Source organism: Panthera leo, chromosome D4, assembly GCF_018350215.1.
Source record: "Panthera leo isolate Ple1 chromosome D4, P.leo_Ple1_pat1.1, whole genome shotgun sequence".
In the NCBI taxonomy this organism is placed as follows: Eukaryota; Metazoa; Chordata; class Mammalia; order Carnivora; family Felidae; genus Panthera; species Panthera leo.
In genome coordinates, this window is record NC_056691.1 from 90,438,840 (window position 1) to 90,505,936 (window position 67,097).

Genomic DNA, 67,097 nt, shown 5'->3' on the forward strand with positions numbered 1-67,097 from the left:
GGGCAGGCTGTGTCCACTGTGCTCAGGGAAGCCTCTGGAGCGGGAAGGGACGCTCAGGGGTCAAGCTGGGCGTCCCCTGCCCCCAACCCAGCATGTACCTCTTACTATTAGTCTGCATGTCCACAGCGTGAGCTGCTCAGAGGCAGGTAGGGACTCTGAGATCCTCTCTGGACGCATTCAGCCCCTGTACCTCTTACCCTGAGCAGGGGCTGTGTTGGGCCCGGGGGCCGGAGTCAAAGGTCCTGTGAGGTCCCAGCCCTCCAGGGCCACTCCGCCCCTCGTCTCAAAGCAAAGTGGTCTCTTCACTCAGGTTCCCTGGTGCCCGTTCAGGACAAGGATGCCTCCCGGTAAGAAAGAGGAGAACCGGCGGGGCTCACCCAGCCCGGGGGCCCTGGCAGACAAGCCGGCACTGGGCCTGTGGGCCACAGCCCTCTCCTGCCCCCACCGGCACCGTCTGCCCTCTGTCCGCTGACCCCCACCTCTCAGGAGACAAATCCAGCCCGAGGACCGCCTCGGGGCCGGCCTGGGAAGAGCTGGGTGGAAGGACAGGTGAGGGGAGACACAAGGGGTGTTCTCGACTCCCAAATCTGACGACCGAAGTCTGGGAGGCGAGAGGAAGATGGGAGGAAATGCAGGCTGTGCATTTGCACGTCTTCCTAGTAGGAGAGGTGGGTGGGTGACGCAGGGACTCGGGCAGAGACCTGACGCCTTCAAGGGAGCCGGGAGGAGGGTCCGAGAGAACCAGAGCAAACCCACAAAAGCACAGGGGCGGCGGGAGGTGCCGGAGACATATGTGTGTGGGTCCTCCAGGGCCCCCACCCTTCGCTCTGTGTGTGTGTGTGTGTGTGTGTGTGTGTGTGTGTGCTGTGGTTAAAAACCTTTGTGAATATGGCTTACGTGTCTTCTTAAGGTGAGGAGGGCCATGGGGACGGCACTCCCCCTTGCTGGCTGTGGGTGAGAGGGACTCTTTTTACCACCTTATCTTTAATCCATTGTTATTTCAATATCAAACGAGAAAAAGTCTATTTCAAAAAACCACAAACTACAAAAATGAATCTGTCCCATCTTAGAAAGTCGGTGCAGACCCAAAGGTATCTCTTGCGAGATTCCACTTGAAGGAAATCTCCAGAGTAGGTAACGGAACACAGAAAGAAAGCAGACTGGGGGTTCCCAGGGGCTGGCGGGGGGACGAATGGGGAGTGAGGGCTCCGGGTACACAGTGACCCTTGGGGACCGAGATATTCTGCAACAAGATTCTGTGGCGTGGTTCACAGCGTTGTGAGCGTACCCAGTGCTCAGGAATCGCACAACATAAAATATATAAAAAATTTTATTGAAGATTAATATAGATTATAACTAATGAATAAATAAAATAACAGCTAAAAGTAGAAGAGAAAAAGGATAAGGGAGAAGAGGAAGAGACATTTTGGTGGGGATCGGGGTCAGGGATTGGAGAATAAATTTGAAATAAAGTATCATAAACAAAAAATAAAAGAAAATAAAGAAAGCACCCTGTATAGGTCTTCAATCCCTTGATTTTTGGCCGACATCCATGTGGGAGCAAGGGCAGTGGCAGGGGCGGGGAGAAGGGCGATGGCAGGAACAGTGTTGGGAGCAGAAGCAGCAACAGTGGAACCAGCAGAAGCAGGACCCAGCTGACTCTGCTCAGGTGCCCGCTGTCCCCGCACAGGTCCCAGGTCACCTGCTGGCTCTCCGGCCCCTGCAGGAGTCGCCCCAGACTCCACCCCTGCCTGCAGAGACCCCGAGGACCCGGATGCCCTTGGGTCGGGCTCTGGAGCCCACCCGGCTTTTGCTCCTGCCCCGGACTCTTGAGAAGGAAACAGAGTGATGGTTGCAGCGGCTCCAAGGCCTCAGGGTGAGAGGAGGGAAGGTCCCCCCCCCACCCAGCGCCGGCCTCTCCAGGGGCCTTTGCAGACACACAACTCAACCCAGAGCCTCCCCGAAAAGCCGCGGCCAGGAACCCACACCAGGACCTCTGCCCCCCTGCAGTCTGCAGCCAGGGCTCTCAGTCTCTGCTCCTGGCCCCACACCAGCCCCCGGGGGCTCCTCCCTGGGTGGCCCAGCACTTCCCGGGCCCGAGCATCCCATCCCCCACCCCCAGCCTTCTCACCCTCGGGCTCTGACTCCGGGGACTCCAAGTACTGGTCCCAGGACCAGTGAACGAGGACCTTACAGCAGAGCCGGGGCGCTGAAGGAGGCCTTCCTAGGCCAACTCCAGGCCCTGCTTCCCAAAACCTCCGTGCGGCCACTCTCTCCCTGGGTCCAGGGTGGCCCTCCTGGGCGACGGGGCACATGCACAACTCTGTAGGGCGGGTGAATCGGGATTCCGCCAATCGTTTCCCGATTTCATCGGTTGATTTCTATAAAGACAGTGACCCACGGACGGCCCGGAGACATCACAGCCCCGCCTGGCCAACTCAGTGTCCTTCTGCCCTCTCTCCCCGCTGCTCCCAGATCGGACACAGACCTGAGTGTGCACAGCCCTGCGCCTGGGACACAGTGACATCCACCAGCAGGGCTCTGGATGAACCTTGGGGACAAGAGGGCCACCCCAGCACACCATGTCCCTGCCGTCCAGCCTTGACCGGGGTGTGAGCCTGATCCGCCCACCATGCATCTGACCCCTTCATCAGCCTGCACCTGCTCAGGTGGGCCCTCCACACACGACCCCTCCTTCCACGCGCACACACACACACACACACACACACACAAACGGGAGGGGACCTAGGGCCCCACAAGTCAGATCAGAGCGGTATCGGGCTGGACCGGCTGTCTCTGGGTCTCCTGAGTTACCTTTGGGTCCCTGCGAGCTAGAGACCTGAGGCGTCTAGTGCACGACCTGACCTACTGTCCATGGTCGGGAAACGTCGCGGCCGCGGGCTCCCCTGAGCCGGTGGCCAAGGGACACGGGCACACAACAAGAGAACAAGTTCGTCAGGCATAGGTGTCCCAACGAATGAGCCCAGTCGGGCGCTGTCTCCAGAACGTGGGTGCCTGGTGACCCGGGCTCTGAGTTCAATCAGGCTCTGTTACCAGGGAGGTGAGGTCACTTCCTGGGGTCCCCTTACCCGGCTTCCTGCTCCCACAAGAGCCCCTCCCAGGCTGCAAAGGGCTCCCCTCCACCCCATGCCCTGTCCGTACAGTGATACCAACACAGCCCAGACACGTCCCCTCTTCTGTAAACTGGGCTGAGTAGACAGTGTCCCAAGGGTCCCACAGGCTCATAGATGAGTCTGTGTCTTGGTATCTTCATCCCTGGCCCTCTGTTCTCCCCTCCTGGGAAAACGCTTCCTACTCCCTCAGGGTCCTTCTGAGCGGAGGGCAGCATGGGGGCTTGGAGGACCGAGGACCTGGGTTTGCAGCACGTGGCCAAGCAGCGGACCCTGGTGTGTGGACCAAGGTCATGACCCTCCTTGTTGGAGCCTCGGTTCCTCATTAGGAAGTGGTTCCCCAGGCAGTGCCCTGGCTGGGCCGAGGAGGCCTCGTGAGGGAGCTGAGCACCGGGCTTGAGGAAGGACTCGGGCCACAATGGAGGCTTCTGAGGGTTGTCACCCGGACCCTGGAGCCCACAGGTCCTGGTCTTGCGAGACACACAGAGACAGACAGAGTCCGAGGCAGAGACAGAGAATGGACCCAGGAGAGAGGAAACCAGAAATTCCATGCATCGGCCCAGAAATGACACCCAGTCATCATATTCTAGCCCTAAGAACCCGGTCACACGGGCCGTCTACCCGGGAGGGGAGGGGGTGACAGAGGCACGTGGGACCAGGAACCGGGAAGGCGGGGAGCCACAGTGGGAACCGCCCAGCACGTAGGCCCAGACCAGGCGCTGGGACCAGAGCCCAAATGCAATGGGGCCCCTGGCGTGCGTGTCCGGTGGGTCCAGGGTCTGAACGAGTTCACCTCCACCTTCCCCCGGGCCCGGGACCCAGGCAGGAGGGGTGGCTGTGCCTGGACCCGGAGAGGACCCAGGCCCGCGTGAGTGTGTTCCGTGCCAGGCCCACCCCTTCCTCATCCTTCCACGGCCACGTGTGCCCACGAGCCTCATGGGATAGCAGGCACGGGACGTGTCTACAGGTGTCTCCCTGATGGCGCCCCTACAAGTAGATGCCACAAGGACCCCACTGTGCAGACGGGGAGACCGGGGGGCCCTAGGAGGCACGGGGTCTGTGCAGGGCCCCAGCACTGGTCAGGAGGAAATCCCAGGTCTCAACCCAGCTCTGTGGCCCCAAAGCCGTGGCACCGGCCGCTCCAGGCCTCACGGGGACGTGTCTGGGCTGTGTTGGTGTCACTGTAGGGACAGGGCATGGGGTGGAGGGGAGCCCTTTGCAGCCTGGGAGGGGCTCCTGTAGGAGCAGGAAGCCGGGTAAGGGGGCCCCAGGAAGTGACCTCACCTCCCTGGTAACAGAGCCCAACAGAACTCGGAACCCGGGTCACCAGGCACCCACGTTCTGGAGACAGCGCCCGACTGGGCTCATTCGTTGGGACACCTTCGCCTGACGAACATGTTCTCCTGTTGTGTGCCCGTGTCCCGTGGCTGCCGGCTCAGGGGAGCCCGCGGCCGCGACGCTTCCCGACCCTGGAGTCAGTGGGTCAGGTCTTGCACAGGACGCCTCAGGTCTCTATCTCGCAGGGACCCAAAGGTAACACAGGAGACCCAGAGACATCCAGTCCAGCCCGACACCACTCTGATATGACCTGTGTGGCCCGAAGCCCCCCCGTGTGTGTGTGTGTGTGTGTGTGTGTGTGTGTGTGTCTGTGTGTAAGGAGGGGTCGTGTGTGGAAGGCCCACCTGAGCAGGGGCAGACTGATGAAGGGGTCAGATGCCTGGTGGGCGGGTCAGGCTCACATCCCCGTCAAGGCTGGATGGGAGGGACAGGGTCTGCTGGGGTGGTCCTCTTGTCTTCGAGGTTCATCACAAGCCCTGCAGGTGGATGTCACTGTGTCCCAGGCGCAGGTCTGTGCACACTGAGGTCTGTGTCCGATCTGGGAGCAGCGGGGAGAGAGGGCGGAAGGACACTGAGGATGGCCGGGCGGGGCTGTGATGTCTCCGGGCCGTCCGCGGTCACTGTCTTTACAGAAATCAACCGATGAAATCGGGAAACGATTGGCGGAATCCCGATTCACCCGCCCTACAGAGTTGTGCATGTGCCCCGTCGCCCAGGAGGGCCACCCTGGACCCAGGGAGAGAGTGGCCGCACGGAGGTCTCTGGAAGCAGGGCCTAGAGTTGGCCTGGGAAGGCCTCCTTCACCGCCCTGGCCCCTCCACAGGGTCCTGGTTCACCGGTCCTGGGATCAGGACCCGGAGCCCCCGGAGCCAGAGCCCGAGGGTGAGAAGGCTGGGGTGGGAGATGTGTGTTCACGGGGTCCGGGCGGTGCTGGGCCACCCAGGGAGGAGCCCCCGGGGGCTCGTGTGGGGCCAGGAGCAGAGACTGAGAGCCCTGGACTGTGGCCTGCAGGGGGGCAGAGGTTCTGGTGTGGGTTCCTGGCCGCGGCTTCTCGGGGAGGCTCTGGGGTGAGTTGTGTGTCTGCAAAGGCCCCTGGAGAGGCCGGCGCTGGGTGGGGGGGGACCTTCCCTCCTCTCACCCTGAGGCCTTGGAGCCGCTGCAACCATCACTCTGTTTCCTTCTCAAGAGTCCGGGGCAGGAGCAGAAGCCGGTGTGGCTCCAGAGCCCGGCCCAACGGCATCGGGGTCCTCGGCGTCTCTGCAGGCAGGGGTGGAGTCTGGGTCGACTCCTGCAGGGGCCGGAGAGCCAGCAGGTGCCCTGGGACCTGTGCTGGGACAGCGGGCACCTGAACAGAGTCAGCTGGGTCCTGCTTCTGCTCCCGACACCGTTCCTGCCACCGCCCTTGCTCCCGCATGGATGCCGGCCACAAATCAAGGGCCCGAAGGCCTACAAAGGGTGTTTATTGTATTTCTAATTCTTGCTCCAATCCCAGTCTCCGCCCCCCCACCAGAATGACTCTTCCTCTTCTCCCTTATCCTTTCTCTCCTCTACTTTTCAGGTGGTACTTTATTTGTTCGTGGTTTGTTTAAAATCCACATTAATCTTCAATAAAAATTTTATTTGTTTTACGTTGTGCAATTCCTGAGCGCTGGGCATGCTCACGATTCTGTGAACCACGCCACAGAATATTGTTGCAGAATAATTCGGTCCCCAAAGGTCATCGTGTACCCGGAAACCTCATTCCCCATTCGTGCCCCCGCCAGCCCCTGGGAACCCCCAGTCTGCTTTCTCTCCGTGTTCCGTTACCTACTCTGGAGGCTTCCTTCAAGTGGAATCTCGCCAGAGATACTTTGGGTCTGCACCGACTTTTCATATGGGACAGATTCATTTTCGTACTTTGTGGTCGTTTGAAATAGACTTTTTCTCCTTTGACCTTGAAATCACAATGGATTAAAGATTAGGTGGGTTAAAAGAGGCCCCTTCGGTGACAATGGGCACAGTCTCAGGGTGGAGACCCCTGTCTGTGCCGTGACACCACAGCCTGACACGAGACAGGACACGGCTAGTCCTCCCGTGGCCCAGACAGAAACCGGGAGATGCGGAAGGCTGGACGGTCACACCACAGTGGGGAGAGCATCCCTCACGACCCAGGGCCAGAAAGGTTCACAGGCCTCTGGGCCAAATAATGCGCCAAAGCCAGTGCGTTCCCCGGGATGGAGGCCAGACCCGTCCCAGTCCAAGGGGAGGCGACCCCCATGGGAGCAGGCGTCAGAGATGCGGGGCGTCCCGGGGAGGGACTCGGGCAAGTGAGACCCGAGGGAGGCAGCGCTGGTGGCCTTCAGACGGGCAGGTTTCTGGTCTGGGGACCGGCAGCCTAGGTGTCCACGTGAGGAAGCAGAGGCCCCAGCCGATTCCCAGTGAGAAGTCCTTGTCCTGCAGGGGACCGGCTGGCCCAATACTGGGAGAGTCCCCAGAGCCCGGAGTCGACCCTTCCCCAGCCCCATGTGGGGCCCCAGGCAGGTTGGTCAGCTCTGCTCCCCTGAGATCAGTGAGGGGGGGCCTTCGGCGGGTGGTGAGATCCCCCAGGAGGAGGGACCCTGAGCCCCAGGACGCCAAGATGCAGGCCTGTGCGTAGGACAATCCAAAGTCAAGGAGATGGGCTTCCTGACCCAGCTCGTCTTACTTGTGACCCAGGCTGTGCTATTAGCCTCGGTGTCCCCATCTGTGACATGTGGACGTAACGGGCCTTCTAGATGGGTGGGCACATTCCCTGAGACATGAGGTGGAATCGTGGCCTGGTGCCTGGAGGACATAAAGGGCCACCTGGAAGGCTGTCCCAGAGTCCCCCAGGGCACTGGATTCCGGAAGCCCCTCCTTGGCCCCTGCCCGCTGTCCCCCTTCTGGGAACACTCAGCGTTGTTTGCGGAGGAGGTGGAGACGATCCAGGAGGTCAACAGGTCCCACGTGGAGGCAGGTCAGCGCTGGAGGGACAGAAGGACGTGTCCCGTGCCCCCTTCCAGGGCCCGAGTTGTGACGCCCTCTGACGGGACCTCTGACCTGACCTGGTGTGGACCCCACTTCTATGGTCTCCCTCCCTCCCTCCTTCCCTTCCTCCTTCCCTAATTCAGCCGGGGATCTCAGGTGCCTGCCATGTGCCGAGCACTGTGACCTCATCAACGAACACGACCCTACGGGATCCCCCACGTGGCATCTTCCTTTGCAGGGTCTGAATCTTCCTGCACTGTGTCCCCTCTGGCGAGTCTGCGAGGGAGGCCGCTGCACATGTGCCTGCAAGGAAGCACGAGTCCAGAAGGTCCAGACCACCTGCCCCAGGTCCCAGCCTGTGGAGCCTGAACGGCAAGGCGGCCCCAACCCCCACAGTGGATGAGGGAGGCTGGACCTTCGTCCCTCCCAGCCTTCTCCAAAGTGCAAGGCCTTCTCTCCAGCCCAGGGTGAGCCTGCTGGGCACACAGGCCCCTCCGAACGTGCCCTCGTTCACATGTGGGTCTGGGCCCCTTGCCCCACCCTCAGCTCCTCTGCCGGATGCAGGGGCAGCCCTCTCCTCTCCCTGGGTCTGCTCCTGGGGTCCCGGCCTGCTGGTCTCAGAAGAGCTTGCCGATTTGGTCCCCATGACCAGCTGATCCCAGGGACAGGATGGGGGCTGTGGGTCGAGGCCTGGACTTAGCGAGTGCGGGACGATGGGATTTGGTGAAAGAATGACCTGCAGGTTCAGCTGGACTCCCGTAGACTGAGCAACCAGACTGCATACCCACTGGTCCCCCCTGAGCGCACAGGACAACAAGGAACAGAGGAGCAGGGACCCGGAGGGACAGGCTTGGCCCAGTGCTCACCTGCCCTTACGGTTTTAAACCTCACCTATATGGGGGCGGGTGTATGCTGTCCCCATGGTACCTAAGGCAGAAGCCCTGTGTGGCAAACACAGGACAGAGCTGCTCAGGGTGACACCGGGATGAGGTGTGGACTCCCCGAACGTCCACGGCCCCCTAGAGGCCCGACCCCCAATCCCAGAAGCACAGCTTGACGAGCCCATGAGGAACCCATCGCTTCTTTTTATAGCAGGAAACACCGAGGTTTTGTCCAAGGTCACCCAGAACGTCGAGGGCAGGGCCCGTGGCAGGTGGCCTGAGACCTGGCATCTGTCCACAGAGACACGTCTCCTGTTGTCGCCCAGTCCCGGTACCGAGGCCCCGCGGGGCCTGACACGGATGTCTGGGTCTACCTTGAGCTTTCCAGAGCCGTCTGCTGGGCTCCCGGGAAAACGCTGGCCCTTGCTCCAGACAGAAGGTTCTGCCCTCCGGTAACAAATGGGAGGTGCATGCACTCACTGGGCTAGAGGCCCTGCCTCCACCTGCCCTTGGAGATGAAGGTCTGGGGAGCCCTGTCTTCCTGCTCCTTCCCGGGTGCTAACACATGCTCGACCACGTAGCCCCTCCTTCCTGGGAGACATTCCCGGGCCTCCTCCGGGATCTCAGGCGGAGGTCACAGCCAGGGATCAAGCGGGAGGATCTGGGTGGTAGGGAGGTCGAGGACGGAGTTTGGAGGCCAGGGCTCCCGGTCCAGCTTGGCCGCTAACCAGAAAAGGATCCCTAGCCATTCCCCTGGGGGTGCCGCCCCATCCCCTTGGTGACGTCAACCCCTCTCCTGGAGTTACCAGTGGGGAGACCGACCACCAGGAAGTTCTTCCTCATCTGCCCGGAAGAGTCGAGACCGAGTTCACGGACAAATCGAGGGGCTTGTTTCCCTACACACCCATGGGACAGATGGGAAATCTAAGGAGAGGCCAAGGGAACGGAGGCTTGCTTATCCGGGGTGGCTCGGGCATAGCCCCTCCCCCGCGGGCCTCACTTGGCTTGGTCCTAAGCTGCTGGACGAGCCCGCTGATCCCAGCGAGACCACGTGGCTGTCACCAGAATTCCTCAGTGAACCCCTCCCTGCTCCAGTCAGCCCCATGCGAGCAGGAACTAGGTTGGCTCATTGCTCTAAGTCCAAGTCCCCAGAACCTTCCCTCAACGTAGTGGACGTTTACCTTTCTCGAATAAGCAGATGAATTGATATGCGTAAGGTGCTGTCATTGACAGAAACCGCTTCTGTCCTTGTTCCTTTGTGGATGCGTCCCTGCCTGCCCTCAGCACCCTGTCTGCTCCCCGCTGTGTGCCCGAACCTGGATCCCAAAAGCAAGCCCCGGACCCCACCCAGGAGGTGGTATGGCCTCTCACCCACAGCCAGCAAGGGGAGCGCTGTCCCCATGGCCCTCCTCACCCTAAGAAGACACGTAAGCCATATTCACCAAGGTTTTTAACTATCGTGCACACTCACACACACACACACACACACACACACACACACACACACATAGAGCGAAGGGTGGGGGCCCTGGAGGACCCGCACACGTATGTCTCCGGCACCTCCCGCCGCCCCTGTGCTTTAGTGGGTTTGCTCTGGTTCTCTCGGACCCTCCTCCCGGCTCCCTTGAAGGCGTCAGGTCTCTGCCCGAGTCCCTGCGTCACCCACCCACCTCTCCTATTAGGAAGGCGTGCAAATGCACAGCCTGCATTTCCTCCCATCTTCCTCTCACCTCCCAGACTTAGGTCGTCAGATTTGGGAGTCGAGAACACCCCTTGTGTCTTCCCTCACCTGTCCTTCCACCCAGCTCTTCCCAGGCCAACCCCGAGGCAGTCTTCGGGCTGGATTCGTCTCCTGGGAGGTGGGGGTCAACGGACAGAGGGCAGACGGTGCCGGTGGGGGCAGGAGAGGGCCGTGGCCCACAGGCCCAGTGCCGGCTTGTCTGCCAGGGCCCCCGGGCTGGTTTGCCCCCGCCGGTTCTCCTCTTTCTTACCGGGAGGCATCCTTGTCCTGAACGGGCACCAGGGAACCTGAGTGAAGAGACCACTTTGCTTTGAGACGAGGGGCAGAGTGGCAAGGGCTGCAGAGGACGTTGGCCTTGGATGGGGAAAGCGAGGCCGGCCACGCACTGCTGTCCCGTTCAGGTCCCTCTGGCACCTGGGTGCACCTGCAGCCGGAGGGGCTGGTTCCCGGCAGGCTTGCCACATCCCCCTGGAGCCCCCGGTCCCTCCTCTCTGCCTGAGGACTCTCTCCCAGACATGGGAGCCCATCACATCTGAACTGGGGACCTGTGCTTCCTCACCGTGTCACCTGGGCGGCCGGTCCCCAGACCAGAAACCTGCCCGTCTGAAGAGACCACCAATGCCTCCCTCGGGTCTCACTTGCCCGAGTCCCTCCCCGGGACGCCCCGCATCTCTGACGCCTGCTCCCGTGGGGGCCGCCTCCCTTGGACTGGGATGGGTCTGGTCTCCATCCCAGGGAAAGCACTGGCTTTGGTGCAAAATTTGGCCCAGAGGCCTGTGAACCTTTCTGGCCCTGGGTCGTGAGGGATGCTCTCCCCTCTGTGGTGTGACCGTCCAGCCTTCTGCATCTCCCAGTTTGTGATTGGGCCACGGGAGGACCAGCCCTGTCCTGGCTGGCGTCAGACTGTGGCGTCACAGCACGCACAGGGGTCTCTATCTCTGACACGTGCCCTCTTTTACTAACACAGCCTCTTGTATCCTCGTGACATCCCGTCCCCTCGCCGGTGGAAGGCCCGTGTGACCGGTTCTGAGGGAGAGAATATAATGATGGGTGTCGCTTCCAAGCTGGTTCATGAAAGCCTGTGGTTTCTCCGGGTTCCTTTTCTCCCGGGTCCGTTCTCTGTCTCTGTGTCAGTGTGTGTGTCTCTGTCTGACGAAGCAAGAGCAGATAATATGAGCTGCCCCAGGAGGCCCAATGCCAAGAACCTGCAGAGGCTCCGGGCTGAGACACAGAAGTCCTGAGACCCCCCAGTCCCGGCCGAATCCTGCCAAGAGCACGTGCCCGGTCGCGGTCTTGGAGGCGGACCCTGCCCCAGTCGAGCCTCAGCTGAGGCTGCAGCCCTGGCCTCCTGGGTGACCGTGGGGCTGAGGCTCCCAGCCGAGCCGAGCCGGGAGACTGGTACAGAAAGTGTGAGGTGGTCCAAGTAAGGTGAATGTGTCCCCCAGCATAGACAACAGCCCATCCTCCAGGCTGGGGCCCGGGCCCGCCCTCCTCCCTCCCGAGCTCGCTCCGGCCACACTGGCTCCTCCTCAGCTCCTCTCCAGACAAACCCTCTGTGCAGCTTTGCTCGTCCCCGCAGCACACTGCTTGCAGACGTGTGTGGGACTGGCTCCTCTTGTAATTCTGGGTCCCAGCATCAGGGCCACCCTGGAAGCCTGTGAGACCCGCCCCTACCAAGGGGCCCCTGGCCGCCCTCCCTCACCCTGCTTCATTTCCCGACAGTGTTGGTCTTTCCTTTCACACGGATTTGCTCTTGTGCTTTGACCCACCTCCCCCTCTGGGCTGTGAGCTCCTGGAGGGCTGGGACCTCGCGGGACCATTGACTCCGGCCCCCGGGCCCAACACAGCCCCTGCTCAGGGTGAGAGGCACAGGGGCTGAATGCGTCCAGAGAGGATCTCAGAGTCCCTACCTGCCTCTGAGCAGCTCACGCTGTGGACATGCAGACTAATAGTAAGAGGTACATGTTGGGTTGGGGGCAGGGGACGCCCAGCTTGACCCCTGAGGGTCCCTTCCGGGCTCCCGAGGCTTCAGTGAGCGCAGTGGACACAGCCTGCCCCCTGGTGGTCAGCACCGGCATGACAGCCCCAGGCAGGGAAACCAGAAAACAAAACACACACCTTTGTTTGGGTGTAGTCAAGGCAGCAGCCCTCCCTGGCCCTAGGGGGGCACAGGGGCAGGACCTGCGGGCTCCAGGGGTGATGTGAGGACTTCAGGAGCCTCCCTTGTCCCCCGTTCCACCTCTCCCGTCCCGGTGCCCCGTTCACTCCAAAGGCTTCCTCACCCCAGCCAGGGCACTGCCTCTGGAAGCCCTTCCTAATGAGGCCCCGGGGCTCCGACAAGGAGGGTCTTGACCTCGGTCCCCACACCAGGGTCCGCTGCTTGGCCACGTGCTGCAAACCCAGGTCCTTGGTCCTCCAAGCCCTCAGGCTGCCCTCTGCTCAGAAGGACCTTGAGGGAGGAGAAAGCATTTTCCCAGGACCAGGAGCATCTTGGGGCAGGGGTGGAGGTCCAGGGCCAGCAGACAAGCCTGTGGGACGCTTGGGACACCACGTGTATGCAGCCCAATTTACAAAGGAGTAAGCTGAGGCCTGTCCCGTAGCCCCCTCCCAGTAGGGGGGTGTCTCCTTCTAGCTCTAGGCTGGTGGTGGACACAGGACCCCAGACCCCGTCTTCTCCGGGTGCCCCGGGGAAGTGCCCAGCCCAGGCAGCCCCCTGGGTACCCTGGAGACCCGGCTGGTCATCAGACTGGCACGTCTCCCCACCCCACGTATGAGCCCTGGTCATGCTGCCAGCCCACTGGGCGCCCCTGCCCCGTGGCAGAGCTGCCTCCAGTCCCCTTCTTCTTGCCCCGGTGTCACCTCCCCACTCCAGGGTGTACTCCCCTTGAGCCGCTGCCGGGTGGTCAGTGTGAGTGTGTGTGCGCGTGTGTGTGTGTCTGTGTGTGTGTGTGCTTGCCTGTACGGTCTGGGGACATCCAGATATAACAGCCCCACCTCGTATGGGGTTGATAGGGATCCGATGGGATCTCAGGGGTCTCATTCCCAGGGCGAACCCCAGGGGAGGGCTGAGTTTGGTTTAGGACGGCGACCCCCACTGCTTGGACTCTGCCCACCTCACGTATCCTGGGCCGGTCCCTGGCCTCACTCTCCCACCTGGCCCTGAGGTTGGGTGTGGAGTGACGTCAGCGTGGACAGGGCCCAGGCTCTCCTCCTGGGTGGATGGAGAGGAGATGTGCCAGGCACACAGGCCTCCCTAGCAAAGGGCAGCTGGGTCTCGTGTCCTCGGCCTGGCACGGCTGTGTGCCCTCCCCGGGGGGCTCCGTGCCACTGATGCCGTGTGCACCCTGCCTCCAGACCGCTGCCCTGTAACCCCAAATCCTGTGAGCCCTCGGATCAGCCTCACCCCAGCCAGTGGGCTGCAGACTTGAGGGCCGGGTGGGTTGGACACGCGGGTACACGAGTGTCGCCGAATGTCCCTACACCGTCCCAGCTGTCACAGACCCCACGCTCCCCCCCAGGGTCCAGCTGGGTGCACGGCCGGGGCAGGGGGCCTGGAGGAGACGGTGGACACCAAGTACGGGCAAGGAGAGGATCGGCCTGTCACCTCCCGCCTCCCCCTCCTTCCCTCCACCTCCTCCCACGGTCTTCCTGCCAGAACCCGGGACACAAGGGGCAGCCTGTCCCTGGCTGCAGCCCTGGCCGGGTCAGAGGGGTGGGAGGGAGCCCAGGAAGGAGGGGGCGCATCGTGGGGATGTCTGAGTGTTGGGGGTGGTTAGAGTTGCTAGGGACACCCCGGGGTGCTCACTGACTTCACCCCTTCTTATACATGAACTGCGGCCCCGGGATCAAGGGCACTCAGCTCTGAGTGACCAGGGCCAGCCGTGAACGGGAACAAGGGGCTCAGTCTTCACCCTCATGGAGCCCTGCTCTGACCATCACAGGTCTTGTCCTGGGTTGGGGCTCCCCCAGCCAGGTGACCCCCGTGCCTCCTGCTCACCTTCCTGAGATGGGAGTCACGGACCCCATTTTCAACGAAGAAAATGAGGCTCTGACCCCCACCACGTGAGCTTGTGGGTCACAGGGCTGGGACATGGCCCTATTGTGGGTTAGCCCCCCGGACAATCCGACCCAAAGCCTGAGCTCGCACGGGAGCCTGAGGAGGCTCCAACCCTGGAGATGAGGACGTCCTGGGTGGGGGCCATGGGAGGGGCGGTGGCGGCAGGGGCCTCTGAGGGGCCGGGGCTCCGTGGGCTCCCTGGGGGAGGAAGGCCCTAGGGAGGCCGGAGTGGGGTGAGGGCTGCCCACAGGGGAGGGCGTCTGGACCAGCTCACGCAGGGCGCCGGACGTCGGGCCCGGAGTCGGGGGTCACTGCAGGTCGGGGAGGGTGGGGTGCTCTGCCTCTGTGGCCCCCAGCAGCTGACTGTGGGGGAGACGCCGTCCCACCGCTTAGGCTGTGAGCTCGAGGGCGGGGTGGTGTCTGGGCTTCACCATCGTGTGCGGGTGCCTGCACACAGCAGCAGGCAGACACGGGTGCTGACGCGTGCGGGGATGAATGAATGGACACGAGGCTGTGGCTCCCATCTGTCGCTGTAAACAGCGGGGCCTGCGTCCTGCGGCTCGGGGACGGTCCCAGTGAGTCAGCGAGATGTGAAGTGTTAGTCCTCACCCGGCACAGTTTGAGGGCTGAGAATCCAGCAGGGAACGGGACGGGGTGTGTGCGCCTGGGGCTGACCGGAGCGGGTGCCGCTCGAGCCGGGCATAGACGCCAGAAATACGTCGCTCGCGGGTGTTCTCGTCGGCCCTCCCTCTCCGGCTGGGGACGTGGTAGCCGCCGGCCTGCAGCAGAGGGAGTAGCGGGAGGGAGAGGAGTCCACACGGCCCCCAGGCGAGGGGCAGGGGCAAGCACAGAGCTGACGCGGAGGGGCAGGGAGAAGCGCCCGGGCCTGCAGCCTGCCCGTCTGGACACGCGTGGGGGCTAAGCAGGTGACCTCTAGCCGGTCAGTCCCTGGAGCCCCGACACTGGGGCGTCAAAGGGCGATGCCGCGGAAAGCCAAGCACCCTTTTCCCAGTCTGATGCCGACTCAAACGCCCAGGACCCACCTGGGAGCCAGGGGAGGTGGAGGTCAGCGGTGGGATTATGGGGTGTCTCCGGGCCCATCACTGTTCTTTTTCTCATTTCTAACATCCTGTAGGAAATATGCCAGTAACTGGAACAAGGTATCACACACGATGTCTGCATAACACCCTGTTCTAGATTTTCTGAAACGAGATCCTCTACAATGAGGGTCTTGGCAGACGCTGGACCCCGGCCAGCACCCCGGCGGGAGACACCGTGGCTGGCGTGCAGGGTCTGGGGCGGCAGGGCCGCCTGGCGGGGGCGGGGATGTTGGGGGACGCACATCTCCCCCGGAAACCTGCTGTTTCTTGGGTCTCAGCCCTCCCCGCAGTGTCTACATTTTGTATTCCACCTGAAACTGGCCCAACCTTTCGTTCCAGAAGTTCACATGGCCAGTAACAGCCGGGACAGAGGAGTGAGCGCACAGGTGTTTCCTACAGCTGCCCTGAGCCAGTGCCCGCCTTTCCTGGCTTGTTTCCCAACTGTCCCCAAGGGCCTGAGGTGGAACCACATCGCTCACCCAGCCTGGGGGCAGTGTGGGCTCCCAGCAGGGCTGGAGGGTAGCAGGAGGCAGGGGGTGGGGACGACGGAGGCAGGGGGTGGGGACACTGGGGCAGGACTGGGGCCCTCCAACCAGGGCAGGGGAGGAGACGCAGGCCTGGGGCAGGGAAGGGTCGCTCGGGCTCAGGTCGCGGGCCTCTGTCCTCACTTAGCCGAGTCCTGGGACCCAGCCGGGAGGGCGCGCACCCCGCCCCGGAGACTCCGCCCCTCCTTGTCCCGCATGGCGCATGTCCGTGGGGGTGTTGGAAGGGTTCCTCCAGCCGCTGTGGGGCCTCGTCATGCGCACTGGGTGTGCGCAACCTGTTGCAGGGCGACCCGTGCCCGCCCACAGTTTGCAGCCCTTGCTCGGGGCTTAGCCGGTGCCCAGAGTCCACTTAGGAGTTTCCGGTGCTGGGGCAGGTCTGGGTGCCCTTCGACTGCCCAGCTGCCCCGGGGGACCGGGGATCCTTTGCCTGTCCCCGGGCCTTTGTCTTGCACCTTTGTCTTGTCCTTGTTTGTGTATGAAGGGACCGGCTGGAGACCTCCGTCCCTCCATGGAGGATCGGGGACCCCCGTCATCCAGCAGGTGAGAGGGCGCATCCTCGGCACCAAGGGGAGCACCGTCCACCACCACTGCCCTCGACCCCCTCGGGGCGCCTGGGGGCAGGGGCACACCTGAGGTCATTTTTCCTGTAATGACCTGGTAGCAGGTGCCCAGCTGTAGCTAGGGAGGCTGTGTTGGGCCTTTTCTATACACAGAATAACGCAGATGTGCTGGTTTCCGAAGGCTCCTTTAATGCAGCTGATGCTGTCAAGGTTCACCATGAGTGCGGCATGGACCGGGAGTTCAGTCGGTCTCAAGCCTGATCATGTTCTTCAAATCGTTTTTATGGTGTAGATAGGCCGTGTTCTGTATCCACTCAGCAGTCGATGGACATTGGGGGCGTTTCTACCTCTGGGCAACTGTGAGGGGCAATGCTGTCAATGTTCACGGTCAGGCTTTTCACAGGTTTTCATCCCCGGATCATATGGATACTCCGTGTTTACGTTTTGAAACATGGCCAGACTGTCTCCCAAAGGGCTACATCACTTTATATTTCTGCCAGCAAAGGAGGAGGACCCCAACGTCTACGGATCCTTGCCAACACTTCTTAATATCTATCTTTTTAATGACAGCCGTCCTGGTGGATGTGAACTTGTATCTCATGGTGGCTTTGATTGGATTTCCATCCTAAAGAACGATGTGGAACATTGTTGGTCACTTGTTTATCGTTTGTCGAGAAATGTCTCCTCAGCTGCATGTCCCATTTTTTAAAAATTTTTTTTAATGTTTATTTATTATTGAGAGAGACAGAGGCAGAATGTGAGTGGGTTAGGGGCAGAGAGAGAGGGAGACACAGAAGCAGAAGCAGGCTCCAGGCTCTGAGCGGTCAGCACAGAGCCCGACGCGGGGCTCGAACTCACGAGCTGTGAGATCATGACCTGAGCCGAAGTCGGACGCTCAACCGACTGAGCCGCCCAGGCGCCCCTGCATTTCCCATTTTTAAATTGGATGCGTAGCTCCTTCCTGTTGAGTTGTAAGATTTAATATGCATTCCACATGCGAGTCTCTTAGGATATATGTCCTTAGCCGATTCATTGTCCCATTCAGTAGGGTGCCTTCTAGCTTTCGGGATGCTGTCTTTCAGTTCACCTACTTGTAGTGTTTCTTTTTGAGAGAGAGAGAGAAAGACAGAGTGCAGGTGGGGGAGGGGCAGAGAGAGAGGGAGACAGGGAATCCGAAGCAGCTCTGGCTCTGAGCCATCAGCACAGAGCCCGATGCGGGGCTCGAACCCACGAACTGTGAGATCATGAGCTGAGCTGAAGTCGGCCGCTTAACCGACTGGGCCCCCCGGGCGCCCCCGATTTTGTTGAACGGACGCGTGGCATTCAGTCAGTTCCGTATGTACCTCGATGATTGGGTAGCTGTGTGTATGGCCGAGTGATCACGCAGCAGGTCCCGTTAACGTCCATCTGCACACGTAGTTGCACATGTTTTCTTGTCACAGAGACTTTTCAGATTTACCCCTTTGCAGTTTCCACACGTGCAATGCAGTATTAACTACAGTGACCACGCTGCACATCACGTCCCTAGACTTATTTATTTTATCACCGGCAGCTTGTACCTTTCGCCCACCTTCCCCGGTTCGCTCATCCCTTAGCCCCTGCCTCTCGCAACCACCAGTGTGATCGCTCTGTCTGTGAGTTCTTTGAGCTCTGTTTTTAAGATCCCACTTGCAAAGGAGATATGATATTTGGGGAACAGAAGTTCCCTTCTGTTTCTGCTTTGAGCGTTCGTATCACGAAATGGTGTTGGATGCTGTCAAGCGTTTTCTGTACTTAGTGGCGATCGGATGTTACAGCAGCTTGAAAACCACGAAGTCGTGTCGCTTTCCCTCTTCTTCTGTCTTTCTCCCTCACACAAACACACAGAGCTTCTCTGGAAGCTCATCAGGATCCGGATGGGAGTTCTTTGGTCCTGGTTCTCCTCGTTCGGGCCGCTGTGTGCCTGGGGGTGGGCCCCTTCAGATGACACGCCCCACAAGGGACAACTAGAAATCAAAATAGTAACGATAATCTTCCAGGTGGTGGCTGCCTCTGGCATGCGTATGCCATAATTTCCTCTTCTCTGTCCCGACTATAGAGTGAGAATGTTTAGCATCAATGGAGACGACTGTACGGGAAACAGAGCATATCAAGCATGTGTCCTAACGGGTAATGACAAGGAGGCAAAAACCCCTGCTCACCCGAGACGCATGTCAGAGGGAATACAGCATCTTCTGTACTGACTTCCTTTGTGGAAGTCCACGTTCCGAAAAGACCGTTTCTGGCTTGTTTTCTGAGGCCTCGCGTCGGGGGGCCCGTTTTTCTCTTCCGGGAGTCTGGGTGCTGACGGTGTTTCCGGCCGGTCTCGCGAGCGGCAGCTCTGAGCCCACAACGTGGCCTCTTCCAGGTAAGAGGGCTTGGGGGGTCACCTGTGTCCTCAGCCAGGAAAGCATCAGCCACGCACTTCTCGGCATTCCCGGGAGGTGCCCGCAGAGCCCAGTACGCAGCACGAGGCCTGGACCGGGGAGGCACTTTGCACGCTGCGTGGCGCTCGGTCTCTAAGGCCCGCAAGTGACAGAGACTCTTAAAGTGGGAACGGGAAGGCAGTTTAGCGCTGTGGTAGTTGAGGTTCTCCAGGTTAAGCTCCAAAGAAAGAGAGTGAGAAAGTCATCCCCCCTCCTAACGTAGCACAGCTGTCCCACGTACAGTTCAAACCATACACATCCTCTCCCCGAGGAGGATGCTGAGCTCTCAGGGAACGTCCACGCTTGTCTTCGATATCCTGTGACTTACATCCTATGATGTGAAGTGAGCCGTTATTAATGCATCTTATGCGATGTTACACGATAAGATGTTACACGGTAAGAAGGAAGGGAAGAAAAGAAAGGTATTTGATATTCACGCATACGGTCTACAGGTGAGGAAGACGCCCTGGGGTGGATCCTCGGGCTGGGGCTTCTCTGCACGGCGCTGGAACGTGTTCTGGTTTTGCAAAGGCACGTGGGAAGGCGCTCGCGTGGCCAATTTTCGTCCTCTTGCGGCACCGGTGCCGACCACGGTGCCGGCTCGACCCCCGGCTCCAAAGCTCGCACCGCCTTCAGGGCCAGCTCTTTGGTGCCGAATCCGGAGTTAGAGGCGTCTCCGGCACAAGCCCAGCAGCAAATAGAGCGGCAGGTAGGGAGCGCGGGCCGGCTCTCCCACCTGATCCAGTGTCAAGTCCAGAGCTGTGGTTCTAACATCGGCTCACGTGAGAGCCCCGGAACCACGGCCAGCTCCAGCACCGGCTCCAGGACCAGCGGAAGGGCTGGAACCAGCACAGGCACCGGCGGTATCACCGGCTGCAGAGACAGAGGCAGCTCTGTCGTCAACCGACTTGCCAGGTCCGGCACCAGCCAGCTCTGGAGTGTGGGTCGGACCGACGTACATTCCAGACCAACGGACAAGGCAGGAGCGAACTAGACCTGGTCCTCATCGCTCCCGGCAGCACGACTAGAGCTACAGGCATCTCTAGGGCTGGAACCGTCTCCACAGCCAGCGTCAGCACCCGAAGTGGCTTGAGCGCCAGATCCCACCCGAGAGCCAGCTCCGGCACCGGCTCAAGAGCTTGAGAGACCTGCAGAGCCAGCCAGCTCCCGCCGAAGCTCCAGACCCAGAGTCAGTCTGAGCCCCGGCCTCTGCGTCTGAGCCACTGCCACAGCCGGTTCTGTCACCAGCTCAGAACCACAGCCAGAACCGGCTCCAGAGCCCGAGGTCAAGCCACTTCCCAGCTCGAGTCAACTCCAGGTCCGGCACTGATTCAACTGCCGAGATCGAGGCCGCTCCAGCTTTAGCTGCGGTGCCAGGTCCAAGGTCAGGGTCGGTGTTCTCCCACCAGCCAGCCCTGGCTCGATGCCGGCTGTAGCGCTGCCTCCAGAGACGGCGGCCGCTCTCTCGCCAACTGCAGTGTCAGCCCCGGTGGTCGTTCCAGTGCCCACTTGAGAGAGAGAAGCTGCTCGAGCCCCATGTAGAGCTGGTGCCAGGGTGCAAGGAGGAGCCAGCTCTAGCATCGGCTCCAGAACTAGAGTCCGGACTGAGTTCAGGGTCAGAGCCTGCCACAGCAGCAGTTCTCATACCGGGTCCGGAGCAGAAGCCCCCGCAAGTGCCAGCTGCTGCTCCAGCTCCAGAGAGAAAGCTGCCTTGGGCACCAGTGGTAGACGCAGAGCCGATGCCACCTCTGGACAAAGAACCAGCTCCGGCACCGACATCCCAGCCACGTCCCGCTCTGGCACCGGCTCCGTCACCGCCTCCTGTGCCGGAGCCCGTGTCCGCTCCAGCGCCGGCTCTGGTGTCGGCGTCCGCCCGGACGCCGGTTCCGCAGGTGGAGCCAACGCCGGGGCTCCGACCGGCTCCCCCGCCGGTTTCCCCCCCAGCCGGAGGGCCAGATCCAGGACCGGCGATGCAAGCGGGTCCCCGGCACCGGGTCCGGCATCGCAGCCGCGACGAGAGCCAGCTCCGAACCAGAGCAGCTCCAGCACCATGGACAGCTCCCGCAGCGGTTCCGGGATCGGAACCCCCGGGACTCTGGCACCAGCTGCGTCGTCGCTCGCACTGACTGCACGGCCAGCTGCACTTCCGGGGCCAAAGCTGAAGCCGCTTCAGCACCCACTCCGGAGCCAGAGCCAGAGCCAGAGTCTACAGCAGAAGCTCTAGCTTCAGCTCCAGAGCCATATCCGGCTGCAGAAGCAGGTCTGGGTCCTCTCTGGAGGTGCCTGCGGCTCTAGCACCTTCCCTAGAGCTGGAGCCACGTCCAGCACCGCCTCTTGCCCCAGCTGCAGAGATGGGGCCGGCTCCGGCTTCAGCCCTGGGGCCAGTTCTGGGATTAGAGCCCCCGTTCGAGCCAGAGCAGCTCCAGCACCAGCTGTGGAACTACCCACACGAGGGTCCGCGCCTTCCTCAACTGCCACCGTCGTGGGGGCCGGTATGGGGCTGGGGTCAGGACGGTCTTTGCTGGGCCGGCCACCCCAGGTACCCTGGTCACTCCACTCAGAGCTCGCCTGCCCGATCCCTCCTGGAGATCATAGTCCCGGGGCTCTGCACCCCCGTTTTCCCAAGCAAGGATCTCAGTGGCCCAGGAGACCGTGGAGGTTGAAAGCCGAGGCTTGTACCTGACAAATGATATAAAATTTGACCCAGAAAGTCCACTTGACGGCTTGTGTCCTGAAAAAGGAGAGATTTATGCACACAGTTGATCCCTTGAGGAAGCTGGGAGTGAAAACTCACAAACGGCCCATGTTCCAGGGCTGGGGCGCTTTGGAAATTCTGATGTGGGGACACAGGATGCAGAGGAAGAGACTTGAGTGGCCAGCACCCAGCCCCAGGGAAAGCTGGTTCGGGAAGAGCACCTACCTGGCCCCCGCCTCACCCCACACGCTGCACCAGAGTTTCTCCGCCGGTCCTGGGACGAGCCCTGCTGGGGGAGGGTCCGCGCCTGTGGCCGCGGATGGGGGCTGCGCTCTGTTGTCCAAGAGAGGGGTGCCGGTCACACTTCTCGCTGTGGATCGGCTGGGGCCTGTGCTTCCTCACATTGTCACCTGGGCTGCGGGTCCCCAGACCAGAAACCTGCCCATCTGAAGGTGCCCAGCGCTGCGTCCCTTGGGTTTCACTTGCCCGAGTCCCTCCCAGGGACCCTCCGCATCTCTGACGCCTGCTCCCATGGGGGTTGCCTCCCCATGGACTGGGACGGGTCTGGCCTCCATCCCGGGGAACGCACTGGCTTTGGAGCATTATTTGGTGCAGAAGCCTGTGAACCGTTCGGGCCCTGGGTCATGAGGGATGCTCTCCGCTCCGTGATGTGACCGTCCGGCCTTCTGCATCTCCCGGTTTCTGTTTGGGCCATGGGAGGACCAGCCGTGTCCTGTCTCGTGTCAGGCTGTGGTGTCACGGCACAAACAGGGGTCTCCACCCTGAGACTGTGCCCATTGTAACCGAAGGGGCCTCTTTTAACCCACCTAATCTTTAATCCATTGTGATTTCAATATCAAAGGAGAAAAAGTCTATTTCAAACGAACACAAAGTACAAAAATGAATCTGTCTCGTCTGAAAAGTTGGTTCAGACCCAAAGGTATCTCTGGCGAGATTCCACTTGACGGAAACCTCCAGAGTAGGTAACGGAACACCGAGAGAAAACAGACTCGGGTTCCCAGGGGCTGGAAGGGACACGAATGGGGAGTGAGGGCTGCGGGTACACGGTGACCCTTGGGGACCGAGATATTCTGCAGCAAAATTCTGTGGCGTGGTTCACAGCGTCGTGAGCGTACCCCGTGCTCAGGAATTGCACAATATAAAATAAATAAATTTTTATTGAAGATTAATGTGGATTTTAAACAAACCATGAACAAATAAAGTACCACCTAAAATGTAGTGGAGACAAAGGATAAGGGAGAAGAGGAAGAGTCATTCTGGTGGCGGGGTCGGCGACTGGGACTGGAGCAACAATTAGAAATACAATAAACACCCCTCGAAGGCCTTTGGGCCCTTGATTTGTGGCCGGAATCCATACGGGAACAAGGGCGGTGGCAGGAACGGTGTCGGGAGCAGAAGCAGGAACCAGCTGACTCTGTTCAGGTGCCCGCTGTCCCAGCACAGGTTCCAGGTCACCTGCTGGCTCTCCGGCCCCTGCAGGAGTCGCCCCAGACTCCACCCCTGCCTGCAGAGACGCCGAGGACCCGGATGCCCTTGGGTCGGGCTCTGGAGGTGCCCCGGCTTCTGGTCCTGCCCCGGACTCTTGAGAAGGAAACAGAGTGATGGTTGCAGCGGCTCCAAGGCCTCAGGGTGAGAGGAGGGAAGTTCCCCCCGCCCCAACCCAGCGACGGCCTCTCCAAGGGCCTTTGCAGACACACAACTCACCCCAGAGCCTCCCCGAGAAGCCGCGGCCAGGAACCCACACCAGGACATCTGCCCCCGCAGTCCGCAGCCCAGGCTCTCAGTCTCTGCTCCTGGCCCCACACGAGCCCCCGGGGCTCCTCCCTGGGTGGCCCAGCACCGCCCGGACCCCGTGAACACACATCTCCCACCCCAGCCTTCTCACCCTCGGGCTCTGGCTCCGGGGGCTCCGGGTCCTGATCCCAGGACCCGTGAACCAGGACCCTGTGGAGGGGCCGGGGAGGTGAAGGAGGCCTTCCCAGGTCAACTCCAGGCTCTGCCTCCCAAGACCTCCCTGCAGCCACTCTCTCCCTGGGTCCAGGGTGGCCCTCCTGGGCGACGGGGCACACGCACAACTCTGTAGGGCAGGTGTATCGGGATTCGGCCAGACGTTTCCCGATTTCATCAGTTGATTTCTGTAAAGACAGTGACCCGAGGATGGCCCGGAGACATCACAGCCCCGCCCAGTCATCCTTAGTGTCCTTCCACCCTCTCCACCTGTGGCTCCCAGATTGGACACAGACCTGAGTGTGCATAGACCTGCACCTGGGACACAGTGACATCCACCTACAGGGCTCGGGATGAACAACGGGGACAAGAGGGCCACCCCAGCACACCCTGTCCCTCCCAACCAGCCTTGACCGAGTGTGAGCCTGACCCGCCCACCAGGCATCTGACCCCTTCATCAGCCTGCACCTGCTCAGGTGGGCCCTCCACACACGACCCCTCCTTCCACGCGCACACACACACACACACACACACACACACACGGGGGGACATGGGGCCGCACAGGTCAGATCAGAGCGGTGTCGGGGTGGACTGGATGTCTCTGGGTCTCCCTGTGTTACCTTTGGGTCCCTGTGAGCTAGAGACCTGAGGCGTCCTGTGCACGACCTGACCCACTGTCTCCAGGGTCGGGAAGCGTCTCGGCCGCGGGCTCGCCTGAGCCGGCAGGCGCGGAACACGGGCACACAACAGGAGAACATGTTCGTCAGGCGTAGGTGTCCCAACGAATGAGCCCAGTCGGGCGCTGTCTCCAGAACGTGGGTGCCTGGTGAGCCGGGTTCTGAGTTCAATCGGGCTCTGTGACCAGGGAGGTGAGGTCACTTCCTGGGGTCCCCTTACCTGGCTTCCTGCTCCTACAAGAGCCCCTCCCAGGCTGCAAAGGGCTCCCCTCCACCCCATGCCCTGTCCCTACAGTGGCACCAACACAGCCCAGACACGTCCCCGCGAGGCCTGGAGCGGCCGGTGCCACGGCTTTGGGGCCACAGAGCTGGGTTGAGACCTGGGATTTCCTCCTGACCAGTGCTGGGACCCTGCACAGACCCCGTGCCTCCCGGGGCCCCCCGGTCTCCTCGTCTGCACAGTGAGGTCCTTGTGGCATCTACTTGTAGGGGCGCCATCAGGGAGCCACCTGTAGACACGTCTCGTGCCTGCTATCCCAAGAGGCTCGTGGGCACACGTGGCTGTGGAAGGATGAGGAAGGGGTGCGCCTGGCATGGAACACAGGAGAGGGCCGAGTGGAGTCTCCTTGAGGTCATGGCCTCCTGCTCAGCACAGACCCAGGTGTGTGCCGACCCCTAGGGCACCTGGACCCCAGCTTCCGGCCGGGCTCGGGGACGGACACCAGAATGTGTCCCTGTGTCCTGTAGCTCTACACAACTCGCCCTGTCCCTCCCTGTCACCCTTGACCTGGGGTGTGGACATGACCCTCCCATCGGCCTGCTCCTGCTCTGGTGGCTTCCCCCCCACGTCCCATTCTTACAAACACACACGGCCTCACACACACTCACAGACACAGGGAGGCTCGTGCGACTCACCAGTCGGATCAGGGCCGTGTCAGGCTAGACCGGCCAGTCCTGGGCCTCCCGGTGTCACCTTTGCGTCCCTCCGGGCACATGAGCACAGGCTTCGGGGGTGAGACCTGACCCACCATCTGCAAGTGGGGAAAGGCTCTCCCTGTGGGCTTTCCTGAGACCACAGCCTCGAGGTATCAGGACACAGCATGAGAACACGTCGCGCATTCGAAGGTCTCCAACCACGGGAGCTGAGTGGGGTGCTTCTCTAGAATGGGGGTGCCTGTGATACACACGGGGGCATCTTGGGGATCCCCTGGCCATCGGCCTGGCGTGGCTCCCCTCATGGGCATGTTCCTGGAGACAAGGTCCCCGCCCCACACCTCTTGTCTCCCCCGACCCCTGTCACCTCCAGGGTCCACTCATCCTTTGACCCCCACGCGGGTGGTTAGTTACTGGGGGGCGGGGGACCGTGTTTCCATGCAACTGCGTGGACCTGTGCCCACTCGGGGATGCCCAGAGGAAAGGACCCCACACGGGATGGGTTCAGTGGTCCTCCAGGATCTTAGAGGCTCTCATTCCCTCGAAAACCCCCTGGGAAAGTGAAGCCCTGGCCTAGGACCCGAAACCTCCCCCAGCCCCTCTAGGCTCTGCTCACCTGCTGGGTCCCCGGCCAGTGCCTGCCTCTCCTGCCTCAGTTTCCTGACTGTTCCATGAGCGCTTGGAGGAGGGGCTTCACCAGTCCGGCTAGAGTGGCCCCTGGCTCCCACCTTTGGGCAGGATGTGGCGCCGGAGCCTCAGGGGCGGGGAGGCGCTCCCACCAAAGGTCGAGGCAGGTGGAGCCTGGGCAGGTGCACCGGGACCACGGGACTGCGCGCACGGGACCACCTCGCGGCAGGAGCCCACGACACCTGGGGTCGCACGTATCCGATCTCCGACGCCCGCTCAGTGACCCTCATATCCTCTTAGGCCTGGGCCCACGGCCACTCCACCCAGGCAGGGCGGCTGGACGCAGCGGGTATGGAGACACGGGGGCAAGAGGGAAACGAGACACACCCCCACCCTGCTGACCTGGCCCCCACACTCCACTCCACTGTTCATGCGGGCGCGTGGCTGAGCCAGGAGGAGGGGGAGGGGGACACCAGTCTAAGGGGGGAGGTCAGGCCGCCTTTCCCTCCTCCCCATCCCCACCCCCTGCCTTCCCGAGAGCCCCCTCCCCCCACAAGCTCCCCCACTTCGGACACCTTCTCCTCCCTGCTTTCATCCCCCACACACCCAGCGGAGGTGGGAGCCGCCGACCCCATCTGCAAAAAGAGCACCGAGGTCCCAGAAGCTGGCATACAGCTTGTGTGTCACAGGACTCTGACGTGGCCCCGCTGTGGGTGTGAGCCCGGGTCGCTCTGACCCGAAGCCTGGGCTTTGGCAGGACCCCGAGGAGGTGACCTCTGAAGCCAGCCTTAGAGGTGAGGGTGTTCTGGACGGGAGCCATGGAGCGGGGCGGTGGGAGCAGGGGGCTCGAGGGGCAGGGATGGTGGGCTCCCTGGGGGAGGAAAACACTAGGGAGGGGGGAGGGGAACACCCCGGGGAGGGCATCTGGCCCAGTTCACTCGGGGCTCCGGATGTCGGGTAAGGAGTCGGGGGTCACCGCAGCTTGCCAGGCGCAGGGGACGTGACCAGGCAGTGTCGTCAGAGCCACGGCATCCTAGATGTGGAGGGAGCTCGCGGGCTTGGTATTTGCCCCCAGGCAAGCATGGATTCCCAGGCACCGGCCTGGGAGGATGATGTTGCCTCAGTCTCCTCCTCTGTGGAGCAGAGCAGGTCGTCGCCTCCTCCCGGGGCTGGATTCCCCGGCAGGTCCAGAGATGGTCTCCTGTAAGAGGCGTTGTTCAAGTGAGGTCCGTACCCGGAGAGGTCTCAGAGAGGGGACCAAGGGACGTGCCCCCTGCCAGCTCGGCGGATGCTGTCGTCCAAGCTGCTGATCGTCACTTCCAGGCCGGCACCGGCGATGCGGTGTCGCCCGCCGGCTGGGGGGTCAGGGGCAGTGAGGAGCTGTGCTTGCGGACCCTGAGAGACAGAGCTCGTGAGGGCCCAAGGCTGCACCGGGGCGTGTGGCGGCTGAGGCTGAGCTGAAGCCCGATGTTTCTGGGAAGGACCGGGAGGATAGCCCGGGCCCTGGGTTCTCTGGGGGGGCGGGGACCGGGAGGACAGTCCAGGCCCTGAGGTCTCTGGGAAGGACAGGGCTCCAAACTGAGACTCACAAGTTGCCGAAGCAACTTCCTGCCGAGTTTTCAGTGAAACCGCCTCTCAGTGTATATGGTGAATTCGGGGGCTCACACATTCAAGTGCATAGTCACAACCAGTATAACCCGCTGACCCCCTACCATCGCCAGGGAAATAGTCACGGGGAAGAGCTCTCTGGGCTGGGGGAGCGCTCCTCCCATTTCTCCTGGCCTGGGGGGACCCCAGAGAACGTCTCCATTGTTCTCTTTCCCTCCAGGGGAGGAGCTGCCCCGAGCACCCCTGCACCCTGGGTGTCCCCGCCCCCGGGTCCCCACTGCTGAGAAAGAGGCCACAGTGACCTGTGTCAGGAGTCTGGTCGGCCACCGCTCCTGAGGCCATGCCAGGCCCTGGTGGCTGGATGGAAAGGCTGGATGGCTTTGGGGGCGGGGCCTCACCGGCGTCCCCTCTCCCCTTCCCCACTGCGGTCTGCGATCCGGGCCCTGTACGGGTGCTCCATCCGTCACCGGTACCTGCCTTGTTCCTGCCATGGGAGGGATCGCCCTGCATCACCCATTTCGCAGAGCAGGAGAGTGAGGCCCAGAGAAGGGAGGCAGGTGTTTCTGGGCACAGGGCTGGTCAGCAGAGAGCTGGAAAACCACCTCCGGAGCCCCCGCCAGCCCGACAGGGAGCCCCCGAGCCGAGGGCGAGCCTTCCCCTTCTGCCTGGCCACTCATTCTTCCCAGACCTTGACGGTGGCCTGTTCCTTTTGGCCACAGACATTGCTGGCCGAGCAGGAGGGAGTCCAGCTGGTAGGACAGGTGTAGCTACAGGGCACAGGGACACCTGTGAGCTACCAGGAGCCACATTGTGGGCTCTGTCCCCGAGCCTGCCCGGCAGCTGGGGTCCAGGTGCCCTAGGGGTCAGCACACACCTGGGTCTGGGCTGAGCAGGAGGCCATGACCTCAAGGAGCCTCCACTCGGCCCTCTCCTGGCTCCTGCCCGGTCTCACCTGTCCTCCCTGAGGGGCTCCAGGGCCCGGATCCAGGCCCCTGATGGCTGCTCGGGCTCCAGCCGCGAAAGATGTAGAGCCTCTGGAGCCGCGGAGTTCTTGGGGCTGCAGGGAGAGCCGGCCACCGACGGGGCCTCCGCTGGGGAGGATGCGGGCCTTGTGGGATGAAGAAGGGGCCGGGACCCGGTCCCGGGGTCAGGGCTCATGTATACAAAGGGCTGAAATCACTGAGTGCCCGGGGGATGCCCAGTTACAGTAACCCCCTGACACTTGGTCATCCTGGAGGTGGCCCCCGGCCTCCCCGGGCAGCCTGCCACCCTCTGACTCCTCACAGGGCTGCAGCCAGGCACAGGCTGGACCCGTGTCCAACGTCCTGCCAGGAAGACAAGGCGGAAGGAGGAAAGGAGAAGGGCAAGGGCAGACCGACTTCTCCCTGCCCTGAATCGGCCTCCACTGCTGCCTCCAGGAGCCCTGGCCCAGCCATGCCCCAGGGTCCATGCACCTGGACCCTGGGGTGGAGTCTGCGGTCCAGGCCAGCTGGGTGGGATGGGTGTAGTCACTGGCCATCGTGTCCCCAGATGTCCAACCCACCTGGCCTCGCACCCGGAGGCCTGCCTGGCAGGGGCGGGCATGGTTCTGGGGCTGAGGAGAGGTTCGGTTCCCAGAGCAGTTCGCGGAGGTGGGAACATGGGGGACCAGCCAGGTGGGGAGCGGTTGGATTCATGCACATCACCGGACCGTCTGGATCATCTACAGGTGCTGGGTGCAGGTCCCTGGGCACACCTGGCCACCCCACGACCCAGCCGGCCCTGGGGAGGGAGGCCTGTGTACCCGGGGCACCTCCCCTCCACCTACCCCTGGGGCAAGCCTGGGCCATGGCCACACTGATGCACTTCCCCGTCTGACCCCCAGGGACAGAGGGACCCTGAGAAGAGGCAAGGACTGGCCCAGGACAAGACAGGTGTGCAGGGTCCAAGGCGCAGGGCTGGTCTCCAGTCCTAGGCCAGCCTCTACCCCCACATGGGGTTCCCCCTGGGAATGAGAGCCCCTGATGTTCGGGGGTCCCTATCCACCCCGTCCTTGTGAGGCTGTGACCTTTGGGCATCTCCAGAAAGGCGCGTGCACACACACACACACATTCTGACTGTCCAACTGGAGATCAGAGGGGAGTCCACACTGGGAGGGGGTGCGTAATACAGGGGAAAGAAGAGAACGGCTGGAGGCAGTGGGGCCATGGGGCAGGGACATCAGGATTCCTGGCAATAGCCCGGGACCCACAGCATAAGGAGGGACACGTGCAGGCTGAGGTCAGGGGGTCTCCAAGGTGTCCAGGAGGATTGGCAGGAACTAGGGAAGATGGGGTCTGGGGTCCTGTGTGTACCACACTGGGCCCCTGGAGCTAGGAAGTGTGGACGGGGCTACAGCACAGAAGGACTCAGCTTCCTCCTCCTAAACTGGGCTGCGTAGACAGTGTCCCAAGTGTCCCACAGGCTCATAGACGACTCTGTGTCCTGGGATCTTCATCCCTGGCCCTGTGTTCTCCCCTCCTGGGAAAATGCTTCCTACTCCCTCAAGGTCCTTCTGAGCAGAGGGCAGCCTGGGGCTTGGAGGACCGAGGACCTGGGTTTGCAGCACGAGGCCAAGCAGCAGACCCTGGTGTGGGGACTGAGATCAAGACCCTCCTTGTCAGAGCCCCGGGGCCTCATTAGGAAAGGCTTCCAGAGGCAGTGCCTTGGCTGGGGTGAGGAATCCTTAGGAATGAACGGGGCACCGGGACGGGAGAGGTGGAACGGGGGACAAGGGAGGCTTCTGAAGTCCTCACATCGCCCCTGGAGCCCGCAGGTCCTGCTCCTGTGCCCCCCTAGGGCCAGGGAGGGCTGCTGCCTTGACTACACCCAAACAAAGGTGTGTGTTTTGTTTTCTGGTTTCCCTGCCTGGGGCTGTCATGCCGGTGCTGACCACCAGGGGGCAGGCTGTGTCCACTGTGTTCAGGGAAGCCTCTGGAGCAGGAAGGGACGCTCAGGGGTCAAACTGGGCGTCCCCTGCCCCCACCCCAACATGTACCTCTTACTATTAGTCTGCATGTCCACAGCGTTAGCCGCTCAGAGGCAGGTAGGGACTCTGAGATCCTCTCTGGACGCATTCAGCCCCTGTGCCTCTCACCCTGAGCAGGGGCTGTTGGGCCCCGGGGGCCGGAATCAAAGGTCCCGCGAGGTCCCAGCCCTCCAGGAGCTCACAGCCCAGAGGGGGAGGTGGGTCAAAGCACAAGAGCGAATCCGTGTGAAAGGAAAGACCAACACTGTCGGGAAATGAAGCAGGGTGAGGGAGGGCGGCCAGGGGCCCCTGGGTGGGCGGGGGTCTCACAGGCCTCCAGGGTGGCCCTGATGCTGGGACCCAGAAGGACAAGAGGAGCCAGTCCCACACACGTCTGCAAGCAGTGTGCTGCGGGGACGAGCAAAGCTGCAGAGACTTGGAGGCACAGAGGGTTTGTCTGGAGAGGAGCTGAGGAGGAGCCAGTGTGGCCAGAGAGAGCTCGGGAGGGAGGAGGGCGGGCCCGGGCCCCCAGCCTGGAGGATGGACTGTTGTCTGTGCTGGGGGACACATTCACCTTACTTGGACCACCTCACACTTTCTGTACCAGTCTCCCGGCTCAGCTCGGCTGGGAGCCTCAGCCCCACGGTCACCCAGGAGGCCAGGGCTGCAGCCTCAGCTGAGGCTCGACTGGGGCAGGGTCCGCCTCCAAGACCGCGACCGGGCACGTGCTCTTGGCAGGATTCGGCCGGGACTGGGGGGTCTCAGGATTTCTGTGTCTCAGCCCGGAACCTCTGCAGGTTCTTGGCACTGGGCCTCCTGGGGCAGCTCATATTATCTGCTCTTGCTTCGTCAGAGAGAGACACACACACAGCCACACAGACTGACACAGAGACAGAGAATGGACCCGGGAGAAAAGGAACCCGGAGAAACCACAGGCTTTCATGAACCAGCTTGGAAGCGACATCCATCGTTATATTCTCTCCCTCAGAACCGGTCACACGGGCCTTCCACTGGGGAGGGGAGGGTTTGTCACAACGATACAAGAGGCTGTGTTAGTAAAAGAGGACACATGTCAGAGAGAGAGACCCCTGTGCGTGCTGTGACACCACAGGCTGACGCCAGCCAGGACAGGGCTGGTCCTCCCGTGGCCCAATGAGAAACGCGGAGATGCAGAAGGCTGGATGGTCACACAACAGAGGGGAGAACATCCCTCACGACCCAGGGCCAGAAAGGTTCACAGGCCTCTGGGCCAAATAATGCACCAAAGCCAGTGCTTTCCCCGGGATGGAGACCAGACCCGTCCCAGTCCAAGGGAGGCGGCCCCCACGGGAGCAGGCGTCAGAGATGCGGGGCGTCCCGGGGAGGGACTCGGGCAAGTGAGACCCGAGGGAGGCAGCGGTGGTCTCTTCAGACGGGCAGGTTTCTGGTCTGGGGACCGGCCGCCCAGGTGAAAACGTGAGGAAGCAGAGGTCCCCAGAGACAGGTTTGACGGGCTCCCGTATCCGGGAGAGAGTCCTCAGGCAGAGAGGAGGGACCGGGGGCTCCAGGGGGACGCGGCCAGCCTGAGGGGAACCAGCCCCTCTGGCTGCAGGTGCACTCAGGTGGCAGAGGGGACCTGAACGGGACAGCAGTGCGTGGCCGGCCTCGCTTTCCCCATCCAAGGCCAATGTCCTCTGCACCCCTTGCCACTCTGTCCCTCGTGTCAAAGCAAAGTGGTCTCTTCACTCAGGTTCCCTGGTGCCCGTTCAGGACAAGGATGCCTCCCGGTAAGAAAGACGAGAACCTGTGGGGCTCACCCATCCCGGGGACCCTGGCAGACAAGCCGGCACTCGGCCTGTGGACCACGGCCCTCTCCTGCCCCCACCGGCACCGTCTGCCCTCTGTCCGCTGACCCCCACCTCCCAAGAGACGAATCCAGCCCGAGGACAGCCTCGGGGTTGGCCTGGGAAGAGCTGGGTGGAAGGACAGGTGAGGGAAGACACAAGGGGTGTTCTCGACTCCCAAATCTGACGACCCAAGTCTGGGAGGAGAGAGGAAGATGGGAGGAAATGCAGGGTGTGCATTTTCATGTCTTCCTAACAGGAGAGGTGGGTGGGTGACCCAGGGACTCGGGCAGAGACCTGACGCCTTCAAGGGAGCCGGGAGGAGGATCCGAGAGAACCAGAGCAAACCCACAAAAGCACAGGGGCAGCGGGAGGTGCCGGAGACATATGTGTGTGGGTCCTCCAGGGCCCCCACCCTTCGCTCTATGTGTGTGTGTGTGCGTGTGTGTGTGTGTGTGTGTGTGTGTGAGTGTGTACGATGGTTAAAAACCTTGGTGAATATGGCTTACGTGTCTTCTTAGGGTGAGGAGGGCCATGGGGACGGCGCTCCCCCTTGCTGCCTGCGGGTGGAGGCCGTACCACCTCCTGGGTGGGGTCCGGGGCTCGCTTTTGGGATCCAGGTGCGTGCACACAGCGGGGAGCAGACAGGGTGCTGAGGGCAGGCAGGGACGCATCCACACAGGAACAAGGACAGAAGCGGTTTCTGCTCTGGGGGGTGGGGCAGAGGCTCTTAGGTCTTGTGCTTGGATTTGGGGAACTGGGGCTGCCAAGGCACAGCTGTCCCGGTGACGCCCCCTCAGGGCGCCCGAGTCCACCTGCCCCTGGGGGAGCACCTGCGACCCTCCGCTCTGCCTGAGGGCTCTGTCCTGCCCCAGGGGCGCCTCCTCTCCTGCCCGCCGGGGCCAGCCTGCCACCTGGGAGCACAGGTACCCCGAATGCCCTGGGGACAGGGCCGGTCCGGGTAGGACACCGTCTCCCAGCGGACTTGAGCGCCAGGCCGCCACGGTGCTCCCCCTCCTCCTCCGGGCTGCGTGGGTCCAAGTCCTCCTCTGCTCAGGGACCACCCTCTGTCCAGGCTCCACACGCTGGCACTTGGGGCAGGTCGTCTGGACCTTCTGGACTCGTGCTTCCTTGTCGGGATCGTGAGCAGAGGCCTCCCTCCCCGACTCGCCAGAGGGGACACGGCCAGGAACATTCAGACCCTGCAAAGGAAGATGCCACGTGGGGGACCTATCGGGTCGTGCTCACTGAAGAGGTCACGGTGCTCGGCACACGGCAGGGACCTGAGATCGCCGGGTGATTTAGGCAAGGAGGGAGGGAAGGAGGGAGGGAGTGAAACCACAGAAGCGGGGTCCACACCAGGTCAGGTCAGAGGGTGTCACAGCTCGGGCCCTGGAAGGGGGCACGGGACACGTCCTTCTGTCCCTCCAGCGCTGACCTGCCTCCACGTGGGACCTGTTGACCTCCTGGATCGTCTCCACCTCCTCCGCAAACAACGCTGAGTGTTCCCAGAAGGGGGACAGCGAGCAGGGGCCAAGGAGGGGCTTCCGGAATCCAGTGCCCTGGGGGACTCTGGGACAGCCTTCCAGGTGGCCCTTTATGTCCTCCAGGCACCAGGCCACGATTCCACCTCATCTCTCAGGGAATGTGCCCACCCATCTAGAAGGCCCGTTATGTCCCCATGTCACAGATGGGGACACCGAGGCTAATAGCACAGCCTGGGTCACTAGTAAGACGAGCTGGGTCAGGAAGCCCATCTCCTTGACTTTGGATTGTCCTACCCGCGGGCCTGCATCTTGGCATCCTGGGGTTCAGGATCCCTCTTCCTGGGGGACCCCACCACCCGCTGAGGGCTCCCCCTGAACTCAGGGGAGCAGAGCTGACCAACCTGCCTGGGGCCCCACATGGGGCTAGGGAAAGGCCAACCGGGGCTCTGTGGGCTCTCCCAGTACTGGGCTAGCTGGTCCCCTGCAGGACGAGGACTTCTCGCTGGGGATTGCCTGGGGCCTCTGCTTCCTCACATTGTCACCTGGGCTGCCGGTCCCCAGACCAGAAACCTGCCCGTCTGAAGGTGACCACCACTGCCTCCCTCGGGTCTCACTTGCCCGAGTCCCACCCCAGGACGCCCTGCATCTCTGATGCCTGTTCCCATGGGGGTTGCCTCCCGTTGGACTGGGACGGGTCTGGTCTCCATCCCAGGGAACGCACTGGCTTTGGTGCATTGTTTGGTCCAGAGGCCTGTGAACTTTTCTGGCCCTGGGTTGTGAGGGATGCTCTCCCCGCTGCAGTTTGACCGTCTAGCCTTCTGCATCTCCTGGTTTCTGTTTGGGCCACGGGAGGAACAGCCGTGTCCCAGCTGGTGTCAGGCTGTGGTGTCACAGCACAAAAAGGGGTCTCCAAGATTGTCCCCATTTTTACTAAAAGGGACCCAGTTTTACATCTAATCTTTAATCCATAGGGGAATTTCCCTTTCAAATAACAAAAATGTTATTTCATTCAAGACAAGGCACCTGTTGTGAGATTCCACTTATAGGAAGCATCCAGGGTAAGGAATGGAACAGGGAGAGAAAGCAGATTAGGGCTTCCCGGGGGCTGGGTGAGGGGATGAACGGGGAGTGAGGGCTCCGGGTACATGGTGTCCCTTGGGGACTGAGATATTCTGCAACGATATTCTGTGGTGTTTGCACAGTGTTGTGAGTGGACTCAGTGCTCAGGAATTGCACAATTTAAAAGAAGTGATTTTATTTAAAGTCTAAAGTAGAAAACAGCATAAGACAAAAATAGACAAAACAAACACAAAACAGAAACCATAACAGGGGAGAGGAAGGAGTGTTTGGTGGGGCATCGGGCTGAAAATGTGTATCAGGCATTGGCACTGAGGGTAGTTCTACAGCTGGAGCTCCCCTGAGGGCTGCTGGGTGCCCAGCTGGCTCCAGGATCTTGCAGGGGCAGGGACGGAGGGGGGCAGGGGCAAGCTCTCCCTGCAGGGCTGCTGGGTGCCCAGCTGGCTCCAGAATCTTGCAGGGGCAGGGACGGAGGGGGGCAGGGGCAGGCTCTCCTTGCAGGGCTGCTGGGTGCCCAGCTGGCTCCAGGATCTTGCAGGGGCAGGGACGGAGGGGGGCAGGGGTAGGCTCTCCCTGCAGGGCTGCTGGGTGCCCAGCTGGCTCCAGAATCTTGCAGGGGCAGGGACGGAGGGGGGCAGGGGCAGGCTCTCCCTGCAGGGCTGCTGGGTGCCCAGCTGGCTCCAGGATCTTGCAGGGGCAGGGACGGAGGGGGGCAGGGGCAGGCGCTCCCTGCAGGGCTGCTGGGTGCCCAGCTGGCTCCAGGATCTTGCAGGGGCAGGGACGGAGGGGGGCAGGGGCAAGCTCTCCCTGCAGGGCTGCTGGGTGCCCAGCTGGCTCCAGGATCTTGCAGGGGCAGGGACGGAGGGGGGCAGGGGCAGGCGCTCCCTGCAGGGCTGCTGGGTGCCCAGCTGGCTCCAGGATCTTGCAGGGGCAGGGACGGAGGGGGGCAGGGGCAGGCGCTCCCTGCAGGGCTGCTGGGTGCCCAGCTGGCTCCAGGTCTTCTGCAAGATCGAGCGCAGAGGTCGGGTCTACGTTCCCAGCGGGTGGGGCCCTGGCTCGGGTTCTCCTGGAGCCGCAGCAGAAGGCGGGCGCCGCTGGGTGCAGGCGGCTCCTGGTCTGGAGGAGGGACTCCTGCTCTTGATGGAAATGCCGCCGGCTCTGGATGCGGCTTCAGTTCCGTTGCTGCTTCTGCAGCTGAATCTCCATCTTCAGATCGGAGAGGATCCGGGGCCGGAACCGCCGCTCGCTCCGGAGACGACGCAAGAGGAGATCAACATGCCTGCCTTCCAGACAGGCGTTTCCGAAGAAAGGAATATCCTGCTGCCTTTTCCAGAAGCTCTTGCCCAGGAACCCACACCTGGACCTCTTCCGGACCGCGGTCCCCCACTGGGTGCTCAGAGGCCGGTCTTCGCTCCTGGTCCCACACCAGCCTCTGGGGGCTCCTCTCTGCCTGGCCCAGCAGCGCCCGGCCCCACACACTCATATGCGTCCACCGCCAGCCTTCCGGCCCTCAGCTCGGCCTCCGTGGACTCCGGCTCCTCAGGCCGAGTCTGGAGAACGAGGGCTTTGGGGGCAGCCTGGGTGGCATCTGGACAGGACGACTTTCCTGGCCATCTCCAGTCCCTGGATCTGGAAACCCCTCGGTGGCCGCCCTCGTCCTGAGCCCACACTGGCCCACGCTGGTGGTTTCATGCACCTGCCCCTCAGTTGAGAAGAGGGAGTAGGCGTCCCCACTGACCAGCTTTCTGCCGATCTCCTGAGTTTGCTCTGCAAAGACAGCGACCGGCAGCCGGCCCGGACGCATCATAGCCCTGCCCGGCCGTCTTCAACGTTCTGCCTTCACCTCCTGCTGCTTCCAGATGGGACGCAGACCAGTCTGGGGGCTGACAGAAGTCCTCCGAGTACGGGTCCAGCCAGGTGCCCAGAATGGGGGAGATGGCATTGGAGGGAGGGGGGGGGGCAGGCAGCAGAGTCAGCGGCCCGGCCTTTCCTTCCGCACGGCCCCCTGCGGGTCCTCCATCCAGAGGCCAGGCCCACCTGAGCACCCCCCTCACCCCCACTGGCCGTCCAGGCAGGGGCAGGTCCGGTCAGGAGGCGGGGGCCTGGCCGTCCCCACGGGAGGGAGCCCTCCATCGACGGTGTGGGCACCCCTGCCTTCCTCAGGGAGGCCTGCCCCTCCCCTCTGTCTGTCCGGGGGCCTCCTGGCTACGGCGTAAACTCCAGGACGGCGGAGGGCTGCCGTGTCTGCCCTGTCCCTGCCCTGGCCGCACACAGTAGGTGCTGCGTAAGTGTGTGAGGAGGAGGGAACAGGCCCCGTCCTCCCGCCCAGCCTGCGTGGGCTCTCATGGCCCCTCGTCCCCAGCTCCTGCACCCATGGCTGCCGTACTGCCTTCGAGGCGCCTGGGGGTCTCCTCTCCCCACAGACACTATTCTCAGGAACACTATTCTCAGTCCAGGCAGCTGGACTCAGGGGACTGACGTGTGAGGTCGATGGCTGAGCAGGTGGCCCCCACGCCTCCGTGTGGGACCCCGGGTCGGGGCCGGGCAGGAAGGGCTGGGTGGGCTGTGGGGGGGACCCACTCTCTCAGGGGCCAACCTCAGCCCCCGGCCTCTCTTCTGCTCCCCAGGGCCCAGGACCCCAGCCACGGCTGTCTGACTCCTTTCCTCCTGCAGGAGAGGCCCCCACCCCTCGGCCCTCCAGCAGGAATCACAGCTCGTGTGGGAGCCACGGCTCTGCCCGGCGCCCCCGCCCCCGCCCCAGATGTCCCCCACCTTGGAGACGGGGTCCTCCCATCAGCTCCCAAGTCCGCTCACTTTTTCAGTTGGTCCTGGGGTCCGCCGTCCTTGTCAGAATAAGGAAGGATGCATCCGTATCTAGAGGAGGCCGTGAGGGCATCACATCTACCGTACCTGCTATGATGTCTAGGGTTACTGGCTGACTTCTGGACGAGAACGGAAGCCCAGGAGGGTAGAGTCTGGTCTGGGGTATGCGAAACGTCTAGAAGGGGCTCCGTGCCCACTTGTTGAGTGAACGAAGCCCAGCCAGCATCTTACAGACATCCGAGGGGGTTGGGGACCCCTCCCTGGCCACCCCCAGGATGGGTCCCCCGTATGGAATCGAGGGCAAGAACAGCTTCGCCCCAGGCACGGGACACCCAGGCCGGAGGCAGAGAGGAAGCACGGCAGCCCCAGGCAACCCCCTCCACGGGCCGGGCACAGGGTGGGGGACCTGTCCCAACAGTGGGACACGACCCCATGTGGGGTGGTCCTCCTGACACCCAGGGTTCCCACGAGACACCTGAGGCTCAAAAAGGTGCCAGGAGGGGGCGGGGAGCCGCTGTGCTGCGCGGGGGCCGTGCTCACCCTTTCTGAGCGGCAGGTCCCGGGCCTCTTGGGTGGTGGCGTTCCTTTGGGAGGTGCGCAGGGAGACGGGGACATAGGAGAGAGCACTGCCCTGGGTCCCCCAGCTGCCTCAGGGTGTCTGCACTGGCCGTCCACACCCTCTGGGTCTCATCCAGGGGCAGGGCTGGATCATTTTCACAACTGGGCTAGGTTTTGGACAAAGGAGGGACAGTTCAAAATACAGTGTAAAAATAATCCTGTCCACGTCCTGAAGTGGCTTCGCTAATCTTACAAACACGTGAAGGGTGACTCCCACCTGGCCAAGGCTGGGGCTGGACGGTGGGGGTGGGGGTAGGGAGGAGCCCAGACTCCTTGGGTGGGGACTATGGCCCCTCAAGGCGCAAGCCGTGGGCGGGACCATGGGGAGTCACCTGGTTGGCTTCTGGGCAGGTGGCCTTCCGTGGCCGCCTCCGGGACTGGTTGTGGAGCCCCCTCCGTACCCACACTCACCCTGAGCTCCTGGCCCTCACTGGTGGCATGGCACTTACCCTCACCTTGGTCCCAAACACACCCTGAGCCCGGCTCTCCCAGGCCTTTGCTCTGGTCCCCGTGGTCAGCTCCCTCGAGACCCCCGCTGGTCGGGGCATGGCCCCGTGTCAGGTCCGGTGGGCATGTCAGCCACCGCAGCGGCAGGGGGGAAGGGCTGGGGGCGACCCCTCCTCTCCTGACTCAGGAGCCGGTCCCCCAGCTCTCTCGGCCTTGAGTACACTCACTGTCTCCTTTGGCCGCTCCTGGGCTCTCTTGGGGTTCGTCTCCAGGGTGGCAAACGTGGAGGTGCCCTCCTGCCAGGGTCACCTTTATGTCAGTTTAGAAGCGGCCCTCAATCCCCCACCCCTGCTGTCCTAGAAGCCCGAGCCTTTTCTTTGGGTCCTCATTGCCCTGAAGGTGCCCTGATGATTTGGGTCTGCGTGTCCCCTGAGGCATCCACTCAGGAGGGGGCACCCTGCCTGCCCTGTACCCCCCAGCACTCCCAGTACGGGGAGCATTGCGGTGGCCAGTCATAACTCCTGTTACCCCAGGGGGCGCCTGGGTGGCTCAGTTGGTTGAGCGTCCAACTTCGGCTCGGGTCATGATCTCGTGGTTTGTGGGTTCAAGCCCCAGGTCGGCCTCTGTGCTGGCAGCGTGGAACCTGCTTCGGACCCTCTGCCCCCTCTCTCTCTCTCTGCCCCTCCTCTGCTCGCGCTCTCCCCCAAAAATAAACAGTCCAAAAAATCAAAAACAAAAACCAAAACCCAACTCCTGGTAGCCCTGTTGGTCCTCACTGTACAGGTTCCAGGGGACCCTCAGGGGACAGAGGATGGCAGGGCCAGGCAGGCCGTTGGCGCAGTTCCCATGGCACGGCGAGGTGGCGACCAGTGCCCTCCATTCAGCCCCTAAACCCGGGACAGAAAAGGGGCCAATGCCGCCTCCCGTGTCCCTCACGGTCCTGCGCCGACCCAAGCTGCACCCCACCCCCCCGTGGCCTGTTTCTGGAGGCTGGCATGGGCTCTCTGCCACCCGCAGGCCTCACAGGGGCCCCACACAGGCCCCAGGAAGGCCCTGTTCACCGCATAGTTCTATATGGTGCTCACTTTTGAGGGTCTTGTGTCCCCACAGCTGGCCTCTCTGGAGCTCCAAGGGATGGGGGGGGGACCAAGCACTTCTGTCAGAACTCAGTAGGAAGTACTTGCTGGTGAAAGCCCCGGGGGGACCCCTGCACTTACCTTCCCATAAATTGCATTTTCGTACTTCAGGTGGGCAAGTGGGCGCCCCGTTCCCCGCACCTTGTAAATCACGAAGCGTGGAAAACGGAAAACAGCAGGGACCTCCACCACGCACCCCTGCCCCAACCCTGGAAGAGGCCGGATGGACACCGGGCCCCCTCTTCTTGCCCCCGTGTGCTTTTGCGCGACGCGGGCTAGCACAGGCAGGCAGGTGTCCATGCACACGAGAGCGTGTGCGCCACGGGGCGGCCTCACTGACGGGCGGGTCCCCAGGGGCTGAGCCCTCTCCACCCCTCACATCCACGTGAAGCTTGAGAGTACCGTGAGCTCCGTGGAGCCCACGGCGGTCTGACGGACGCCACGCTGGTGAGCAGAGGCACATAAACCGCACCGTGCAACCCACAGGCCCCAAAGCCGCATCCGTCCAAGTGAAAGCTTTATTTCCGTTGGGATCCTGCTGTCTGCTTTGCCCGGCCCGCCCCCTCCCGGATGGGATGCTCTAGGTGGCTGGCCCTGCGGCCTCCGGTTCCAGAACAGCCCCAGAAACCGTGGAGGACGCAGCCCAACCTCGGCACAGTCTGGGAGACGATGAAGGGCGACTCGGTGGGAGGGCCTCCCCGACACACAAGGGACTGAATTTAGGGTGTAAGCGAGGCTTTCCGGACTCCAGGACGAGCGTGTCTTCCGGACTGCTGGCTGCTGGCCCTCTGTGCACCCGCTGGGACCCACGGGTCTCGAGTGGAGCCCCGGGCGGGGCGAGGGGGGGGGGCGGCTGCCAGGAGCCGTTACTAGCAGCAGGGTCAAGAGGTCAAGTCGGGGTCAAGAGCCGCAGGACCCGCTAAGGACTGCGGCCGGGGAAGGCAAGGGGCTCCTGGCTCAGGGACAGGCGTGGCTGCCGCTCTCCTCGGGCAAGGGAGAGGACCTGTCGCCGGGATATGCTCCCAGGGAGGGCGGGTGAGCCGGCCCCCCGCCCCGGGCCCCCGGCCCCTCCTGGCCCTGCAGTCGATACAGGGCCTCCATATGCCTCCGCTTCTGCTTGGCCCGGTTGATGATCGTCTGGAAGAGCCTGCAGAAGAGGTGGACGGACGGGGGAGAGTCGTCGTTGCCGGGGACGGGGTAGGTGATGAGACACGGGTTGCAGTTGGTGTCCACGATGCCCACGGTGGGGATCTGCATCTTGGCTGCGTCTCTCACAGCCACGTGGGGCTCAAAGACGTTGTTGAGCGTGTGCAGGAAGATGATGAGGTCTGGCAGGCGGACCTTGGGTCCCAAGAGGAGCGGGGCGTTGGTCAGCAGGCCGCCCTTGAAGTAGCGGGTGTGGGCGTATTCGCCGCAGTCCCGGGCCGTGGTCTCGATCAGGTGTGAGAACTGCCTGTTGCGGCCCACAAACAAGATGATGCCCTTGCGATAGGCCACGTGGGCCGTGAAATTCAACGCCAGCCGCAGGTGCGCGGCCGTCTGTTCCAGGTCAATGATGTCCTGGTCCAGGCGACTCCCAAAAATGTACGGCTCCATAAACCTGCCGGAGACCCCACAAAGGCAAGGGTGAGCAAAGTCCACGTGGCCAATTGGGCGCCTTCTGGTCTGAACGCCCACCACCCGCCAGGGCCCTCCGTGGAGGACCCTCTGGGGCAACCATCCCCGGGGACGGCGCAGTCTGCAACCCGCAACCACGACGGCAGTGGGGGCCCCTGTCTGGCGAGTGATGGCCGGGAGGCAGTGGGGGTGGGGTGGGGTTCGGGGTGACCAGGACAGGCCTGGGCTACAGCAAGCCTCGGGCAAGTCTCCCCGCACCCACACGCCATCACGTGGGGATGCCACCGGAAGGAACGCCGCACACACATCTGAATGTGTGAATGCACCACCGCTGCCTCCCTCGCCAGCCTCCGCCCTGTGCCCCTGAGCACACAGTCCAGCATGGGGGCCAAAGCGGAGTCTGAGAATCAACCCCTGCTCCTCCCCGGGGCTCAGTGGCCCCGTCTGGAAGAGGACGAAACGCGCCAGTGCAAAAAGGGCCTTGGACTCCAAGGATCCCGAGGCAGGAGGGTCCCCGGGCCCCGCAGGCACCACCACACCGGGCCCCCGTGTCTGTCACCTGTGCCGACAGCCTGCTTTGTGCCCCAGGTGCACCCGGGCATCGAAGAGGCTTCTCACGGAAAACAACTCCTTGACGTTGAAGAAGTCAGAGTGCTTGAGGGGCTCGTTGAGGATCCTGTCGTTGAGATCTGGGGTGGGGAGGAGAGGGTGCTGTGGCTTGCGCCCCCCCTGCTCCCAACCGGAAGGGAGGCAACATGGCCGGAGAGGGGGAGGGCCGGTAATTCCAGCTGACCAAAGTGCCGGAGGCCACAGGGTCCCTTCCAGGAGATTGGGGCTGCAGCCAGGCTCTGACCCTGGCTTTGCTCCTGGGTAACCCTGGTCAAGTCTATACCCAGAAAGGGGAGGGGCCCAGGTCGGTCCTGGGCGTGCCTCCCAGTCACCAGAGGAAGGTCCCGATCAGGCGTCCAGGGAGGGCTCAGCGGTGCAGAGGGCACCTCCCAAGGGGCCAAGCCACATGGGCCACCATTCGCTCTCCCTCCCCCCACCCGGGGAGGACAGTGGCCTTAGCCCCATCCTCAGATGAGAGCGGATGATAGGGCAGGGCAGCGAGGCACGAACTCAGGCCACTGAAAGTGCACGTGCGGGTGCACCCAGCACACGGGGCTGCCGGGGGCAGGAGACGGAGGCAGGCTGCCCCTTCCTTCCCGGGTCCGCACCCCTCCGGGCCTTCACACCTAATGGCAGGGCACTCAGAACTCCTCGTGGCAGACGATTTCAACCCCAAACGGGGGAGGCCAGGCGCGGTCCCCTCAACACCCTAGGCTCGCAGAGGAGCCGACCTTACCGATGCTGCCTTCGGGCTCCCTGACGGCGGGGGTCGCAGCGCTGGCCAGGGTCCTGCCGCTCGGCCGGGCCCGCCCCGGGGTGGCGCTCTGGAGCAGACGCGGCCGCAGCGGCCCGGCGCAGACACCTGGGGAGAGAGCAGGCTGGTGGCGCGCGCGCCCGGCTGCTGTCCCTGCGGGGGCCTGGGTCCCCGCGCGGCGGGCGCTGCGTGACCCGCAGGCCTGGGAGGTGTCGCGCCGCCCCCCGTCCCCACCCCCCGCCCGCACCCCGCGCCCCTGCCCGTGCCCTCCGGCCCGGACCCGTCCCGCCGCGTCCCCGGGGATCCCGCCCGCGCCCTGTGCTCCGCACCCCCCGGAGCCCCCCGCCCGCGCCCCCCGGCCCCCGCGCACGCTCACCCGCGCCTAGCAGGCGGGACAGGGACGCGGCGGGCGCCATGGCGCGGAGGGCGGACGCGGCAGGGACGAGCTCTGGGAGCGGCGCTCCTTCCGCCGCCGCCGCCAGCGCCCCGGCCGCAGCGCCGCCTGCCGGCCCGGAGGTGCCTCTGCGCTCCCCGCCGCTCGGCTCGGGGTCCGGCCGCGCAGGCCAGCGACGCGTGAGCCCCGGGCCCGACTTCGGCCCGCCGCCCGCCCGGGCGCCACGGACACGGGAGGATGGAGCGGCCCGGCGGGGTCGGGGCGAGCGCGGGGTGTAGGGAAGCACGGGGTGTAGGGGAACCGGCCCTGTCCCCCCAGTTCGCCCCCTGCACCCCGCACGAGCCGCCGTCCCCGTGGGGGCCCTCCTCACCTCGGGCCAGTCCAACACAACCCGTCGTCTCCCAGGGGGACTCCCGTAAGATTAGGCGCATCTGGAGTCTGCATTTAGAGGCCGGGTACGGGGCGGAGGGGGCGGGGCCTGACGTCCGGGGCCGGGGACACCCAGGCACGCGGTAAAACGGCGTGTGGAGCTGGAAGCGGGCCTTCTGCGGGTGAAGGCCGAGACCTGGGGTCCCCCGGCCAGTAGGGGAGCGGCTGGGAAGGCCGTGGGCGCGGCGCCTTTAAGGCCCGACCGCCCAGTCAGGTGACCCGGCCGTCGCCTGGCAACGGGAAGCCGCGCGGACGCCCGCGCTCTCCCACCGACGCCGCGGAGGTCAGGCTCATGTCCGAGGCGAACACTCGAGAGTGCGCGGAGGCTGCGGAGCCCCCGGCCCCCGAGGCCCCGGCCCCCGCACCCCCGAAGAGAACCAGCGACTACTACCGCATAGACGGGGATCTGCCGGTCAGGTTCAACAACCCGGAGTGGTTTCGGGGCTACGGGTGAGGACGGAGTCAGGGGCCACCGGGCACGCGCTGGGGCTGGGTGGCGGCTCCGCTCACTAGGCCCGCACACACGAGTCCGCGGCCTGGCCCCGCGCCCAGCTGTTACCACCAAATGGGCGAGAAAGTCCTCCGAAAGCACAAGCGAGGGGCCTGCAGGCAGTGCAGGAGGGGCCGGGGTGGCGGGGATAAGTCCTACCTCTCAGGGCTGGGAGGCGTCGCCACCGGCACGCCTGAGCTGCTCATGGCTAACCCTGGGCCGTTGGTAGACCCCTGCCCTCCCTCACCTAGTCTCCCCTGCCATCCCGTGGACCGGGGGCTGTTATCCTGTCCCAGGACAGACAACTGGGGTGCAGAAAGGTGGTATCTCGCTCAAGCTCTGGAGGCATGAGACAGAGCTGATGTCCGAACCCAGCCACTCAGTTCAACTCAGGGTCAGCATCAGAGACCCTAGGCGTGTTTTCTCTCAGAGACCCCGGAGTGGACGACCCCCAACCCCCCCCCCCCCGCCACCCCAGCGGGGGTGTGGCAGCTGAGCCGCAGCTCCGGCAGGTGCCAAGACCCTGCGAGGGTTGCCTTTAGGGCTTTGGCCTGCCTTGGGGGAGAGTAAGGGCAGAGGTGAGCAGAGGGGGCGGGGAGGGTGAACCTGCGGGCCAAGGGAGCCCACGCTCACGGCTGCATTGCCAGCCTGGGGCGTTCCCGACAGAGCTCCATCAAGCAGATGTTTTAAGGCCGCGGCTTGGGCAGAATTAGAATAAATGCACGGAAAATAGAGTGTGTTTCTCATCTGCCAGGACCAAGGAGCCTGTCTCCGTGTACAGGACCAGTAACCAAGCTTACGGGAGCAGGGCCCCCACTGTGCACGAGATGCCGGTAAGCGGGAAGCACGCGTATGTGGGGGGCGGGGGGCATCTCCAGGAGGAGGCTGCAACCCTGGATTTCTCAAAAGGGCAACACATGGGGGGGGCCGCCCAGAGGGGCCCAAAGTTCCAACATCACAAAGGGGGAGGGGGCACCTCAAATCTTTTTGACACAGGGCCGGGTAGAAATAACTAAGTGAATTTGGCAACGAAGTGTTTTAAAGATGAGAACAGCGCACGTAGAGTGGCCTTAAGACGTCCCCAAAGGCTGGCTCCTCTTACATAGACACCACTCCCCTCCCCCCACCCCCCCCCCACCCCCGGCACCTTCAGGCATTGAGTTTGGAAGCAAATAAGGGATCGGCTGCCTCCTTTTTGTAATAATGCCTGATGTTAATGAACTCGTGACCTTAAGAGGCAGTGCCGGCGAAAAAGCACAGGTTGCAACGGGACAAGGCACATTGGTGGATCTGGGGATCCGTGTACTTTTGGGCACCCCCCCTACCCCCTTTTTGAGGTTGACTCCACAGTCTGGAGGTCTAGAACTGCCTTCTAAAACTCCCCTGAAGTCCCTCCTGGGCCCAGGTGAGGGGTCAGATGCACCAGCGTAAGCATCCCCTGGATACCCAGGACAGTAGGGCCGCCCATTTTGGGGTGACAGTGTGGTTTTTTCCTTCAAAATAGTCATCATTTTAAAAGGTCTGGTTAAATCGCTTATTTACGTGTTTTACATGGGAGATAGAGCTCTTGGGAGATTATGTGTCCAGAAAGTTTCCAGAGGGGCGCCTGGGTGGCTCAGTCGGTGAAGTATTCGACTTTGGCTCAGGTCACGACCTCCCGATTCATGGGTTCGAGCCCCGCGTCGGGCTCTGTGTTGACAGCTGGGAGCCTGGAGCCTGCTTTGGATTCTGTGTCTCCCTCTCTCTCTGCCCCTCCCCTGTTCACGCTCTGTCTCTCTCTCAAAAATAAACATTGGAAAAAAATTGAAAAGAAAAATGATACCGCGAGGAAACTGTCCTCTGCGATACTGGAACGGTATCCCGCTGAAGGCGTACAACACGAAAAGTGAACGCTGATGAACGAACGCTGTGGACTTCAGTGACGTGTGGATGTGTGGACGTCGGCTCAGCTGTCAGAAACGTGGCACAGTGACGCTCAGGGCAGCCGTCTGTGCCCTGGGGGGGGGGGGGGGGGGGGCCGGGCCGTGATGGCTATGTGGGAACTCCGCGCTCCACACTCAATTTCTCTGGAGCCCACAGCCTCTGCCCCGAGAAAAGACAGTCTATTAAAAACATGCACGGAAGCCATTTCTCTTTGTCCCCGCTTCCTGCCAAGGAGACACAACAGCCAGCGATCTTGACAGGAGGCTAGCTAAAGAACAGCTCACCTGTCCAGGGTGAGCCATCTGGCAGAGAGCCCCAGGCCCGGGCGCCCCAGGGTCACCCGATGATGCTGTGCTGTTGGACTGATCCCCACCACCCTAGCGCCTGCACACGGGAGCTCGGGCTTGTCTGGGGGTGGTCCTCACCGCACCCTCACCCCACTAAGGCAGTGCCCCCCCGCACCCCTGCACTGGTGGGGCGTGGGCATCAGAAGCGTGTTACAGCTCTACAGGGGATTCACGTACGCGCTCAGGGCTGAAACCCACGCGTGTCGACTTTGGCTCTTCTCTGCAGAAGAGGAAACTGACATTCAGAGAGGTCCAGATGCGTATCTGGTGGCACGGTTGGTCCGAGCAGAACTGGGGTGGCTTGGGGCCAGCAGTGGCCGTGCTACGCCCAGGTGGCCCGTAAGCGGTCCTTCAGTCCGTGCGTAGCGAGCTATTAGTAAGTGTTCCCAGACGTCACCTATAAATTGGGATGGTCTGGGGGCTCCCGGGTGGCTCAGTCGCTGACGCGTCCGACTCTTGATCTCGGCTCAGGTCGCCATCTCCCGGTTCACAGGACGGAGCCTCGAGTCGGGCTCAGCGCTGAGCCTGCTTGGGATTCTTTCCTACTCCCTCGCCTCCTGAGCGTGTACACTCTGTCTCTCAAAATAAATCAATAAAATTATTAAAAAAAAAAAAAAAAAGTAAACAGGGACGGCCTGGGCCATTCTGCCCACCCTGACGTCGTCGCTGCTTCCTGGGGGCGGAGACGACATTTTCTTACAAATTCTTGCTCTTCTTCCAGAAATGCCCGATGACCGGCTGCACACCCCATTAATTCTTGTGTCCCCTTGCCACTTCCAGAAGGTATTTTACCCAAATTCGGGCAAGTTTTCCAGACAACTTGCGGCCGGTGGGATGTTCCGGAACAATACTTTCAACGTCTGCGTGGAGAAGAGCGTTGTGACGGGTCCCGACAACTACATCACCTCCTACGACCGCTTCAACTTCCACCCCAGCTACAACGTCAACAGGCCCTCCATCTGCGATTGAGAGGTCAGGGGTCCCCTGACACCAGCAGCAATGACCTGACACATTGCCCCCCGTCTCCCGTAATTTGCCCAATCGTGAAGGTGCAGACTTCACTGCTTTCCCTGACAATGTTTGCTCTTTACATTAGGAAAACATGCGGATGGGGCAGTAACGTCCTATGTGCTTGTTTTACTTCTGAGCTGGGAAGGATGTTAGTGGCTTGACTTTCCATTAAAAAAGTCGCAGCATTCTGAATTCTGGACTCACCTGTAATCAGGGAACAGGACCGTGGGCGTCCTGGGACCCAAGTTTTGGCCTGGCACGAGGAAGGCCTGGGTAACCCCCACCCCCCTCCCCTGTCCCCCGTGTCTTTCTCGGCAGCCGTTTCACACTCCAGACAGATCCCGGAGTGGGTTTCCTGTTCTAAAGCGCCTTGGTGGAAATCGGGAGGGTGGGATGCCCTGCCTGGAGGGAGGACGGGGGCCGTGCGGGGAAGAAGGGCAGGAACACAGCCCCCTGTCCCTGACGCATGCTGGCCGGCGTGGAGTCCCCGGGAACATCCTGCGGCCACCGAGAGGGGCAGGGCCGGGAGGCCAGATCAGTGGAACGGGCCTGGCCAGCGCCTCTCGCGGTTGGAGGGGGTGATGTGTCCATGGGACTTGTCCCTTTGTGTTCATTTCCAATGTTCAGTAAAACGTTAAGAAAAAACCCGGCAGGCAGGGAATAACGCATTTTCTGGGTGGGGTAGCAATGACAGTGCGTGCACGTTGATTTCTCTGCAGTCCTCGATCGATTGAGGTACGAGAGCAGGACGTGTTCATCATGGGAAATCCGGAAGGCACTCGCTCTAGACAGAGGCCACGGTTACGTTCCACGGATGCTATCTCCTTTACAAAAATCGTGGCCCCGTCAGAGTGGGAAGGAATGAAACGCCATGACTGGTTATTTCTTCATTCAAACCTTTTGATTATTAATACACAGAAGTAGACATTTTGGCCACAGGCTTAATGTCCCATTTGGAACGGAAATGGTTTCCAGAGAAAGTCGATATTCTTAATAAAAAGATGCGAAGCTGAGCCTGAAGCCAGGGTCTGTGCGTTATCTTTCTGAGCCACAAAACCAGTGGGCTCTCCAGGCATCAGGCCAAAAATTACTTTCCACGACCCTTCACTAAAAAATACCCAAATCCTGGGGACGCTTCTGTGCTGAGCCTCTGTTGAAATAAACACAAGACAAAGAATGCCTTTTTAACCAAGTTTCTAAACTCCCCGAAAAGAATGAACTCCTGCCTCGGCAGCTATGAAAAGCAGGTTGGGGACTCCGGGGAAGGGCAAAGTTAGCTGGCAAGATAGCCGTTTTTCCTCCTGGTCGGAGCTGGTGAGTGCCACGCTCGGAGAGGCCGCCCCTGCGGCCGGCTGGGGGTGCCAGGGGAGCCGACATCGCCAGACCTGGGCATCCTAACAGGTGCTGGGTGCTTTGACGCGTCACGGCCGATAAACTGCTCTGTCAGAGATGCTAGTGAGGTAAAGCTACACTCTACGTGCATTGTAAGCAGAATGAATGTCTGGGAAGATGGAAACCAGAAATAACTTTGATAGAACATATATGCCCGTCTTCCCACGAGAGCGGGAGCGTCTCCAGCTCAGGCTCCCGGCGTCCTCGTCCTGGCGCACCCCCGTCTGCTGGCTTGGGTTCTCGGAGGACCTTGACGTCATCACCTGGGGCGAGTCCCAGGCCTGCCCGACGCGGAGCCCGCCTTGGGTGCGTCTGGGGAGGCGTGGCCGCGGGCAGGGGACCCCGCAGCCCTGGCCCCGACGCTGCACACAAGTCTTACGGGGACTCCGGTGCCTATAAACTTCTCTTTTGGCACGTCTTCCACCAGGAATCTTCATGTGTTGAGGGCAGACGCAGAGCGTTTAGGTGGACGGTCTCACGGAAGGCCGCGGGGACGCGCGGGGGCCGGGTGCCCGAATCACGGGAAGGACCCCGTCCCTCCCTGGCCGCGATCCTGACGTCTCTCAAAGTCCTCACTCTGCGTCAGAACAGTTAGGGAAGAGGCCAGCACGGCATCTCTGTGTTTCCTGACTGTGACGTCAGGAAAGCCTGTCTTGACCCACGAGGAGGCCTGGCCGGGTCGGGCTGTTTCCTTCCACCACGAGACGCGACGCAGAGAACCGGGGCGTCACTAGGCCCCCGCTGCTTGGCTGCCGGGTGGGGTGAAGGGCAGCGGCTTCGCACGCTGAACACGTATTTCCATGCGCATCAGTAACTCTTTGTCTCTCGGTCGCAGTCGGTGAGAACACAGGGTTCCAAACACACAGGAAATGCGTCCACACTGGGCAGAACGTCTGTCCAGGGCACCGAATGGCAGAAACCCAAAGACTCTGCAAATAACAGACTATTTCCCGCTCCGGGTCCGCCTTCCCTGGAGCGAACCCGGTGGTGGCTTGCAGGGTGGATGTTGGGTCCCTTAAACAGGCCCTGAAATTAGTTCGGAGGGCGGTGGGGGCGGGGAGCAAGGGCGCAATACTTTTCATCTTTTTATATGAGCAGAGAAGGCGCTAGAACTTAAACTTAGGGCCCGATTTCCCGAGGCGACTGTGTCTCAGCTCCAGAAACCTGCCGAGAATTCAGATGTTGAGTCATAAAAGGAGGGAGTGAGCCTTGGCTGTAGGAGACCCTCCCTCTCCTGATGGACCTCACGTCTGAACCCCCGGGACCCTCCCTCCCCTCCCTACCTCTCTTCCCACTGTGCCCATTAGGCCTCTCTCCTTCTTTGCATTAAATGAATGAACCTTTGGCCCCAGGCACACAGACCCCTCCTTCCCCCGGAAGCGAGGCTTGATTTGGGAACACACGGTCCCCCTGCCCGCAGAGGTGGGTGCACATTCGGCACCCCGTGCGGCAGCTCCCTGGACACTGCTACTCAGGGCTGTGGCGTCAGGTCCCGCACACTCACCCTACCACGGCCCCCTTCCCAGAGATGGTGCGGGGGGAACCTCTGGCCTGGGCCCCAGCGTGCGCCAGAGTTGACCTAGGGCACGGGGTCCCTGGGAGGGACCAGCCCAAGCAGGCTTGTGCCTGGTGTGTGTCAGAACAAGGCGTGTGTGAACAGCGGTGCCCCACGCAGAATGGGGGTCAGTGTCGCAGAGGCCGCGGGAACCCGGGGGCAGGAAGGAGGCATGCGTGAAGGGTGCCGGGCCTAGAGGAGACAGCAAGCAGCAGGGGCAGGGGGTACTCAGAGCTAAGTGCACAGGAGGGTCCTCTAGTCACCATCCCGTCCCACAAAGGCCACTCTGGGTAAGACGAGCTGCTTAAGCAGATTTACAAGCAGGGCTGGACTCATTTGCATTAAAAAAAAACCCAGTTCCTATATACAAAACAAGCTGATTTTCGTTTCCAAGTGTTAAAAGCACTTCTTCAAAATTAAATGTAAAGCATGGATCACACGAACTGTTTCTCCGGGGGGCACCAAAGCGACTTAAGAGCCGGCCACGGGGCTGGCGGACGGACCCCTGCAGGTGTCGGGCGGGCCGGAGGGCGGGCTGCAGGCTGAGGGCCCACGGGTGCTCCCCGGCCTATGGGTGCAGAAGGGGCCGTCGCTAAACCCCAGGGTGCACAAGCCTGTAGAAAATTCACTTGCACGTCTGAATACTAAACTCAGCTGCAAAGCAAACCTTGTCCAGGTCCATCAGCTGAATGCAACAGTGAGTCGTAAAACTCAGGGCCGCAGACAAAAACGTTTGCCGGACGTTTTGCACGTCAACGTCGTGACCGCTGAGCGTCCACCCCACGCGACAGCAGCCCCTCCTGTCTCCCCGGCAGCCTCTGAGCAGGAGGCACGGAAAGCCACACTCTTCCCCCTCCGCAAGGCCTCCCCCCCACTCGCAACAGCGCAGGCAACGGCCCAGGCCCATCGTGCCTCGGGGAGGCGGGCCCTGGGGAAGCCGCCTGGCGCACCTGCTGAGTGCGTGAGTGTGTGAGTGTGTGTGTGAGTGTGAATGAGTGAGTGTGCGGGCACGCCCTGGCGAGGCCCTGGTCCCTGGAGGGTACTGGGCCTCATCCTGGGCTCTCCAGACGTCTGGGCACCACAACAAGGAAAGCGGCCCCGGTCTCGTGTGTTCCCGAGTGCCGACGGGGAGGAGGGCACGCTCAGGGGACGTCACCTTCCCAGACCGTGACTGACGACGAGGAATAGTGGCTCCCATACGAAAAGGGCTTTATTGGGCTGTTAGAATCACACAGGAATTGAACAGGGCTGGACGTTAAACAACACAGGCTCGGGTGCCAGTCCGTCCGCCCGCTGGCCGTTGTGCTTTGAAATGTTCTCCTGCGGAGGCGGCGACCGCAGCGCTCAGAGGACTCGCCCTGGCCTCGCGGGACCGGCGGCCTTCAGGTCACAAGAGCTGTCCAGTAGCTTCCCGACGGAAGCCTCCAGGGGCACTTCTGGGACGCTCAGGGCGGGCGTCCACCGCTGCCTTCCCAGGCACGGCCAGACCCTTCCAGCGGCCACACTGGCGGTCAGGGTCACCTGAGCCCTGGCTGTGACGGCCAAGCCAAGTGGCCGCTAATCTAAGCCTCGCACACAGACCACAGAAAGCGGCAGTTAGGAATGCCCTACAAAACCAAACAACAGCATTTTCCAAAAATACTTTTTACAGCACTTTAAATAATTTACAAAAAGGCTACAAAAACCCTATTTTCCAGGACACATCTGTTAAATAACACCACCGCTCCCGGCGGGCCTACCCGTCTACGGGGCTGCGCAGGGGGCCTTCCCATTCCGGGCCCAGGCTCGCGAGCAGCGGGCGCACACAGACGCGCTTCCCACAAGGACACAGAGCCAGCACGCGTCCTCAGGGCTGGAGGGCTTTGCCCTTGGCCGCTGGGCCGCCGCCCTCCTCCACGGACGTGTCGCTGAGCTCGCTCGAGTCGCTGCCCACGGCCTCCCGGGCCTCGTCCTCTCCACCGACGGCCCTCCGCCTGTACCTCAGGTCCAAACCGTCGTCCTCAGAGCCCGAGTTCCTCCTGGCGTGCAGGGTGCACGCAGCCTGTGACTTCCGGCTGGGCCAGCGTCCGCCCTCCTTCTTCGTGAGCAGGCGCGAGCCTCCGGACACGGGGCTGTGGCCAGCCGGCGTGTCTCTGAAGGCCGAGAAGGACGGGCCCTGCAGGGGCAGACTCAGGGGCGGGCTAAAGACTCCCGCCTGCTTCCCCCCCCAGGAGACACTCTTCCCGAAGTGGAATAACTGTGTGGACAGCAGTGAGGAGAAGCCTGCGAAGGGTAGGCCTTTCTTGGGGTCCTGGCCCTCCGGCCCCTGGTCTCTCTGGCCCCCGAGGCCCCCTCTCCACACGGCCTCTCTGCCCTCTGGGCTCAGCGCCCACGCGCTCTGCAGCCGACTCTGGTGGGCGAAGTCGGCCCACGGGAGGGCGAGGCCGGTCTGGGGGCCCCCCAGGCCGTCCGCTCCCTGCTTGTGAGTCCGCGGGCTCCGGCCCCGTGTGGTCACAGCAAAGGCCGCACCGGGGCTTTCCGTCCGGACGCCAGCTTCGACGTGAGTGGGCGGCGGGCCAAGAGCTCGCTCTCTGGCACCCCCGGCCCCTCGCGGGCTCTGATCTCTGTGAGTGCAAATGAGTCTCCGACCGGCAGCCGACCCTCTGGCGGACAGGGCCCCGGCCGTGCCGGTGCGCCTGGCCAGGGCCGCAGGGAGGCAGGCCTGCTCTGCCAGGGGGCCGCTCCTCCCGCCTGGAAGGAAGGCCCTCCCCGTGCCCCCAGGGCCACCCCTGCCCCGCTGGCTCTGTGTGCACACACCGGGCTGAAGGGCCAGGGCGGGAGTGGACACCTTCTGGCATGGCAGCTCGGGCCTGGGCATGCTCCGTGTGCCCGGGGCGGCGGGGCCCCCTCCTAGGGCCTCTGAACCGCTCCCGGACTCCTTGGCCTTTTCGGCCAAAAACCTTCTAATCTCCAGCTCGATGCTGTCATCGCTGTCCACAGAGCTGCTGTCATCGGGCGGGGGCCCAGGACTGGGGCTCGCACCTTGAAGTTCACAGGCTTCTGCGTCACCGCAGAACGAGTTCCCTTCGGACGCTTTTCTCCTTGACTGGAGGACCGGGGGCGCGTCCGCGGTCCCCGTGCCGTCTGCCCGCGTTCTCTCCGTTTCCCTGCAGGAGACGCTCAAAGTTGTTTTCACCTGATTCTCTCTGCTGTCTTTTTTGGGTTTGGAGAGGCAACTCTTCAACAGAGGAGGGCTCTTGTCTTTCCAGTCCTTCTGGCAGCCCCCGAGTTTATCCACGCACTGGGTCTCAGTGGTGCTGAACCTGACCTTCCTCTTGCACGCGGCCCTGGGGTCCTTCCACCTCCTCCTGAGCCTGCGCCTGGACCGAAGCAGGTCCTTGATGGCGGTGTCCAGGTCCTCGTCGCTGTCCAGTGAGCTGCTCTTGTCCTCCGAGCTCCCCTTCCCCCGGTGCTCCTCACCGCGGCCGCCTTCCCGTGGCTGGGCCACCCGCTGCCCCTCGCGTCCGGGCCACCGTGCTGCTCGCCCAGCTCCAGTGGCCTGCAGGAGAGGGGCTGGCCCCTGGTCTCGCCCTCCGTCCTGGGGGCCCGGCCGGGCTGCGCGTTCCCGGGGCCGTGGTCTGCGGCCTGGGCCCCCTCCTGCACCATCTCTCTTGTTTTCTTGGGTGTGGACGGCCGCACAGCGTTGCTGCCTCCCCTGCGTTTCCTTCTGCAGCTCAGCGACAGGCCCAGCGTTTTGGAGACAGGGACCCCGGGGCCAGGCGACGGCGGTGGGCTCTGTGTGGACTGTGGGCGGCTCTCCGTGGTGGCCAGCCAACCCCCCGACTGAGCCTTCAGAGCCAGGAACGTCCGGATCTCCTGCTCGATGCTGTCATTGCTGTCCACGGAGCTGCTGTCCCCGTCGGAGCGGGCAGGCAGGGCTAGGGGGTAGGAGAGCGGGCTGGCAGGCGGGGGGCTCTCGCCGCCCCCCACGGGGGCTGGCAGGATCGTTTTGGAAATGTCCAGGATCGCTTCCGCGCACATCAGCTCGGCGGACGTTTCTGCCCCGCACGGCGGCCGTTCGGCAAGCTCATCTTCGGCAGCTCTGGGTTCCCTGGGGGGCCTGGAGGGGGGGTCAGGGGCAGGGCCACCTGGGCGGAGGTCCACGGCCTTCGGGGCCGCCGGCTTCTTCCTGCTTGGTGTTTTCCTGTGGGTTTCGGGCAAGGCACTTTTTGTGGAGTGGCTTGTGCCGCGTGGGGGAGGGTCGGGCCCCCTCCCCTCCGCGAAGGGCGCTCTCTGCGGCGCGTCTCCGCTCGCCTCCTTCCTCTTCTCCAGCTGGTACAGCTGGATGGCCTCCTCGATGCCATCGTCACTGCTGGAGCCGGACGCCTCGGGCACCGGGGCCGTGCTCTTGGGTCGCTTCGCCCTCCTTCCGGGGCCCGCGCTCCTCCTGATGGTACCTTTATTCTGGGCCGCTTCCGCAGGCTCCACAGCCGCCTTAGACCTGAGGCCTCGGGGCCGCGTGCTCACCCTCGACAGCCTGGGGGGTTTCCGGAAGAGAAAATCCCTGCAGGCTTCAGTCACACCCGGTGCATGGTGTGCCCTGACCGCCAGCTCTTTGCTGGACCTAAACGCCGGTCTGGCGGGATTATCGCCGGGGTCTGGTTTTGTGTCCACGGGAACGTCACCTCTTGGGGTCTCGTGTTGTCTCTTCTCGTTCAGAAACTGCTCTATCTCTGCCTGGATGCTCTGCTCGAAGGAGTCATCGCTGCTAACGCTCACCGGGGAGGCGGAGCCCTGGTCCCGGCCGGCTCGCACGCGGCTGCCAGGGGCGCCCCCTGAGCTGGGTGCCAGCTTCGGGGGACACGGGGCCGTCGGGGCGCTACTCCGGGGAACCTCTGGTCTGCACCGCCTCCCCCCGTCCGCGGCCCCGGACGGCTGGGCGGCCCCGCCCTTGGCCTTTAGGTACTCCTGGATGGCTTCTTCGATGTCCCGGTCCACGGAATCGTCGCTGTCCGAATCCAGCACCAGGGGGCCAAAGGCTGCAGCTTCCTCCTCCCTGGAGGGGGCAAAATCGGCAGCAAGCCCACAGGCGGCAAACGCGGGGTTGGCGGCCAGCCTGGCGTCCCGGCCTCTCTCTGCCCTCTGGCTTCTCTGCAGGGCAAGCTCATTGCTCATGCCCAGAGCGGCCTCGTGGCTCTGCAGCGTGCTAATGACCATCTGCACTCGGGCACTCACCGAAGCACTCGCGACGCCCTCGTGCGGCTCTGCGAAGCCCCCGGGAAACCTAAAGCCCCCGGGTGTGCCAAAGGCCTCCCATTTCGACTGGAGAGCAACCACAGGAGGGGCGTTCATGAGAAACATTCTAGCAGGCGGGGAGGGACGTGCGGAAAGGCGACTCTTTATTTTTCTGCCCGTTTCACATCCTGGGAGGAAAGAGGGGGGGTCATCGCAACTCTGTTGGCGCACGCGGCCACGGAGAAACGGCACGCCAGGCTGGAGTCCAGAGAGGCGGCTCAGAATCCGGTGCCGGGTGAGCCGGGGGCGCGGGGGGGAGGTCACTCATGCTTCCTGGGCCTCGGTCCGCGCAGCTGCAGGGGGAGGCGCGGAAGGACCCGCCCCCGAGCCATGGGCACCGGGCTCACACCGAGGCCCCCGCAAGCGTCTCTTCCCCGTCCTGCGTTCCTGCTTCGGCCTTCCGTCTTCTCTGCGCGGGAAGCGAGGTGTTATTTGCCGCAAAAGGCTGCCAACAGGTGCCGACGGGATCAGGTGCGCGTATGCGTCTCCGCAGGTTAAAAAGAATGACTGTGTGAAAGTAAGCTCAGGGTGACTTCGCGGATAGTTTCCTTCTCCATGTGGAAAACAAGCCCCTGAAATAAAAAGTTATGTGCCGTGAGCAATGAAAAAACGAATTCCCCAGACAGTCTTTAAAGAGCCACAGAGCCTACAGCCTTTTTGTTTAAAAACTGCCAGGCGGTCTCATGGGCTGATATCATTCTTTGCTAATCGGCAGAGAAGCCATCCCACACGCTGTCACGCGCCCTTTCTCATCCTGCGTGGTTACTCCGGTTCCCGCATCTCGGACCGAGGGTGGCTGCGTCAGCGGAACCGCTGGGCTGGTCCTGGGAGCGGTTCTGAGGACCTGTTTGCAAAGCACCCTTCCGCTAAAGGTCAGGGACCGCTGCAGAGGGGGATGTGACGGGCACCGTAGAGAGTCGCTTAGAAAATACAAGACACGAGGGGCGCCTGGGTGGCGCAGTCGGTTAAGCGTCCGACTTCAGCCAGGTCACGATCTCGCGGTCCGTGAGTTCGAGCCCCGCGTCAGGCTCTGGGCTGACAGCTCGGAGCCTGGAGCCTCTTTCCTATTCTGTGTCTCCTTCTCTCTCTGCCCCTCCCCCGTTCATGCTCTGTCTCTCTCTGTCCCAAAAATAAAAAAAAAAAAAAAAAAAACGTTGAAAAAAAAAAAAAAAAAAAAGAAAATACAAGACACGTCACCTAACTGGTCATTCCTAACCTGTTTTTCTGATCCCTGATTTCTGACCACCCCCCCCCCCCAATTAGAATGCAAAACATCTGTGATGCAAGACAGCTTTGCAGCATTTACAGCAACAGGGAAACTGAGTTCCACCCCAGGATAGTGCCGGGCACGGCTGTCACCGCCTTTGAACCCCAGTGGACAGACCGGAACCGGCCTGTGTATCTGCTTTGCTTTTAACATGGACCCTTCTCTACCAGGAGCCTCCGTCCCGACGAGCACATCATCTTGTATTTACACACCACAGTCCTTTCCAAGAAAAGCGTGGCCGGCAACCTAGGCACAGACTTGCCCAAACAGGTGCAACTTAACCAGAGGGCACAACAGCTTCAGAAGCAAGCCGTTCACTATCACTGATTCGTGTGTCCCCAAAGTGAAACTATTACGTAAAAGCATTTATTGCAATCACTTGAAATTCTCAAGGCCAGGTTCGGTGGGATAACACAGGAGCCAATGTTTGTAAAGCATTTCAGGGGTTAGGTCTTCCTCCCCTCCCCTCCCCCCTTCCCATTCCTTTACCGACTTTTAAAATAGACTTTTGACTGCCACAGGGTAAAGAAAATCAGAAACGTCTAATTCAGATGCCGAAACTTCAGCTAGTACAGATTTTTTTTTTTTTTTTTTTAGAAAGAGCATTAATTTAAGGGCTTGAAATTGAATTTTGGAAAAACTTAACCCTGAGACCAAAGACAGTTAATCACAGCTAATTCACAACTATCCTGGGCTACAGATCTGGTACCAGAGGAAGTATGTGAAGCTATCTGCCAGTTCTCAGACCCCGGCATCCCACTGCGGCCCCAAATCTCTCACGTAACATCACCCTCCCGGAAGGCTCCCGGGGTCACAGACCGGTGGGGACGACAGGGTGGGGAGAGGGCTCTTTCACTGGCTAGGGGAGTCTGTGCCCACCTTGCAGTGGGGGTTATTCCAGCTGCCTCAGCAAAATGATAGAGATCATGAGATGTTCGCGTCAGCCTCGGGCTCTGAAGAGTCTATATCAAGAATGTTAACTACTTAAGCCGCAATACAATTTTTAAAAGCGGGCGCAGCAACGAACCCAAAGGCACTGGGCTGCAGTGATTTCCATACCACGTAGCATAGCTGGGGGAAGGACAGACACTGGTCTCCCCGTGTTCACCGTGTTCCCGTGGTTGCACGGCTGTAGAGAGCTCAGACTCCCAGTGAGGAGGCTTCTGAACTGTCAAAGCACCTAGTGCGAGAATGAGGTAAAAAACTCACAGGGAATCTCCAGCGACAGCTTGCGTATTTAAAACAATCAACTACATAAGATGAATCATTCGGAAAAACTCCCCAAAACTATACTTGGAGAGAACTGTGAGCCGAAGCTTTGTCAAATAGCCACCCTGTACCCCGAGAGCCCCAAACCAGGCCTGGAGGGTGGCCAGTGGGGCCACCCAGCCCTGCACCCCAAAGCCACGCGGTGCCAAAGCTGGAAGCGCGTTGTGGGGGGGGCACCCGGGCATCTCAGTGTGGATGCCAGACCCCAGGGGGGCGCGGAGGACAGAAGCTGGCTTATCCTCTGAACAGTCTGGCTCCCTGCACCAAATGCCCCCAAGCACATTTCTCGGCTCACCAAAGAGTGGTTCAGCTCCTGTCCTTCCCGCTCAGGTGGCAGCTTCCCCTCGTGGGGGAGGATGGTGAGGGTCAGGGTACCAGGCCCAGAAGGCGGGCCTGGGGGTGGGGGGAGGCAAGTGGGCGTGGGCCTGCCAGGAGAGGAGGGTCCACAGGGTCGCCACGACCTCTTCTCCCGCGAAGCTGCCGGGCCACCGCCTGTGTCCGGGGGCGCAGCGGCCGAGACCCTCCCAGCGGGCCCGGCCCCGGGGCGCTCGGCCAGGGGAGCCCGGGCACCTCCCGCGGGGCGGGGCCGGCCTCCGCCCAGGTCTGCGCCGGGGATGCGCTGGCGGCCCGAGGCCCCGCCGAGGCCCCGCGACCCTCCCGGAAGCCGCGGCCGGGCGCGGGGCGCGGGGCGGGGTCGCCTTTCCGCCCGAGGGCCGGGCCCGCGGCCGTGCTCGGGGCGGGGAGCCCGGCCAGGCCGGAAGCGCCCGCCGCGGGGCCTCACCTGCGCGCACCTGGGCCCGCCCGCCGCGCGCCGCCGGCTCCGAGGGCCGCCGGGCCGCCTCGGGGACGCGCTCCCCGACCCAGGCCGGGCGGCAGCCCGGCGCCCGCCCCCCTCCCCACCCCCCCCAACCCCCCGGCCCGGCCGCGCTCGCCCCGCCCCGGCCTCGCCGCCCCCCGGCCCGCCGCCCGCGCGCGCGCTCGCGCGCGCGCGCGCCCCGGGGAGCGAGGGAGGAGAGGGGAGGGGAGGGGAGGGGAGGGGAGGGAAGGGGAGGGGAGGGGACTGGAGGGCAGGGCGGGGGAGGCGGCGTGCCCGCGCGGGGCCGGGGGGCGGGCGCGCCGGGGGCGGGGCGGGGCGGGGCGGGCGCGGGCGGCGGCAGCGCCCCCTCCCCGGACCTACCGGCGGCCGCGCTCCGGAAGCCGTGCCCGGTGGCTGGGCATCATGGGAATGGCACGGCCGAGTTCCGGGGGAGGCGCGCGGCCCGCCGGACCCCCGCCCGCTAGCGCGCGCCCACCTGCCGGCCGGCTGCGGGGCGCCCCCACACCCACTCCCGCGCCCCCCGCCCGGCGTCCGGCCGCGCCGCCCGCGCCCCGCCCCGCACGCCCGGGCTCGCTCCGGCCCGGGGCGCCCCCCGCGCCGGGGAATTCGGGGTGGCTGACGTGTGACCCCCCCCCCCCCCCCACGCCCGCCCTGCCGGAGGCGGGGCCGGCGCTGGGGGCCGCCCTGTCCCCGGGGTGCCGGCGCGGGGGGCGCGCGCTCCGTAAACGCTGGAAGGTTGGCAGCCGAAGGGGCGGGCCGGAGGCCGGCGCTCGCTGGCTCCTCCGTCCTGACGTCGGTGCCGTGGTGACCGGCTGCAGCGTTGCTAGAAGTTCCTCCACGAGCGTCCATCGTGTCCCTGGCGCCCGGTCCGCGGCGCGGTCCTCGTCGTCTTCCCGCGCGCGACGGTTGAGCCCGACGTCCGGCCGCCCGGCCCCAGGGCCCCCCAGGCTGCCTGCTCCGGGGCCGGCTTCCTCTCCGGGAAAGCTGCCCAGGCCGCCAGCTGCCTGCGCCTTTAGTTTGGGCCGTGGCCTCCTCGCAGTGCGCGCTTACTCCTTCCCCCCAGCTAACAGATCAGGAGCCCCAGGAGGCTGAGGAGAGGCAGATCCCCCTCCCAGGGAGAAGAGGCAGGTAGGAGCCCACCAGGCACGCGTGGCTCAGTCACTCAGGTCTGGGCCCCTGGGAGTGTGGGCCCTGGGCCTGGCCTCCCGGGTTGGGGTTCTGTGGGGTGGGGTGGGGGGCGGAGTGGACACCAGCAGCCCCGTTCCTCCTGCGGGCTCACACACACACACACACACACACACACACACACACACACACGGGGTAAAAGGTGTTCCTGGTGGCCTGTTGCGGGAGGGGAGGGGAGCCAGCCCCAAGAGCCCCACGGTTAAGTCAAGTTCTGTTTCTGCGCTCTGCTCGGGCCATGGGACCTTGTACCCCTGCGGTTTGGGCTGATGTTTGAGTCCTTGCTCAAGGCCATTGGTGTTCCAGGTGCTGCTCAGGTGAGGCCGGGGAGGGGGGGGCGGGTGGAACCCCGGGAAGGGAAGGAAGACACAGTTACCATCTGTGTGCAGGTCCCCCCTGGGGCACTCCTTGCCTCTGGGGTGAACTGGGGATCGTTTTCTGTCTAGTAAGTTCCAGGGGGTTGACAGGACAAAAACCAGAGGCTTTTTCTGACAGGGAAGAAGCAGGGGGGTGGGGCATTTTTAGTCTTTCCAGTCTGGGGAATTCGGGGACCAAGTGTCAAGAAACCCATTAAAACATTGTTTAATGCTTTGGTGAGTTGTTTTAATAAACTTTTTTCTTTTTTTCTTTTTTAATTTTTTTAACGTTTATTCATTTCTGAGAGACAGAGACAGAGAGCGAGCGGGGGAGGGGCAGAGAGAGCGGGAGACACAGAAGCAGAAGCAGGCTCCAGGCTCCGAGCTGTCAGCACAGAGCCCGACGCGGGGCTCGAACTCACGAACCGTGAGATCATGACCTGAGCCGAAGTCGGACGCTTACCCGACTGAGCCACCCAGGCGCCCCTCTTCACGGTTTTTAAATATGTGCCGTGATGAACATCTTTGGTGACAGAGTGGTCCCCCACCCCTTATCCATGGGGAGTCCGTTCAGAGACCCGGTGGATGCCTGAAATCAGGGGTGGTACTGATCCCTACACAGACTGTGTTTTCTCTTATACGTGTGACCAATTAGCTTATGAACTAGGCGCAAAAAGAGAGTAACAATAATAACTAATAATAAGTTATTATTATTATTATTATTATTATTATTATTATTATTACTGTGCTCGCCCTTCTTGTGATGTCAGAGGGTTGGATGAAGGAGGCGAATGGCCCAGGCATGTGGCGCAGCGGGAGGCTGCCGGTGACCTGAGGATCCGTCAGAAGGAGGGTCATCTGCTCCTGGACCCTGGCGACCGCGGGGTAGCTGAGCTGGGGGGGCTGCTGTGTAGGAAGAGGCCTGAGTATCTACTCAGGGTGGTTTCCTAGAACAGACGCCGCTGGGCTGGGACAAAGACTACCTCGCATTTTGGCAGGATGCATTCCAGAGGAATCGGCGATACCATGTCCGCCACGGCGGGGGGGGGGCAAATGGCCCTCTGTCTCCTGCTGGCCGCTGGCCACCCTGCACATTCCGTTTCCTCTCGGGCAGGCTTGGGGAACAGGCCTTTTGTTGCTTGGATTTTTATTTCTTTGCTGGCGACGTTGAGCATCTTTTGATGCTGTTATTGGCTGTTTAGAATGTTGCCTGTGTGTGCTCTTGCACATTTTTGTTTTGTTTGGGCTGTGTGTCTCTTTCTTCTTCTAGAGCTCTTTTACAATAAGGCTTTTAGCCCGTGTCTACCCTGTGCTAGTGTGCATCACATCGGTTTTTCAGTTTGTCTTTTTACCTTTGGAATTCACTTTTTGTTTGTGACGCACAGATTTTTAAATGTGTGTGCAGCCAAATCTATCACTTCCTGACTGGGTTCTGCCTTTGGGATGAGGCCTAGGGTAGCTCTTACCAGGGTAAGATTTCCTAGGGGTTCACCAGTTTAATAGATACATTTCAAAATAAGAGAACTGTTTACTACATGGGGGGGGGGCGTGAGTCAAGGCCTTCTGTGGAAAGGAGAGGCTGAAGCGTATGATGGGGAAGAAGCGGCCTCTTGAAAGGGAAAGTACTTTCTGCACTTCTGACCAAAGGCATGACCTTCAGAAACATGGATCCGCACACATATGCACACAAACAGAGGCATGCACACAGGCATGCATACGTGCACACACATGTATGTGCACACACATGCACACGAGACATGCACACGCACACACATGCACACGAGGCATGCACACGCACACACATGCACACGAGGCATGCACACACATGCGCATGAGGCATGCACACGCACACACATGTACACGGGGCATGCACACGCACAGACATGCACGCGAGGTATGCACATGCACACACATGCACATGAGGCACGCACACACATGCACACAAGGCATGCACACGTACATGCACATGAGGCACGCACACACATGCACATGAGGCATGCACAGACACGTACACGAGGCATGCACACGCACACACATGCACATGAGGCATGCACATGCACACGAGGCATGCACGCACACATGCACACGAGGCATGCACACACACAGACATGCACTCAAGGTATGCACACGCACACACATGCACATGAGGCATGCACACACACATGCACATGAGGCATGCACACACATGCACACGAGGCACGCACACACACATGCACATGAGGCACGCACATGCACACACATGCACACGAGGCACGGACACGCACACACACATGTACATGAGGCATGCACACGCACGCACACATGCACACAAGGCATGCACACATGCACATACATGCATGCTCACACACATGCACACACACGCACAAACATGCATGCACACACACACGTTCTTAACTTTGGGAAGCTTAACCTCTTGCAAATCGTCAGGTCTCCATGGGAGGAATGAGAAGAGAGACGTCTGTGTTTACCAGAACTCTCCTGTCATGAGAGGTGTGGGCTTCGGTGTTGGGGACTCGAATTACCCCTCTAGACAGGCTCCTGACTGTGCAGGTTTAGGTCCCCCGGTATCAGCCCACGGGCTGCCTCCCCAGTGTTCTTGCAATAGCAGCCCCCCCCCATTGTCCCCCCAGGGGAGGAGGGGCCGCTGGCAGCTTTGCTCAGCCCTGGCCCAGCGCTTCTGGAAGGACAGTCAGTAGCTGTGCTCTCCTCTAGGTGGGCCACGGTGGGAATGGGGACAGCGGTGGCGGGGCGTCTGGTCAGGCCCTGGGGCCCACGCGCGTCACCGCTCTCCTCTGGTCCTCCGTTTGCCCTTCTGTGAAGGGAGCAGAGAATCTCTAGGAAACTTCTTGTTACTCTCTGTACACCTCCAGGGAGACGGCTGGGGACCCCAGAGACCAGGGTCAGTGCTGGTAGAGAAGCCGGGGTCCTTTATCCACAGCTGTTTTCCTTTCAAGAGTTAATGATGGTCTCATAAAGGAACTCATGTGGAAGGAGACACCCCCCCCCCACCCCGCCCCAACTCAAGGACATTTGACAGTCCCCGGAGGCCCTGGGGATGCAGGCGTAGACCCAGGTGGTGGGCCCGAGTGCTGCTGTGTCCCTGCCCTGCGTGAAACGGAAAATGCATCGGCCCCACTTTGACACTCTGGCCTGAGGTCGGGCTCACACGGTTCCTACAGGCGGGTCTCTACAAAGACTATTCTTGGCTCATCAAAGCAAAAGAGCCTCGAGGACCAGCAGCAGGGTCACTGGGAGGGAAGGAGGTCTGCCCTTGCACCCCCCAGAGCGGGTCAAGGTGCGTCCGCCTTCGGGTGAATTTTACCCCATTTGCTAATCGCCATCGCAGAGGCCAGCGCGACTCTAAGACCGCCTGTTTATACGGTGACGGCCTAGGTGAAGGCACAAAGTAAGCCTCCCGGGATGCAATTATTCCACAGGACCCGGTGTGCATTCTAAGTGGGAAACGAGGACACGTCACCTCCGATTCATTCAAGGCAGAGCAGGATAGTTTCCAATTCTGGATTCGACAGAAAAAATGATGTTCTCGCTCTGGTTCTTGGCAGAAAATAAAGTGGATGAAGACCTTGACCGGGCGGTGTTGGGGAGTTTTCTCCTGTCCTCTCCTCAGAGGGCCCGCTGGCACCGGGGGCTCAGGGCCAGGATGGGTCCCCCCGACTTCCGGGCAGGAAAAACATACTGAGAAAAGGGAAAGGGACAAAGGCCAGCGGCAGGCCGACGCCTCCGACCCGACGAGCCCTGGGACAGGAGAAGGATGTGCGGGGGACTCCGGGACGGGCTCCCGAGGCCGGGTGGTGGGGCTGTGCTGCGAACGCAGTGGGGATCGGCCCAGTGGAGGCGAGAGGCCCGGCCTCTACACTGATGCACAGAGGCCACTGCTCGTGGGTCACCTCTGGGCAGGGGGTGACCACGGGCAGGGAGTGTCCCTCGGGCTGTGGCTCGGCCCACAGGGGGTCTGGGCAGCATAGGAAATGTCAGATTTAAAATTTATGTATTTTGGGGGCACTTGGGTGGCTCAGTCGGGTAAGCATCTGACTTCGGCTCAGGTCACGATCTCACAGTTTGTGGGTTCGAGCCCCGCGTCGGGCTCTGTGCTGACAGCTCGGAGCCCGGAGCCTGTTTCAGATTCTGTGTCTTCCTCTCTCTCTGACTGTCCCCTGTCCATGCTCTGTCTCTCTCTGTCTCAGAAATAAATAAACGTTAAAAAAAAAAATCAAAGTTCCGGAGGCTCGACCCGTGTGTCCTGGGGGGCCGGGCCGGGGCAAGCTCACGCGGCCCAGTGCCTTACACTCTCCCCCAAAGTGACCCCCGAGGCTGGTTGATGGACAGCAGTCAGGAGTCCTGCAAGGACATGCCCAGCAGGTGTCGGCTCCCCCTTCGCCCTCAGCTGGGATCTGGAATGAAAACCTGCTCCTCTGCGCTCCGCACAGGGCTGCAGGGAAGGGGGCACGCGGGCTCCGAGGGGACGTTCCCCACCTCCACCCAGGAGCCCCGGGCTGAGCACAGCAGAGCCAGGGAACTCATTCAAGTGAGCAGCCCGTCATCTTCAGGGACGTCTTAGAGCCCTCACGTAGGGTGGTGGCGGCCAGGGGCTGGGGGGAGTGGGGGGCTCGGGTGCTGGTCCGTGGACGTGGGGTCTCAGAAAGGGCTGGGCGGGATCCCCACGCCTTCCCTGGCCTGTGCACAAAGTGCTGGGTGTGTGTGTGTGTGTGGGGTGGCGGGGAGCCCCGAGGTGGCACCAGGCACTCCCTAAGGAGCAGAGAATGGCTCCAGTGTCTCCTCAGTTCAGTGGTTTGTCCCGGGGAAGGCTTCCCTGAGGCCCGGCACCTTCCTTCCCAGCACAGACGGCACTCGTCTGTGTGCGTGATTCCCTGCTGCCCCATCGAGTGGAGGCTGTCCCTGGGAACCCAGCAGGTACTAGCAGAAAGTGAAAACGGACTCAGGAAGCATTGCTTGGTGTCTCCCGGGTGCCACAGCCTGGCAATGCGGCAAAAGTAAGAGTCCAGCCCTGCTCCCCAAGAGCCACGGTGGATGGGGAATCGGTGAGGTGACATTGGCCAGTACAGTGTGGCTAAGGCTGGGGGAGCTCGGAGCCGGGCACATCCAGGCACATCGGAATGCAGTGAGAAGCTGCCGACGAGCTTCCAGCGGTAGAGGGGCAGGATCAGAGTTCCTCTCCCTTCCTGGGCTGCTGAACTGGGCAGGGTGGCCACGTACAGGTATGTAGGTTGCTCACTGAACAAGGAAGGCTAATTCACCATGGCACCACAGCCGCTGTCACCGCGATGTCCTTGGCAACAAACAGGAGAGGCTCTTGTGGCCCCGGACGCCCTGAGGCCACTCGTTGCCTTAACTGCACGCCTCTCCTGCTCACTTCGGTTCCGTTCCTTTCTTGCTTTCTGTCTTTGTGACCTTGACGGTTCTGAAGAGGTCAGTTCCCGGCAAGCCCTGGATTGTTTCCTCTTTCGGGCGCGTCCCTGTGATCAGAATCATCACAGAAGCGGGCTTGCACCGTAGCAGACACAGGTGTCGATCTGTCCAGTCCCTGCCGACCGCTCGGGCAGGGAGGCGTCAGGCGCGAATCGTAGTTTTCACTTTCGCCGCGAGCAAGTCTCAGGGAGCGGGAGACGCCGAACTTCGGGACGACGTAAACATCCTGCTTCTCATCGTAACTTTGCCCACCGGTGTTGGCATCCGTTGATGATTCTCGCCAGGAAGAAACTAGACCGTGACGTTGGTCAGACGGCGGTTGCCTATCCCGTCGTCTGTCTTTACCACTTTTCGTTCTGCAGGAGGAAGTCTTTCCCTTCGACGTGACTCTGCAAGTAGGGACTCGTGACTCTTTTTTTTTTTTTTTTAATGTTTACTTATTTTTGAGACAGAGAGAGACAGAGCATGAGCGGGGGAGGGGCAGAGAGAGAGGGAGACACAGAATCTGAAACAGGCCCCAGGCTCTGAGCCATCAGCACAGAGCCCGACGCGGGGCTCGAACTCACGGACCGCGAGATCATGACCTGAGCTGAAGTCCGTCGCTCAACCGACGGAGCCCCCCAGGCGCCCCTGGACCCGTGACTCCTATTTTACGTGTCATACTGAGTTACTGTCAGTTTTGCTGTCGTTATTCAAATTGTCCCCGAGTTGGCCAGAAGGATTTTGGAGAGTTTTGATGAAGGAGGGCCACAATTAGATGCAGATTTGTAAAAAAGATCCCCGTTGGGTACTTTCTTAGAGACAGCCGCCGACCGCCTTTTGTCGTTCTGCAGGTTCTAGAAGGTCGTATAAATAGGATCTCACGGTGCTATTCTCTTACTCCTGGCTCCTTTCACTTGGTGTGATGTTTTGGGGACCCACCCACGTTGCGCGTGTCACAAGTGGGTTCCTTTCTGTGCTGTGTCTTTTCCAGCGCATGGAAATGCCACCGTTTTTATAACTGGCTCGGCTGCCGGTAGACGGGCTGTTTTCCGTCTGGGCTGTTGTAAGCCGTGCACGCCTGGGGTGGAATTGTATACGGTATGTTAGCTTTAGAAGACACTGCCCAGCTGTTTCCCAAAGTGGTCCCGGTGGGGGCACACGAGCCCTGTGTCCTCAAGCTGGGGGGGCCAGAGGGTCCCCCGTGTGCTGGGCAGACCCCTCAGGGAGAGATGCTGGGGTCCCCCTTCCTGGGGCTTCTTTGGGGCTGGCAGAGTGGTGTTCGGGCCGCTAAAGG

At 62.0% G+C, this 67,097-nt stretch overlaps 5 protein-coding genes and 1 long non-coding RNA gene across 7 annotated transcripts; 3 read left to right on the top strand and 3 right to left on the bottom strand.

The window, feature by feature from the left end:
* The first annotated feature begins 625 nt into the window (after window positions 1-625).
* Window positions 626-36,596, top strand: LOC122205056 (cellular tumor antigen p53-like). Its single transcript, XM_042913077.1, has 2 exons — window positions 626-668; window positions 35,876-36,596. The coding sequence occupies exons 1-2, from the start codon at window positions 630-632 to the stop codon at window positions 36,323-36,325; spliced, it is 489 nt and encodes a 162-aa protein (XP_042769011.1). The 5' UTR covers window positions 626-629; the 3' UTR covers window positions 36,326-36,596.
* On the top strand, window positions 4,448-6,097 carry LOC122205055 (translation initiation factor IF-2-like). Its single transcript, XM_042913076.1, has 3 exons — window positions 4,448-4,664; window positions 5,102-5,351; window positions 5,656-6,097. Exons 1-3 carry the CDS (start codon window positions 4,527-4,529, stop codon window positions 5,982-5,984), a joined length of 717 nt encoding a protein of 238 aa, XP_042769010.1. The 5' UTR covers window positions 4,448-4,526; the 3' UTR covers window positions 5,985-6,097.
* Window positions 22,638-24,353, bottom strand: LOC122205058. The gene is made up of 3 exons (XR_006195888.1): window positions 24,066-24,353; window positions 23,384-23,633; window positions 22,638-23,079 (listed from the first exon to the last, which is right to left on the bottom strand). It is a non-coding gene; the product is annotated as an uncharacterized LOC122205058 (long non-coding RNA).
* Window positions 36,597-40,187: 3,591 nt separating the features above from the next.
* Window positions 40,188-43,659, bottom strand: MRPS2 (mitochondrial ribosomal protein S2). The gene is made up of 4 exons (XM_042913758.1): window positions 43,432-43,659; window positions 42,650-42,775; window positions 41,864-41,993; window positions 40,188-41,287 (listed from the first exon to the last, which is right to left on the bottom strand). The coding sequence occupies exons 1-4, from the start codon at window positions 43,490-43,492 to the stop codon at window positions 40,645-40,647; spliced, it is 960 nt and encodes a 319-aa protein (XP_042769692.1). The 5' UTR covers window positions 43,493-43,659; the 3' UTR covers window positions 40,188-40,644.
* CD4H9orf116 (chromosome D4 C9orf116 homolog) lies at window positions 43,654-48,426 on the top strand. 2 transcript variants are annotated; one of them, XM_042913760.1, is made up of 4 exons: window positions 43,654-43,940; window positions 44,735-44,813; window positions 47,031-47,222; window positions 47,981-48,426. In XM_042913760.1, the coding sequence occupies exons 1-3, from the start codon at window positions 43,783-43,785 to the stop codon at window positions 47,217-47,219; spliced, it is 426 nt and encodes a 141-aa protein (XP_042769694.1). In that variant the 5' UTR covers window positions 43,654-43,782; the 3' UTR covers window positions 47,220-47,222; window positions 47,981-48,426. The 2 variants fall into 2 exon arrangements, with proteins under 2 accessions (XP_042769694.1, XP_042769693.1); XM_042913759.1 differs by lacking the exon at window positions 47,981-48,426 and having other exon boundaries at window positions 47,031-47,453.
* Window positions 48,427-51,407: 2,981 nt separating this feature from the next.
* PPP1R26 (protein phosphatase 1 regulatory subunit 26) lies at window positions 51,408-59,278 on the bottom strand. The gene is given in 5 exon segments (XM_042913486.1): window positions 51,408-53,751; window positions 53,754-56,054; window positions 57,629-57,711; window positions 57,809-57,929; window positions 59,196-59,278. Coding segments are annotated over 2 exon segments (3,492 nt in total). The 5' UTR covers window positions 55,549-56,054; window positions 57,629-57,711; window positions 57,809-57,929; window positions 59,196-59,278; the 3' UTR covers window positions 51,408-52,054.
* Window positions 59,279-67,097: the final 7,819 nt, after the last annotated feature.

Bases quoted from the DNA above. Each gene is read 5' to 3' on its own strand.
- LOC122205056 (XM_042913077.1), top strand. From the start codon at position 630: ATGCAGGCTGTGCATTTGCACGTCTTCCTAGTAGGAGAG. The intron at 669-35,875 runs GTGGGTGGGTGA...CTCCATCTTCAG, and splicing joins ACGTCTTCCTAGTAGGAGAG to ATCGGAGAGGATCCGGGGCC.
- LOC122205055 (XM_042913076.1), top strand. From the start codon at position 4,527: ATGTTCTCCTGTTGTGTGCCCGTGTCCCGTGGCTGCCGGCTCAGGGGA. The intron at 4,665-5,101 runs GTAACACAGGAG...CTGTCTTTACAG, and splicing joins TATCTCGCAGGGACCCAAAG to AAATCAACCGATGAAATCGG. The intron at 5,352-5,655 runs GTGAGAAGGCTG...TTCCTTCTCAAG, and splicing joins CCCGGAGCCAGAGCCCGAGG to AGTCCGGGGCAGGAGCAGAA.
- MRPS2 (XM_042913758.1), bottom strand. From the start codon at position 43,492: ATGCGCCTAATCTTACGGGAGTCCCCCTGGGAGACGACGGGTTGTGTT. The intron at 42,776-43,431 runs GTGAGGAGGGCC...CTCTCTCCCCAG, and splicing joins TTGTGTTGGACTGGCCCGAG to GTGTCTGCGCCGGGCCGCTG. The intron at 41,994-42,649 runs GTAAGGTCGGCT...TCCCCACCCCAG, and splicing joins GGAGCCCGAAGGCAGCATCG to ATCTCAACGACAGGATCCTC.
- CD4H9orf116 (XM_042913760.1), top strand. From the start codon at position 43,783: ATGTCCGAGGCGAACACTCGAGAGTGCGCGGAGGCTGCGGAGCCCCCG. The intron at 43,941-44,734 runs GTGAGGACGGAG...CTCATCTGCCAG, and splicing joins GAGTGGTTTCGGGGCTACGG to GACCAAGGAGCCTGTCTCCG. The intron at 44,814-47,030 runs GTAAGCGGGAAG...TGCCACTTCCAG, and splicing joins CCACTGTGCACGAGATGCCG to AAGGTATTTTACCCAAATTC.